General features: G+C 34.7%; 4 protein-coding genes across 5 annotated transcripts; 2 read left to right on the top strand and 2 right to left on the bottom strand.

Annotated features, from left to right (window-relative positions):
* The first annotated feature begins 12,050 nt into the window (after window positions 1–12,050).
* LOC136822883 (ER membrane protein complex subunit 5-like) lies at window positions 12,051–13,448 on the top strand. The gene is made up of 2 exons (XM_067079192.1): window positions 12,051–12,218; window positions 12,847–13,448. The coding sequence occupies exons 1-2, from the start codon at window positions 12,090–12,092 to the stop codon at window positions 13,036–13,038; spliced, it is 321 nt and encodes a 106-aa protein (XP_066935293.1). The 5' UTR covers window positions 12,051–12,089; the 3' UTR covers window positions 13,039–13,448.
* A 1,003-nt stretch (window positions 13,449–14,451) lies between these two features.
* LOC136822927 (protein HIRA-like) lies at window positions 14,452–67,058 on the top strand. Of its 2 annotated transcripts, none has more exons than XM_067079232.1 (36): window positions 14,452–14,535; window positions 14,762–14,824; window positions 15,402–15,512; window positions 16,006–16,096; window positions 16,540–16,637; window positions 17,018–17,196; window positions 18,214–18,459; window positions 18,707–18,751; window positions 19,341–19,391; window positions 20,112–20,182; window positions 20,452–20,557; window positions 20,733–20,934; window positions 21,234–21,286; window positions 21,757–21,845; window positions 22,340–22,438; window positions 22,909–23,227; window positions 25,057–25,155; window positions 25,584–25,653; window positions 43,731–43,821; window positions 44,228–44,290; window positions 44,868–44,966; window positions 45,521–45,579; window positions 47,087–47,186; window positions 47,516–47,629; window positions 48,072–48,147; window positions 51,589–51,676; window positions 52,117–52,214; window positions 53,306–53,351; window positions 57,712–57,865; window positions 64,179–64,318; window positions 64,517–64,650; window positions 64,830–64,878; window positions 65,202–65,351; window positions 65,496–65,600; window positions 66,268–66,399; window positions 66,540–67,058. In XM_067079232.1, the coding sequence occupies exons 1-36, from the start codon at window positions 14,499–14,501 to the stop codon at window positions 66,716–66,718; spliced, it is 3,906 nt and encodes a 1,301-aa protein (XP_066935333.1). In that variant the 5' UTR covers window positions 14,452–14,498; the 3' UTR covers window positions 66,719–67,058. The 2 variants fall into 2 exon arrangements, with proteins under 2 accessions (XP_066935333.1, XP_066935332.1); XM_067079231.1 differs by having other exon boundaries at window positions 47,084–47,186.
* LOC136822888 (streptococcal hemagglutinin-like) lies at window positions 29,368–33,502 on the bottom strand. Its single transcript, XM_067079196.1, has 2 exons — window positions 29,958–33,502; window positions 29,368–29,772 (listed from the first exon to the last, which is right to left on the bottom strand). Exons 1-2 carry the CDS (start codon window positions 33,472–33,474, stop codon window positions 29,591–29,593), a joined length of 3,699 nt encoding a protein of 1,232 aa, XP_066935297.1. The 5' UTR covers window positions 33,475–33,502; the 3' UTR covers window positions 29,368–29,590.
* LOC136822960 (location of vulva defective 1-like) lies at window positions 33,815–38,941 on the bottom strand. Its single transcript, XM_067079262.1, has 7 exons — window positions 38,841–38,941; window positions 37,475–37,552; window positions 37,023–37,190; window positions 36,508–36,645; window positions 36,149–36,316; window positions 35,489–35,674; window positions 33,815–33,996 (listed from the first exon to the last, which is right to left on the bottom strand). The coding sequence occupies exons 1-7, from the start codon at window positions 38,893–38,895 to the stop codon at window positions 33,815–33,817; spliced, it is 975 nt and encodes a 324-aa protein (XP_066935363.1). The 5' UTR covers window positions 38,896–38,941.
* Window positions 67,059–68,179: the final 1,121 nt, after the last annotated feature.

Here is a 68,179-nt window from a genome sequence, read left to right as displayed (position 1 = left end):
CCATCTTTGCAGCATATGCATTCAGCAGAAGCTCCTTCACTGCCATCTTCATAGTCGCCACCATAGTCCTCTTGGTAAAGAACGTCCTTCAAATAAATCTTATACCGGTGGTCACGATAGCTTTCTTCAATGATAAGCTGATCTAAATCCTTCTTATCCCCATTGAAAACAATATGTCCTTTACACATAGCAGCTTTGACACATTTGCTGACACGTTCAGGATCGATATTGAGGCTTTTTAGACGTTTGTCGACAGTTTTAGGTTGGCATCTTTTCGGTTTTTGTGGGCCATCTGTAGGAGCTATGCTTTTAGCTTTTCCTTTACCCTTTGAAGATGAAGGGACATTTTCTTTACCTGGAGATGTTGTTTGCAAGTCCATTTTTGCTATTTTAGATGAAGATGTTGTTTGCAAGTCCATTTTTGCCATTTTAGATGAAGATGCTGAAGCGTCAAAGTTAGATTGTCTTTTGCCACTCATTTTATCTTTCTTTTCAAAGTCAGATTTTAATTTTGTTTATTTTTAAAGGGACCTGAAACAAAAGTTGATTCCCAACCCTTCACATAAACAGGTAAGCCATAAACAAGAAGAAGACTAAGGCAGATATAATTATATTAATCAATCCAATCAATTACTTGATCTGCAAAAGCAAATTTAAATTTGTCCAGAAAAAAAGTGAATATCGGAAAAAATATTGTTGCTATCGTTTTTCAATTGCTGAAATTCTTCTGTAATGTCACGTGACTTATGTAGGATTTCCTACCTAACCATGGCACACTTTTCAGCAAAAGCTTTACATCTAGCCCTTTGGGAGGGCTTTATAAAGCTATGCCCTCAGCCACACTGGAAACCTTTTGTCAGGTGTTAGTTTTTTAAACCTCTGAACACCGGACACATGTGTTTCAAAAATAATGTGCACCAGACGCACTGGACTCATAAGTTTCATTAGATAGAGTAAATTTCTTGGATAAGATTGCTATTGAGATCACAGTAGAGATGCTGCTTAAAAAAGAGCAAGAGGAAGTAAAAAAGATAATAGCAATTAAAATATGAATGCAATGTATTTAAATTATGCAGGGTTGTGTTGTCATTTGATTGTTAAGAAAACTAACAGTCAGGCACATCCTCGCAAATGAACGGGGTATTTTTCACTTGCTACCATTGGCAAATGAACGGGGTCGAAAACGAAAGTGACGTAATAGCGCCGAATACCCAGTTTAATTGAACCGGGTTGGAGATATTTTGCTTCATTTCAAAGAACTGCATAGATGAAATTTTTTTTCCATGGGTCAATTTTGTCTTCGAAGATTGAAGAAACTTTTAATGAAAAAATAAAGTTCCCAGTTTTCTTCCTTTTTTCCCTTTTTCAGTTTGAAGTTCATTTTTATTCATTTTCAAGCTTTTAGCCTGAGACGTCCTATCTCATTTACACTGGGTGACGAATACCCCATGCAAATGCTCCCCCCGTTCATTTGCCAGGATGTGCCTGACTGACTAACTTTCGGATCGTTAAAGTGTAAAGGTCAAAAGGTACCCACAGTACCATTCTTTAAGAGCGTTGAAATAAAGCAATCTAATCATCAAGATCATTATATAAAAAGAATTCTTGAGGGATTATACTGGTTTTAGTGCAAAAAAAATTACCCCTGAAATGCACTAGTACAAACAGTCAGGGAAATCCCTCAATTGCGGTAGTAATTTCTTACTGCAATTGCGGTATAAACGTCACTTTTAAATTTTTCATGTACCGCAATTGCAGTATACTCAAGAAACAGAATTCAAGATTCAAGGAGAAAACAGGCAATTTTTGTACATAATTGATCATATCTTTTTAACGCACAGACAAAATATTTTTTCGTAGATCAGATTCTTTTGATTAAGAAAAGCTATTTTCTCGTACAATTTTTTACAGTCGATGTTTATTTATCTTTGTCGACCAGCACTATATGTAGCTGTTATAAGCCTTTGTAGGCTAATCACGATTGAAAACTACCGCAATAGCAGTATACCGCAATTTAGGGATTTCCCTGACTGCTGACTGACAAAATAAAAGCTGCAAAGTCCCACCACCTTCCTGCCTGCCACTGCCTTCGTTACGTTTCATTACAGAAATGTAGACTTTCTTATGGATGACTCTTCCATAGCTAAGTGAAGCCATTTTAAAGCATAGCCAAATGGAGTAATTGCGGAACGACCGTTTTGAGGGCGCGAAGCGCCCGAATAGGGAGTGTAGCATCCTTTCTCTAGATCTGGGCGTGTGGCGTAAAAAATTTGTATATGTTATATGTACGAAAATTTCAAAAAAAATCGTAGGGTGACATATCGACTTTGCTTCGTGTTGGATGGGATCAATTTTCTGTAGCACTATTAAAAGTATCTGTTTTGTAAAAATATTTATTGCGATAGAATATGATTGATATCAAAAGTATTATAAAGTAAGACTTTTGATTAAAATTGCAACTTTTGTACAATTAATAGTAAGAGTGTCAAAGCTTTATCTTCTTTGCTTTTTTCCCGGTTCTTCCAGATGTCTGGGCCCAGTCTTTTTTTCTGCGTTTCATTTTCAAAACAACAAAGATGGCCCTGAAAACCAACGAATCTCTTCGATTTTTGAGGTGCATGCATTATTAACTTTTGGACTGATTATGGCCTATTGAAAGGTAAATCTTCATTTTGTTCACCTTTATAGTTCAACTACCTTTGGAATGTTACATTAGTACTTTTTCTTTGTGTTGACTTTTTTGTATTTAAATTGGATTTCATCTCACAAAAACAAAATGTTTTTTTCTCGGCCATGTGTTTCATGGATATCATATGGCCATGTTTTCTTTCCACAGGCTTATTTTTATTCATATGGGTCGTGCGTTTATTCCATTTTACTCTAACTATAATTATTTTCATCTCTTCTGTCTTCAGGGTTCAGGTGAAAAGGAGCTCTTCTTGATTGATGTGATGGGTGACTTTTAACTACCGATCGGCCGACTACTGGTAGTCAGAGAATCTGCCGTATACTATCTTCGCTTTTTGATTTGAATGATAGCGCTGCGATCTACTTTTTCCACCATCAGACTTTCAAAGGCAAAAAGTAGTTGAGCTCCCAGCTCCTGGGCTAGTCGACTGGGCTGAATCAGCAGTGTTTCAGAGTTTTGGTGGATGAATGTGCATAACAAAGAAGCAGCATAAAACCAAAATATACATAGCATTATGACTGTATGAATAGATTGTGATTGATGGACAATAATAAAATGGTCCTTCTGAATATAAATTGTGCCAGTTCCATGTTATTCCGTGCAATGTTTACGAGACAAAAGAGTAGACTGTACTGGAAAGCAGAATCAAAATGATGACTAGTTGCTATTTTCGTCATTGAAGATTTCTTCAATATTTATTCGATAATGGAATCATTTTGATTTGGCTTGATTGATTGTTGATTTCCATTATCGCTTGCTGACTCTCGAGAGATTTTTGTTTAACATTGGAGCTTGATCATCATCAATTAGAATAATGCCGATTTATATTTGTACGATAAAGTGATAACAAAAGCATGATTGATGACTTTAGCCCAAAAGACAACTTAAATGATAAAAGTACCTATATGTTACTTTTGATGCTAGCTCGAATATATTTTCAAACAAGATATCTTTCACAAAAAAGTGTTTTTTACTGGCGAATCAACTTATATTTTCATAAACTCTTTGATGTGAGATTGTAGATAACGCTTGTTATTATTACCGCCTAATAAATAGTAATGGCATTACTTTAATATACTTATATGAATTATAGAAGTTTTTGAATTTTATTTTGCAAGGCAAGGTTCTTGAAAAATTAATTTGGACTGGTTTGGATTGATTTTATAAATGAAACATTGGGAACATCTTTTTGCCGAACATACAATCGCAAAAATAGACTCACAAAAAGACAAAATTTCATCACGCAAAAAATCTCACTAGTCTTGATAAGTTACTGGAAATTATTGCTAGGCTGCTGATTCCTTTTCCGAAAATTGATACTACATTTGAAGTGAATGATATCATAAAGAGGTAGCACATTTTGAGAGATTGTATACTAGGTTCTAATGGCTGAAAAGCTCAAGATCATCTTTCAAACTACGCACTATTTTCTTTTAAATTTTGAAGGGAAATGTATAATATAATTTTTGAATTGTTGATAAATCTGTCTTTGTAAAAGTTTTATAGAGAGCTAAGTGTAAGTTATTGTTTCAAAAAGTCACAAAAAGATGGGATAACAGTCTTTCAATTTATTCAGATAAACGCCTAAAGCTAACCTGATAACAGCTGTTCATAATTTTCTTACGTGCACGGTAAACCTCTGAAGGCACTTGAAAATTATACATCTGAGGAAAATAGTCCTCCCGCGGAAAATTTTACAACAAGAATCTTGTTGTGCGCCAGAAAGTCAAAAACTGATACGGCGCCTTATTCGCAAACACAATCACGCAACTTTGTTGTCATCCCCAGTCCTTTTAGACGAACGCGGTCCTTACGATTTTGAGATAGCATATTCGTCAGATTGTATGTTTTCACCCATCCCTTTAGAGCTTCAGCGTGGTGGGCAGAAAACAACCACAATCTGATCTCAGGTTACCTAAAGCCTAATGTAATATCTTTGTTGTTGGTCATTCAGCCATTGCACAAGAAACATGTGTGTTCTTTTTTGTCACTTGCACTCTTTTTTATAAGAACCAGTAAATTTTTTTAAAGGTTTGGCTGTCCTTTTTTGCACTTTGAGCCTGAAATTGTTTTTGAATTGCTCAAAACCCGGCGTATTTAATTTTTGAGCCTCGTATTGTTCTTATAAAATTCTTATTAAAAAGAAATAGTTGAGTTGGAAAACATTATCAATAAAAGTTTGACTTATAAAAATAATTTGTTAGTGTTGAAATTTCTTCGCTTTGCGAAAACGGAACGGTCGTTCCGCAACCCCTTTTATGTTGATTTTAAAGTTTTGAACAATCCCAAGTTTTTAAAGCAGTGAATTGTTGGAATTACATGTACTCACCGAAAACCAAGCCATGTGGTGAAAAAAAAATTGCGCGGGCTTTTTCTTTTTGGCGCGTCTCTCGTGTCTTGTAATGTGAATTAAAAGGGGTTACAGTTAAATTTATAAATAAGTTAATAAACTTTTTAGCCTTTTAAAAGATCAATGCACTTATTATTGACTTTAAACACAGGTATATTATTATATGAAACAAAAATTTTACTTACGTAATTTTATGTAGTTTACAGTTTGAATTTATTGTTTTAGTTAAGTTACTTGCCCCCGGTTTTTAAGATTCATGCCGCCCCATATAAAGGCGTTTTTATAAAAGTCACTATAAATTGCTTTTGCTTCTGCCTCACTAAAGTCTATATCCTAAAGCAACCTTTTAGAAGGTGAAAACTAGTTTCAATCAGCAATTCCGCCCCTTCAATTTTTTTCGTTCTTTCTAGTCCGTGGTAATTTTCCGGGGGTCAGGATTCGATTATCAGTTAGGGTCAGGGTTGCTAGTAACGGCTTGTCACTGTGCCGGGTGCATACTCGGCGCCTTGGGCCCCGCAGGGTTGCTAGTAACGGCTCGAATTTCAGTCAGGTTTGAAAAGGGGTACTTTTACCCATATTATAATAACATTACCCCCGTATTTTGCCAGTTTGGTATAATAATATGTTATGAATTGCGTGATTTTGCTGTGCGACGATAGCTCAAGTGGTAAGGCGTCGGGTTTGGAAACCAAGGTTGCTTGCATTTGGTGGTTCGAACCGAGGTGAGGGAGTATAGTTTCAGAATTAGCAAAATAGCTTCAAATAGTCAAATTCAGAAAAAACTAGTCCAGAAATCAGAAAAAAACAGAGTTAGAGATAGGAAATGGAGAAATAGAGGAGAAGTATGGCGCGCCAAAGCGGAAATAAATACTATCTTTCATTTCGCGACACTATCTTTCAGTTCGCGAAACTATCTTTCAGTTCGCGACATTATTTTTCAGTTGGCGACACTATCTTTCAGTTCGCGACACTATTTTCCCAAAAAAACATTATCTTAATTGAAACAATACTATCTTTTTTACGTGATACTGTCTTTATTATGGAAGCCGAGAAGTGCCATCGAGAAAAAAATATTTAATTTTAGAAAAAAAATATTTAATTTTAGAAAAAAAATATTTAATTTTAGAAAAAAAATATTTAATTTTAGAAAAAAAATAGTTAATTTTAGTAAGAAAAATTCAATTTAGAAAAAATATCAATTTAGTTTAGAGAAAAAATTAAGTTCATTTCAGAAAAAAAATGTTTTAAGAAAAAAGTTTTTCTTTGGAGAGAAAAAAGAGAAAACCTCTTTTGCCTGGATTCCGTGCATGCTTACACCAAACGTCCACCGTCTGAAAAAAATTGAAAAAAGAAAAACTTTTTGGTCTGATTCCTCCCGGGCGGCACACTTACTTACAACTTTCGTTTTCATACTTCCTGGATTTGTCTTTGGATTTGACTTTTGTTATTCAGACAAGATTATTTTTAGTTAGTCACTTTCACATGACTAAACCCCAAATAATATGGTTTTCTTCAATTAGCTCAAAAATAGATCTTGTAATTCGACGTTTATAAAACACTAATTTCGGTTAATAAAGGTGTAAAAAATTTGGATTTGAAGTTTGGTTGGGGGAAAAATTGAGTAAAAGTTTTTGGTCGGGAATAAAAAAATCGGGTAAAAAAAGTTTTGATGAAATGTAGGGAATAAATTTTGTTGGGGAAAAAGTCACCCCTTCAAAATTTTCGTCACTTTCCGCTGACATATTTTCCCCATAATAACAACGTAGGTAAAAAAATTTCTGATTATCATAAATAGGTAGGTAACGGTTGCGTTAGATTTCGGTAACAAAAATTAATGTACATAACAAACCGCGAATAAAAGCGCTAAAATTAAAACCCGCGAGAAGTAGCTCCAATAAGTTATGTTTTAAGGTTTTATTTTTTCTAAAGTAAAATTAAATTTTTTTCTCTAAATTGATAATTTTTCTAAGCTTAATTTTTTTTTACTAAAATTAAATATTTTTTTCCCAATTTAAATAAAATTTTTAAAAATTAAATATTTTGTTTCTAAATTTAAATTTATTTTCTAAAATCAAATATTTTTCTCTGAATTCAAATTAATTTTTCTAAAATTAAATATTCTTTTATTCTAAAATTAATTATTTTTTTCTGAAATTAAATATTTTCTTGTCGATGGCACTTCTCGGCTTCCGTAAAAAAGATAGTATTGTTTCAATTAAGATAATGTTTTTTTGGAAAGATAGTATCGTTTTAATAAAGATAGTGTCGCGAAATAAAAGATAGTGTCGCGAAATGAAAGATAGTGTCGCGAAATGAAAGATAGTGTCGCGAAATGAAAGATAGTGTCGCGAAATGAAAGATAGTGTCGCGAAATGAAAGATAGTGTCGCGAAATGAAAGATAGTGTCGTGAAATGAAAGATAGTATTTATTTCCGCTTTGGCGCGCCATAGAGAAGGGCGGAATTGGTGATTGAAACTAGATCTTTCCCTTTTAGAAAGATGAAGGGAAGAATGAATGAAGAATGATGGAATGAGAACCAGAAAAGACAGGAAAAGACAGTTGATGTTTTTAAGACCTTATACAGAAATAGTCTTATTCTCTCCAACCGAAACTTACAACATCCAAGCAAATAATCCATCAGAACATTAGAACCAACCCAGTGAAGTAGTGAAAGTATGGTATTTTAAATTCAATTCAATTCAATTCAAAACATTTACCCCAAGGAAGGGACACCAAGTTTAGAAACCTAATTACAAATGGTGCAACTACTACTAGTCAACCAGTATTTTTCTGAGAAATTGTATGTAGAAAAACTCTGTTGTGTTCTGTGTGTGTTGTGTGTGTACGTACATAATTTGCAGCCAGGGATATCCTTTCAGTTGCATGGGGTTATTTGCAGATGCAATTTGTGGTGTTGCAAGTAGATCTTTTCGCATTTAGGCGGCAATCACAAATATCTTCATTTTGCGTCCTTGTTGGGTCTAAAAAGTGAGTCGGTCGGTCGGTCGGCCGTAAAAATTTTCGGGTTTCCATTTTTCCATCTATTTTTGGAGTGCATTCTTGGAGGAAACTGCCAGCCAGCCAGCAGCCAAAACAACAGCGTGTAATGGGTGGTTTAAAATCATGACCTTTGAACACTGTGACCTCCGACCCCAAAATGGCGCATGTAATGATAAACAAAGTCAAAATGCTGCGAATGCGCTTGAAATCGCTCGCAAAAATCGGCAATAATAAAATTTTTGAGCGAAGGAAAGGTCATTGACAGAAAAAGTCTGACAAATTTACCGACTCACCGACTCAATTCTACTCAATTTTCGAGAGTCGGTCGGGCGACGCGAAACGAAGATATTTGTGATTGCCGCCTTAGATATCCGCCATTTTAATTAAATTGTATGCAAAATTACAAGAACGAAAAAGCCGTGGTTGGATTTAGTTGGAAAATATGCAAAACATATGCAAGTTTACACAAAGATTAAAAAGACAACAAAGCATCCTATAAAGAAATATTATAAGCATTATATAGAACAATAAAATATGGAATTTCTTAATCCAAAAAGAAATATTTACAGAACAACAAAGCCTTTTAGAAATTTCTTAAAAAAGACTTCTTTTTGCATATGTTTTGCATACTTTCTAACTAAATCCAACCACGGCAATTTGGCCACCATAATTTTTGCATACAATTCAATATGGCGGATGGAAAGGCGAAAAGGTCTATGCAATGGGTAGAAGTTACACTAGCACCCTCTAATTGTATTAGGCCTGATTAGGCAAATATATCAAATACACCGTAATTCGCAAAACAGATGATAGGATCCTCTAGGCGCTCTGGAAACTTCTGGAGTTTTCTGGAGCAGCTAAAAAAACACCATTTTTCTCTCCAGAAAGTTCCAGAGCTCTTACAGTGCCCGTACGATCTCAATCAAACAGAATCGCCGATCGAACTAGTCAAACCAAATCGAACGCAATCGACTGATTGAAATTTGATTGTCGAACGCATTTCTCGAGAAAAGCAAAGTAAGACTTGAAGTAAGAAATTATAGACAAAGCAAAGAATAGTGAAGTTTTGAAGAAGCGAGTAAAGCAACAGATAAAGTACCGTGAGGTCCTAAAGCCGACAGCCCAGCCTAATTCCGATCCCCCAAATAGAAATAACTGTTATGAAAAAAATTCTATGTTTACAAACATTCCCTCTCCAAGTTGAACGATAAACTATTGCTAGAACTCTCGAAACAAAACATCTAACTGTAATCTAATAGCTGTAATGTCAAGATGTCAATTAATGTAATTAAAAAGTGCAATTTGTAAAAATAATTACCTTTTATTCTGGATCAGTTGCTCATGTTTAAAACGATAACAGTTTTGTAATAAAAGTGACTTGTGCGGGAAAAATACGAAACAACTTGGACTGGTTTCCATCAAGAAACAAACAGACTAAATTGTAAAAATGGCGCAAAGTTGAAAAAAGGGCGGATGTGGTAGCACTAATTTGAATAACAAACATTGAATCAATGAGGCGGCAACTATCAACGCCCTTTTTACCACCTATAAGTCTGGATGTTTATTTACGGAAGGCCCGCAATCGGACAGCTCTTCATTTAAGTGTACTCTTTGACGACATATATTATCTTTACTAGAATAGGAGCAAGGTGTCATGTAATACGTGTATAATAATTGTAATATACGTTGTCTATTTGTATTCTTATCATGTATTATATAATATAATGTAATATACGTCGTCTATATGTATCCTTACACAAAGTCCTAGCCCCGCAATCAAGCCAAGTGCCAGTGTAAAGTAATAGAAACCAGGCTTGATTACGTAACGTTTCAAAATGAGCACGCTCGTACACAGACCTCTTTTATATTTTCGTGTGCTTTGGAAAATCAAAACATCTCGTTACTTTTTATGATGCTGTTACTACTGTTGTCATTTATGACGTTGTGCATATTGCAATAAGAAGCAATTATTGTTATTTGGTTCAATTGGTTCAGTGTATCAAATCTCTCAGTTTAGTTGACACTTTGGTATCTTCGTTGCGTCACAGCGAAAGGTTTGTTTTTATTTTAGTTTGTATCTTTGAAAGACCCCATCGGCTTTAGGCTGGGCTGTCGGCTTTAGGACCTCTCACGGTAGTGAGTTGATAAAGCAATAGATGAACAAATAAATAAAGTAGCAAAGTGGCAAGTAGATGAAGCAATAGATAAACAAGTGAATAAAGTAGCAAAGGAGTGAGTTGATAAAGCAATAGATAGACAAATGAATGAAGTAGCGAAGTGGCAAGTTGACAAAGCAATAGATAATAAATGAAAGAAGTAGTAGCAAAATAGTTGTTTTCTTATAATTTTTTAACTTCGCATTTTTGAGTTACAAAATCTTTTTGGGTCGCTAAATCTAAAATTGACTTCGCATTTTGCGAAGTGCGAAGCTAAAATTCGAACCCTTTATTATACCACCCTGAAAAAAAAGGCCACTATCAAAAGTTAGAAGCTGAAACTCCATTTCCCTTAACCCAGCGCCAGCGCAGGCAAAAATGCATTCTTTAACTGCCAAATAATTTTATACATAATGCATGGTGGAGCGCACATTCTCCCAGGCCACTTTTGAGAAGTTTAAATTTGGAGAAAGGTGTATCAATAAAATTGTATAATTGCAGAAAATTGTATTTGCAGAAAATTGGATGGATGATATTTTTTTTCAATGGTTAATTTTTTTCTTACATATTTGAAGATTATTTTACATAAGAAATGAAGTTGCTGTTTAAAAGTGTCTTTTGCCATTTTTATTTAAAAGGTCAAGTTAGCAAACTTTGCCCAAAACATCCAATCGCATTCACTGGGTATGGAAACCTGATGCAAATGCACACCCCATGCAATTGCAAGGATGTGCCAGACTGATTTAGTAACAGTTTGATAGCTCAAAGTCTTCCCATTTAGACCTTTGCATAATTTTTTGTTTGTTTTTCTTCTAGCTAATAGAAATTAGAAAGGATTTAATTTGGCGGTTGGGAAATCTTTTGGCATTTGTAAATAAAAGATAACTTATTATTTTAATAGTTGCTGATTTTAGATATAAAATTTCGATCCTAAAAAATTTTTGTTAAATTTGGCAGGTATATGATTTGGCAGATGGTCAATTAAAAAAAATTTGGTGGGTATTTAATAATTTGGCGGATTTGATCAAAAATGGCAAAATCTGCCTAATTTAATCAATCCAAAATTAATACACTTGAAGTAACTGTAGCATACTAAGACCTTGCCCAGCCTTGCCATATATCTTAGTATAGTAAGACATAAACATTATTAAAGCATCTTTAACATTCAATTCATGTTGCATAACCTTTTCAGGGGTGCCTCAATATGAAAAATGCACCTAAACATTTCAAATTACTCATAGTCATAGGGGCTAGAGGGAGCACCAAAACAAAAATCTCTTAATCTGCGCAAAATTTTTCCCATCGCACCACTGGACTTTTAGAAGAACCCTAAATCTGTTTTAACTTTAGCAATTGAAATTTGCAGGAAATTTCTAATGCGAAAAAGGTTTTTAAGTGCATCGGTAATATTTTTCAAAATGACCCTTTTTATGCATTATATTCATATAGTCATAGTTCCTGAATTTGATTACTGCCATTTTTAGAAACCTTTATTGTCATTCCCATTAAATGAGAATATGGCAAGTCAAGTGTAGCTGACATCTTACTGTCAAAGATATCATCATGCTCAAGGTGTGAAAATTTATAGGTGTCAAAAGTTTATTTCATGTCAAAAGCTTTATTATTTAAGGAGATATTAACATAAGTTTAACCACTGAATCTGAAAGCCCCCCCTAGTAAAAGCACGAATAGGGTTAAGTGAATACTATTATGTTTTTAGTTTAAGAAATGACTTAAACTTAAAAGCCATTGATGGTGAAGGGAGCAAAATAGAGTCCTTTGAAATTGATTTGAAAATAATTGATCTTTGAATTTAATGGATACTTGATGGTAGTAGAATTTTATAAGCTACTTCACTATACTAATTGACATTTTATTTTTTTAGAGTAAAAAATGGATATTTTAGGGAGAATATTATTATCTGTATCAATTTTATCTTTGCTACATGCTGGCTTTTCTACCATACAATATAAAACTTATTTGAAGTTGACTGAGGAAGATTTTCAGCATATCCCAATAGATGTAAGTAAAAAAAGGATCCTTAAGTTTGTCTAATGTCGACACCCCCTTCTACTTTCTGCACCTTTTTTAAAGATGAGAATGAAGGTCTGAAGGTTTAAAATGAATGTCATAATCACTGATTGACTAATTTCTATACCTATAATTCTAAATTGCTGACTCCATCCATTCTATCTTTCTTTATCAGTGCCAAAAATATTTTGCTGTTGGGAATATATATATAGTTTTTAGTTCCAACCCTTTGTACATTGGGTGCAAAATTGAGTAGTGTAGGTAGACCACTCGATAGATAATGTTCTTTAAAAAAAGATGAAATTATACAGCCCAGTAATCTCCCATAGTTTTACTTCCCTTAAAAAAGTGTTTAATTTTTTCAAGATTTTGATGCAGACTGATGTATTTTTATATATCCTTTCCTGTTTTTCGACATGATTCCTTTAGTTTAGTCCAAATCTGCACAAAGGTACAATGTGGAATATCGGCTTTGATCAGCCTACCTATTACCTGTTACTAAGTTGTTTTTTGACCTCACTTCAAATTCTAACGTCACAAATTTGGAATCTTTATTGAGATTGACGGATTTAGTTACAAAAAAATTATAAAATCACACTTTTATTTTGATCAATTTTAGATTACTGTTCAAGTCTTATTAAGTGTTGTAATGGCCATATTTGGTATCATCAGAGTAGCAGGCGAATTGAAGGACATTCACATTGCCGCTGAACTGGCTTCAAAATCATGGGAAACTGTTGGCAATCGTCAATCTTTTTATAATTTTAATCATCGTGGGCAACGTCTTTTCCAAGACTTGCCTGAAGATTGAATTTTAGTAACTTTTTTTAATCTTAGTTTTGCCATAAACATGTTTTAGATTTCAATTGTCCTGTGTATGAAAAATGCGTTGAAAATAATTCTCAATGAGCTTGATCTGGCTTCTAGTTGAGCCAAACTTTCAAAATTCTTTTTGCCAAAGCATTATCAATCTGTTTCATTCAGTCCATTTAATGCCTTTTTAGTGCCTGGCTTATCGGGCGCTACGCTTCAAGATGAAATGAAATTAATGGCAAAAACAGCCTTCTTCATAAAAAATTAGCAAAGAGAGCCCTTTCTTGTCTCTAGCAGTGTTGCCCTGTTTTCCTAGATATTGGACTGTTAGCCATTTTTTATGTCATAGCTTTTTATCATATTGTAACCTTTCTTATGACCAAAGAAAAAGCAAAGCAAATGAGTTTACTCTTATGTGTTTTTTTTTATTGAAATTTTGTGCCCTATTTCCTCTAAATATAAAATGCAATTATTTAAACCCAAATGGATATCTCATGGTGGTAAGCATTTTAATTAATTAATTGCGTAGTGGTATAGTGGTTATCATCCTTGACTCCCGCCTGGGAGGCCTGAGATCGATACCCACCGTGTCTCTACGATTCACTTGGCAAGTGAATATACCTTTGCCCGTGTCAACCCATGCCATGTGAGGGGAATTGGGTACCATTACTCTGATACAAGAGTGTGGGTAGATTAGACAGACATTGTGACGTGCCGTGGCACTCGTAAGGTTCGGCCTCGCGTGAGGATTGTTTTCCCAGGGTCGTTCGAGCGTCATGGTATACGCCATGGCTTGGCAGCTCGCGTCTGTCAAGTCGCAGTGTCTGTCAGCGCCGTGATTCCTACTCCTAGGACCCATCCCGCCGAATGCATTCGGAGGGCTTGTATCTATCTATCTATCTATTTCCTCTCCTCTCTCAACCCAAGTTTTGGGTAACCTGTTTCGATTTTCTTAAAAAGGCTTGGAATTTCAATTATTGAATTAACCTCAAGTCATTCAAATTTTTAATTCAAATTTAATGAAATTTAAAGATCTCTCATATAAAACATTTTGATAGAGCAAACAAGTTTCTAAAACTGAAAAACAAAGACAGGGCTAAATCTATGTCACCCTATGTCACACATATCAGAGGGGATGCGTTCAGCCTAGTTAAATCATGAATACTGTACCTTGATTAAATTTTTCAAATTTATCTTCTTAGAATAGTAGTGGTGACCAAATTTTGAACTCCCATACAAATATGAATACATCAATCACTTTTAGCCCATTTTAATATCATTTAAAGAATCTTTACAAGCTTTTCAAAAATCATATTACTTATTCTCAAACACTTAGAATGTGTTTTCATAAGACTATGACTGTATGACTGTGTATGAACTTATATATAACATAATCTTTAAATTTTTATACCAACAAGAGACAAATTATTGAAAATACTTAACAATCAATAATATAAAATGCAATTGTTTAAACCCAAATGGATATCTCATGGTGGTAAGCATTTTAATTAATTAATTGTCTTGGCTTGAAAATTTTTGTTTCTTCAAGACTGTTTGGTCTGCAAGATACCATTTTTATAGTGTTCTCAACATTTCTTTGCTTAACTTTATTGTTGCAATGACTCAGAATAGCAATGTTCTATGACCCACAATCAGTTTAGAACACTCACTATCGTTTTGATTCCACATGACTCTTTACGAATTTCTATCCAATTTTTCAGGAAAACCTATCTTTGCAGTGGATATTCATCCAGATGGAACAAGGTTTGCTACTGGTGGACTTGGTAAGTACTGGCAATCTTGGGCTCTTCAACTCTCAGGTGTAAGGACCCCTCCTCACTGCTCATCAATTTTATTAGTTTGTTAGTCGTCTGAGAGGATGTCAAATGAATTGATTCACTTGAGATTGACTGTAACATCAATCATAAAAGACCCTCTGCATTTTTTAGGCTGCCGGTTTGCCTTCACCGGACCAACTTCTCCCTTCAAACATGCAGGCCCAAAGAAATCTATTGCCATTTTAGAAGAGAAATTCTTTTTTCAAACCAAAACCTGTATCTTGTTCGTCTTGTTTTCTTCTTTTCAATTTCCTTTCAAATTAACTAAATATAAACAAACTGCTGTTTTTCAAAATTTCAAAGTACTTTAAAATATTTTTTTTTCTTGATCAATCCACCCACCTCAAACGGCGAACCAACAACCTTTCGTTTTACTGGGGTGTGCCAAAAATAATTACACAGATATCGTGAGCGTATGGATAAGCATTTTTTATTGAATCTTTTTTTCATTTTACAGACAAAACAGAACTAAAGTTCTTTTGACTGAAACTGTAACCCATGGATTCTTTATTTACATTTTTAGGTGATGATGCTGGCGTCCTCAATATTTGGAATATGAAACCACTGAGAGATGCCAAATTTGAAAAAGATCCTTCAATACCAAAGTCCCTTGCCCAAATGGACGATCATACAGGTTGAGTATATATTACCATATAAATTATGACATTTCAAAATTTAAATTTCTAAATTATTAAAAAATGATACTATACCATGGTGATTACTGTGCGATTTGCCCACACAAAAATGTGTACATTTCAAAAAAAATCATGGTTGAAGTCATTTTGAAAGGTTTCTCATTTGAAATGAAAGACTTGTAAGACTATCAACCTGTTAAACTTAACTTACTGCTAAAGTTACATTTTTGTCGTGAATGTTTGAAATTGGTGCCTGTCAGTCACCCTTTATATTCCTGTTAAAGAATAATTCAATAAAAAAAAATTCACTCAGGAGATTTTATTGGTCAAAATTGTTTTTATTTGATTTCAGTAGGAATAAAAATTTAACACCATAATGATTATATTTTTAAGGAAAAGAGAAGCAGCATTTGTTTGAAGCAAAAGTTTGCCATTCTTATTGCGTCATATTGCTATAAAGATAAGATTGAAGATTCTTTGTTTATTTTGTAGGTTGTGTAAACTGCCTTCGTTGGTCAAATAATGGACAGTATCTGGCATCTGGTGGGGACGATAAAATGGTTCTTATATGGCAAATGACAAGGTAGAAAGTTTTACCTTTCAACTCAAAAGTATCCCAGAATTCCTCAAATAATGCAAAAAAAAATTATATTCTTTTCTAAAATGTTGTTCCCTAATGAATTTTTTGCCAAGGTCTTTTCAATTTGAATATTTTTTCAAAAGTTTTTATAATCAAATTGATCCGGAGATGCTACTTTCAACTTATAATAGTATCCTCCCTTCTTAGCCTTTCTATTTTAAAGGAAGAGTAGGTAAGATACAAAAATTTTCCAGAGGCAGGTCCTTACTTTGAAAGAGGGGGTACTTGTTAAGGGAGAGTAAAATCCCCATCAAAGACCTTTAACCCTTCTACATTAAAACTAAAATTCCTCCTGGTGATATTAGAGCTCATTACATGTATTTGAATCGAAAGATTTTTCGTTGAAGACGATTTAAAAAAAAAATAATTATAATTTTTTTTTGTAGAAATTCATCTTCATCCTCATCTGTATTTGGTACTGGTGGAGCAGTTTACAATTATGAAAATTGGAAAAACAGATATGTCTTGCGAGGACACACTGGAGGTTTGTTTTTAAAATAGGAAAAGTGGCTTCTCACGTTTGTTTCTTACATTTGTTTAATGATCTTTCAAGAAGCAGCATACATTCTACCCACTTTGTTTTTGAAACTCGAAAAAAATCAATTTTATTTCACTCCAAGTCTTGCCATAACTTTTTCTCAAATTTACTGTTCTAACTTTCCTTTTTTTGTGTCCTTTTATTAATTAAAACATTGAAAGTCACTTGAATCTCAAAGATGTTGAGTAGGTATTGAAGGACTTTGAGAGTTTTAATTAGCTGAAAGTAAATTTAAAATTAAAAATGCTCCATATATATTCAGTCCTTAAAAAATTATGTTTCATAAAGTTTATTTGTTACTTTCGTTTTAACTTTTAAACAACTAGATATTCTGGATATAGCCTGGTCACCTGATGACAGCTTGCTTGCAACAGGGAGTATCGATAACAGTATAATTATTTGGGATGCAAAGAACTTTCCAGAATCACATTACATTATCAAAGGTCATGTTGGACTTGTTAAAGGAGTTGTCTTTGATCCAGTTGGAAAATATCTTGCTTCTCAGGTGAGAATTAAAGGGGAAATTAACATTTTTTCATATTTTTAGAAAATATCTCACATGCGTCCAAGGAATGACCTCTAAAAAAATACTTTTTTTAGCAAAAACATAAGAAACATGTAGAACTATATCAGCCTCAAATAACAGAAATGGTTGAGAAAATGTCCGCTTTAATAACGCTGCCATCGAGGCAAAAGGCCTGATCTCAAAAATAGTGTCTGAGTAAACTAAGAATTTTTCTGTTTGGCTAACCTTAAATTTTGAGATTGGCCCTTTCTTCATAAAGAGGGAAAAAAAGAGTCAATCTCAAGTCTTAACATAAGCATGAAGCTCAAAATATTTGGGCCTCAACGAGCCGTTTGAAGTGAGCCGTTTGGGAAAAAATTGTCAGCCACCATGGTAGGGTGAGAAAAACTTTCACCTTTAGAACCATAAAACACTATCTTATTGGATAAAAACTGGTTTTTGAAAATAATTTAGTCTGCACGAAAGCAACACAGTCAATCATTTTAATGGACAGTCAATATCCAAACATCGACTGACAATACTTTTCATCGACTGTCAATGTCCAGATATCAGCAGTCAATATCCAGACATCAGCAGTCAATATCCAAACATCGACTGTCAATATCCAAACATCGACTTTTAATACTTTTCATCAACTGTTGAGATTATTTAATTGACTGCTGATGTCTGGATATTGACTGTTGATATCTGGATATTGACAGTTGATGAAAAGTATTGACAGTCGATGTTTGGATATTGACTGTCCATAAAAATAATTGACTGTGGATAAAAAACATCAACCGTGTCCACAATTGATGTTTTCAGGCCTAGTAGTGCAAGGGGGTATGCCCCTCTGCAATCCCACCTCCCTCCCCCCAAACCCGTAGACTGGTACATGAAAAAGTATTTTGCTATGCATCACAAGACTGACAATAATTTACACTATGCTTATAAAAGAAGTGTGTATAAAAAATGTCAGCTTCATTTTTTTAAAACTGTTTGATTTTTCTTTTCAAGTCTGATGACAAGACTCTTTGTGTTTGGAATGTCAGTGATTGGTCACTCGAAAAGAAAATCAAAGAGCCTTTCAAATGTGCAAGTGGTACAACTCACGCACTGCGGCTAGACTGGTCCCCAGATGGTCAATGTATTGCCTCTGCTCATGCAATGAATAACGGTGGACCTGTTTCTAAAATCATTGAACGCAAAGGCTGGAAAACCAACAAAGATTTTGCCGGTCACCGAAAAGCAATAACTGTTGTGGTAATTAAATATCTTAATTTTGTCTAATTTTAATGATATAATTCCGTAAATACTTCGGTAAAAATCATTTTATGAGATCTTTAAATTATTATGACGCCTGTCAACCCTTAGAGCATCTAGTCTAACAGGAAGGATTGAAGTTTGAAGTCAAAATGTCTTTTTAACAATAGTTTTAGAAATCAGTGAAATCAGAATCCAACAGTCCTAAAGCAATACACTCTATTATGCTATAAAATATTTTTTCTAGAAATTCTGCAGCTCCATTCTACAAAAAACAGACGGTTCTAAAACTGTAAGTACAATAACCTCATGGATGGTCTGAGTTTATCTTGACACCCTGGGAACTAACGTATGTAGGGATCACTTAGTTTTTTTCAAAGTACATCTTTGAGCTAAATCTTTTATCTAGTTCGTAGGTAACTCGTCGTGTTAACAACTTATAGGGGCAACCTAATGTTAGAAGTCACCTAAATTCCTAGGGGGAGCAACTAAGCCATGCACCTCTCCTAAGGCACCTAAGAGATATAAAGGGTCTCTCATACAGGGCTGGTGTAAAATACTCTGAAACCTTATTGCTAGGGTTCGAAATCAGAACCTCCTTGATGGAAACGATTAAGCATTGTGACAGTGTTCAAAAATGATTCTGGGTGGAAATAAACATGATAACATATCTTTCTCTCCAAGTAGTGCCTTTATTTACTACAAAATGGAGGCTATTTTATTTAGACAGAATCCCTTTATCACTTCATTCAGTGGGGTCGAAGGCTTCCAATTTTTCTCGATTTGATAATTTCCATTGTTTCTTCGACTATAAAGATTTTCTTGCAAGACTGAATAACTATAACTTCTTATTGATTTTTCTTTTCTCTTTGATTTAAAAGCAATACGTAGCGTGTGCTGTCGGAAGCAGGGATCGATCATTATCAATATGGGTACGTGTGAGATCCTCCAATGAATGTATACCTTAAAACATGCTTTTGCCAATATTTGGAAAACACCAAAAAGCCTGGGACGAGACCACGGGTCAATTCGATAAGTTGTTTCTTATAAGGCGAGACCAACTTGATAAGTTGTTTTACGGGCCCGACCGACCCTGAAATTTCAAAAAATCGAAATAAAAATAAAATTGATTTTGGTAGTACATTTTCGTTTTCATTGCTTTACATACTGCCAAATTTTGGGAGTTCTTCCAATGTTTTAAGAATTTTATGTTCAATCTTTCATTTTATTCATGAATTCGAATTTTTTGTGTCTTTTTATTTTCTATTTCGCAATTTGTTTAAGATGTAGTAGTTTTTGCTGCATTTTTAGGAGATTTGATAAGTGAAATTCTACTTTTATTTTTTATTTTTTCACCGACCGACCCTCTTTTTTGGGTAGCTTGGCCCGTAAAACAACAAATTAGATTGGCCTCGCCTAAAAACATTTTTTTAAATCTTTGAACTGTTTTAAAAATTGGCCCAATTTCTGATTATATTTTACTAGGACTTTTTGATTTTAAAGATTTTGTGATTTTGTATGACCCTACCTTGGGGTACATTACTTTTACTAACACCATCGAATTTTCTATTATGAACAATATCTTTGGGGTAAAGCCCTTTTAAAATCTTTGTTCCTCCTAAATTAATGAGTTTCGAACGTCCTTCCCTTAGCTAACTTCGCTGAAAAGACCATTAGTAGTTATTCATAACTTATTTGAAGATTCGATCATGGACATCTCATGGTAGGTGAAACACGGATAGAAACAAAATCAGTTTTGTCAGTTTGAATCAAATTTAATTGAAATGCGGGCTTTCGAATTATTGCTTAATTAAGGTGTGGCTATGCTATACACTTACCATGTGCTTAAAGGCCAATAATTATACAAATAGAAACATGGTTTCTGTCAAATCATTTTCTTCACATACAAGTATTTTAAAGTCGAAACTTTCTCAATGATTTTAAATTATAAATTTGTATCTCGTAATAAAGTCAATTCATTATTTTTTTCAGGACAAGTTGTGGTCAGTACGTGATTGCTTGCTCTCTAGATGGCACTGTTGCATGTTGTCAGTTCACTCCAAAAGAAATCGGAAAAGCTCTTCCTTTGGATGAGAAAGTAAATGCCTTTAAGGGAACTTATTTCTGTATTTTAGATAACAATTAAAACCCAATTTTCGAACTAAACACCACTTTGATTTCAAATGTTGAATCAGATTGCAATCTTGTATTCGTTGGAAAGGTAATTGCGAGTGGAAGAACGGTCTAACCACAACTACGTTTTTTTTTGACAGTACATCTACCACAAGAAGACTTACGGGACAAGCATCAAAGCATCCAAATCTCTCATTCTATCATCTCTCATTGAGAATCCAGATTTAATCAATATTCAAAACCAAAACCAAAGTAACACTCCTGACACGATTAAAAAATTAAAAGCGTCAACACCTGCAAAAACTACATTGCTTTCACCAAAGAACGTCAAATCAACTCCAGGTATAGTGCTCTTACCTAGTCACACTCTCAGCGATGCCCTTATACCGCCAATTTCATCCTTCGTCGTCCTCTTTACCAATATATTCTCGTCCAATTCCCATCCGGATTCCTAGCCATACCTATTTTACAATCCTATGTCGTATCCAATTCTGCATGTGATTGTTGATGACTTTAATCGATATAAATACCCTCACTGATGATATCATTATACCTGTTATAGACTATCCAATTTGGAAACAGGCATGTTAGCTTTGACAGTTCACAATCCAATCTTGAAATTACACCTTACATTTTTTTAGATTCAAAGCTAAACTCATTCTCCAGTAGTTCCACTGAAAAACTCGATGCAAAGGTTAGACATTTAGATTGACATAATATTTAAGTTACATCCACATTTCTTCTCTAAGTTATTTTTTCATGACTTTTATTACTGTCAGAAAATCGTGCATTACAAAGTATTGGCAGCGACCTTAGTCGAGTATTCGAAAGAAAAAAGTGAAGTTTGATTACTTCAACCCTGTTAAAAGTTCTTCGTATTTTTTCTGTAATTCGAACTAAAAAATCGGTCCCTTCAGCTGTAAGGTAGTGTAAAATACTCTCTCTAATTCGAATCCTTTTCTAATCCGAAGAAAGCTTAGTCTCTTTAAGATCGAATTAGAGAGAGGTAACTGTATAAAGAGGCTTTTACGTCTCAAAATTCTGCATAATTCACCAAAATTGCAAGACTTTGTGCTAATTTGCTGTGTAAAATCCATTCTCCGTCTCAGATGAAGAACCTGGCTTTGAACACTGCTTCAAATAATTAATTGATTAAAATTTTAGGAAATCTTACTGAAACAGAAAGAAACAAAAACAAAAGAAGGCAGAAAACGAATCGTTCCGATCATGCTGGAACCACCTACTGAATTTGAGTATGCCAATCATTTGTTGAATTTTATGAAAAATAATATATTCTGTACAAGGCGCAGTAGTGTAGTGGTTATAAATCTTGACTGCCATCTAGGTGGTCAGGGTTCGATTCCCACTCGGTGCTGTGATTTGGCAAGTGAATGTGTACCTTCACCCAGACCAACCCATATCATGGGAGGAGAAATGGATAGACAGAAACTCAAGAAGCTTGTTGACGATTGTGCTAGGTATCGATTCCATAATCCACCATGGATGAGATGAGATTGTGCTGGTCTTATTGCTGAGTGGTTCACGCCAGTCAATGTTTCGCAAGCTGGCATGCAGCATAACCTTCAGCGTCAGACGGTTCCCAACGAGACGATTCCTAGACCTCTCAGTGTAAAACTTGGCATTCTCTGTAAGGAGAAGCCAAATACATCATTATCAGTTATGATTTTTCTAATGTTTTGTAATTTTTCTACGGGAAGATTCCATGAATTATTCTTCATTTCACCAGGGATAACTTTGTGAATGCAAGTAAGCCACAAGAAACCACTGTAAACAAAACTGCTGATTTTCTCGTCACAAAAGCACTTGCTGATTCTGCTGCTAAGAGGTAATGCTAGCCTTGAAAAGGTCAGTCAGTCTTTTTATTCTGACGATTTATGAAAACTCAGTTTAACATTTGGGTAATTTTGAAATGAAAATGAGCTTTAGAAGGGAATTTTTCTTAGCTTAAAATGTGTAAAAAACTTTTTAAAAATGGGAGGTTTCGAGGTAGGGTTGGTCAGAAGGCAGCCTGCAGACCAACATTTTTTCCAGGCTAATAAGTATTTTTTTAACCCATTACAATGTCTTCTCTTTTCAGTCGTCGCGAATAGAAAATTAAAATACTAATTTTTAAATAAATACTGATTTTTGACATAGACAAAAAACTTTTCTACTTGTATCTGACACAGGAATTTTTTACGGGGCACCCTGTATATTAAAAATCTGTCATTACTCTCGATAAAAGCCAACAAAGTTATTAAATTAATCTTTAAAACCCGATCAAACACATGTAAATCCGAGTTCTATCTATTTTAGTGCGTTTGAAGCCAAATTAACATCACAACAAACTCCAACAAACGGAGCTACTTCATCCTCTACATTGGCAATCCAACAAACAGACCAAACGAGCAAGAAACCACCTGTGGTGGGCTTACCATCAACCAACTCCACTACTAAACCGCCATCTTTAAACAGCACCTCTAATAGCGGCGCTTCAACCACAACCACGACGCTACAAGGGTCAGTTAAGAGAAAAGCAGACGCAATAGAAACCACGCCAAAGAAATCTTCCAAGAAAAAGAAAAAAGATCAATCTTCAAAACAAGCCTCAAAATCAGACACTACGCAAAACCAAGTATTTTCCTTTTCTTTTTTTCTTTTCTTTCCTTCACGCTGTGTATTTAACCGATAAAAAAAGTGAAAATGTTTAGTGGTGTAATTCATCTTAAATGTTTTCAAGGGTGCAAAACCAGATTTTTGAAATAGTTATTAAGGAAAGGGTCGGGGGTAAATGGAGGAATGCAGCGAAAGTCTTTTTTCTATCATGTGGAAACCACGTTAGTGTAATTAATTCACTTTAGAGTGGTTGTTACATGATAAAAAAGCAAAAAGGGTGCACACTTAAAACAAACGATCTATTGATAAGTTAAAGATTTTGTTTTTGAATAAGATGGATATCGTTTGCTTACTTATCAATTTTAATATACAAGCTATTTAATATGAATTGACAAGGTTGTGGAGCAAGATTGGTCAGAAAGAGGAAAGAAAAACATTATTTTGCTTATATCAGCACAATATAACAGACACTGTCCTGGTATGAAACATGTGTCTGATATGAAACTGTGTAAAAATAAAACCTTTAAAACAAGAATTAAAAAGCCATGAAGACCCCATTAATACACTTTTTTTAGATAGGTACAAATAATTCTGGGCCTTGTTTTTCAAATATAATCAAATTCATTGCAACGTCATCAATCTCAATACCAAAAGATGCCGATTTTTCCAATGGTTGTGTCATAAAAAAACAATACTTTGAAAACGTTGAAAACGGGGCCTGCGATAGTCTTGTGAAAATAGTTACTAAACACCACCCGTAGTGTAGTAGAGCTACCTACTAGACAACTGATTCAGACATAGTTTAATACAATAATGACCGGTTAGTGAGGGCTGTACTGAGAAATATTGCCCGAGGTCAAGTAACGACCAAGCTTGCGAGGTTGTTGCGTTGACCGGGGGCAATATTTTCAGTACAGCCCGAAAAAAACCGGTCATTATTGTATTTGTTAACCGTTTCATCTCCTGAGCGCTTTATCCAGGAAAAATAGCGAAATAAAGCAGAAGAAACAAGCGAAAAGAGATAAAAAATTGCTATAATTTCTGACGTCAGAAATAAAAAATGAGAGAAATGATGTCAACGCATTGTTCATTTTCCTTTGAAAAAGTGACGTCACAATGAATTTTCCTAACGACGGGCAACTCTGGCCAATGTAGGCCCGTCGTCATGCGAAAAGAACCAATTGCATTGCGCAAAAAGTCATGTAGCCCGCTTCGAAAAAGTAACCGGTTAACAGTAAATAATACCGCAACATTTATTATATTATCATATGACAACACATACATTTTTATAATAACATCGGCATGTGAATAAGTTCACCCTCAAACTCCACGACGCCAAAGACTGAAATGACGTCAATTACTTTGACGAAGACTTTACAGTGTACAGTATATTTTTGTAAACTTGAAACGAATTTTTGTATAGAATTTTTGACTGAAAATCGTGACGAAAAGTTTCGTGAAACTTTGAGTATCAAACAATTCTTATCTCAACTTCAATTTATTGTATAATAACATCCAAAATTTTTGAAGCCTTCGGATGTTCTTAACTTTTTGAGATTCGATCCTAAAAATGTTTTTAATATGTTATTATTTTCACCATTTTTTGGATATTTTTGTCTGTTTCCCTAAGAAATTGGCTGTCTTAGTGCCCCTAAAGCCTTAAAATGTTCTTAACTTGTTCTTAATGTCCTTAATTTGCCATCAAAGCCTCGCATTCTTATATAGTTTTTTTTATAAAAACGTTTATTTCTGTTACACGGATAATAAACGACTCCAGTCTACACAACTTATGTAACAAGGAAAGTAAGCTTTTCAGTAAGCTAAAAATCTTTTCGTTCTTTTCTGCAGAATATTAAAGACACAGAGCCTACAGAAGATGCTGTTTGTGGAGTATCAAGTCACCTTTGTTTACCGTACCCTGAAGCGAACAATAAGCTATCAATACAGGTTAGTCGCGTTGATTTTAGCCCCAATAACTGACCTTTATATATCCCTAGACCAAGCTATATCTGCTATATCTATTTTTGAATTGGTAGCCGAGAAGAAGCCATTGCAATGTTAAAAATTAACATCTAACGGCGCTACATTATCAAAAGTATTCGAGGAAAAGTAGATCTAGCGTACTCAATGCATTTTCACCGCTATTGAGTAGTGCCGCTATTAGGGTACCAATTTCAAAAAAACTCGATCGAGTAACTTGGTCCCAGGGATATATAAAGGTCAGTGGCCCCAATTTCATGTTTTCTCTAGATTTATTTCGATACTCTCTATCCCTTCCAATTTGATTTGTTGATGTTAACGTTTATCTGAGAATCTTTCTATATTGATGTAAATTTTGATTGTTGGTGTGACGAAATAATTTTTTTTTACCTCAGGTGAAAGTGACCTTACTGAACAAAGATGTGACGTCATTGATTGAGGTTGAAAACGATTTGTCGCCCAAAGGTACCGTTTGTTTGAGATATTATTGTATTGAATAAATAATTTTCTCTTAAATCTTTTTCGAAGATGTATGCAGCCTAGGCAAATATGTGCTTTAACCGCTAGATAAGAGGATTTAGGTTTTGGTTTTAAAAATCTTTCCATCTTGGGGTTGATGGGATTCAAATTTCTGCTCGGTTAAAATTAGATATAATCTCTGAAGAAAACTCTTCCATTTTGGAAACCTTTTCAATCAGTTTTTGGACCTACCCCGGTGGAGGTCCTATAAATTAACCTTTGTCCGTTCGTCTGTTCGTTCGTTCGTTCGTTCGTTCGTTCGTTATTAGCTTTCCTCATGATTGGCTCGTTAGTTTTTTCTGATTTTTTGCACAAAGATGCATAACTATAAACCTTCGAATGTGACGGAGCCTGATTTTCAAAAAAAAAAATTTTGGGGCAAATTTGGGCCAAAAAACGGCTAAAAAACGGGTTTTTTGGACTTTGTGAAAAATTAGGTCGTTAATTTTTTCTGATTTTTTGCATGAAAGTAGGGTACCATCGTAGGTAAAAGATGGCTTAAGCGAATTTTTGCAAAAAAATTTTATTGGCTCAAAAAACGCATGTTTATCTATAAGAATCACTATTAATAAGCATACATCAATGTTCTTAGTCAAATTACTCAATTCTTTTATGAGATTTTTGCTCAGGAGGGCTTACTTTTAAAGAATATGTGTGTTTCGACATGAAATTTTGGTTGCTTGGCGTGTTTTTATAGAATAACTGGCCAAATTCGATATTTTTTTATAAGCACATTATCAATTACTTAGGTATTAGCTTTTCTCGAGGTTGGCTCTTTCATTCTTTACGATTTTTTGAACAAAGATGCATAACTATAAACCCTCGAATGTGACGGAGCCCGATTTTTGGAAAATAATTTTTGGGCAAATTTGGGCCAAAAAACGGCTAAAAAATGGGTTTTTTGGACTTTGTGAAAAATTGGATCATTAATTTTTTCTGATTTTTTGCAGGAAAGTAAGGTACCATCATAGGTAAAATACGGTTCAAGCAGATTTTTGCAAAAAAATTGTAGTTGGCTCAAAAAACGCATGTTTATCTATAAGAATCACTATTAATAAGCATACATCAATGTTCTTAGTCAAATTACTCAATTTTTTTTATGAGATAGATGTTTTTTTTGCTCATGAGGGCTTACTTTTAAAGAATATATTGTGTTTAGACATGAAATTTTGGTTGCTTGGCTTGTTTTTATAGAAAAACTGGCCAAATTCAATATTTTTTATAAGCACACTATCAATTACTTAGGTATTAGCTTTTCTCGAGATTGGCTCTTTTATTCTTTATGATTTTTTGCACAAAGATGCATAACTATAAACACTCGAATGTGACGGAGCTCAATTTTTGGAAAAAAATTTTGGGGTAAATTTCAACTAAAAAACGGCTAAAAAAACGGGTTTTTTGGACTTGTTATTTTCTGGCTTTTTGCATGAAAGTAGGTAAAAGATGGCTCAATCAGATTTCTGTAAAAAAAGAATTTTTCAGCTCAAAAAAATATTTATCTATAAGAATCACTATTAATAAGCATACATCAATGTTCTTAAAATTACTGAATTTTTTGATGAGATTTTTTTTTGCTCTCGAAGTCTTGAATATGAAAGAATATTTCAAGAGCATGAAATTTTGGTTTCTAAACGTGTTTTTTTTATAAGAAACAAACGACTAATTTTAATAGATCGTCACTATTTGTGTTCTGAATGATTGTTTAATGGTCACACTTATGTAGATATCAATTATATATGTGTTAAAAATGCATAACCAGGTAGGTCCATAAAAGTATCACTTGTTGTGTCAAAAAAGAACTTCAAAAGTTGACTTTCTATTCGTATTGTTGTTCTTCAAGCCAAAATGATCCTCTGCCCTTCAATTCTCCACAAGAAAGATCCACCAGCTTTGGCAGCTTCCCAAAAAACGGTTTTGAAGTCCTGAAAGACCATATTTAACATAATAGTCATAATAAACTACTTATTGATTTCCTATATTCATGATTTGAATCTTTCCATAACTGGTGTAGGAGATATAAGCATAATAAGTAACTCCATATTAGATCAATACTTTAAATAACAAGAATTAAAACCGTGTAAATAGTGGCTCATTCCATAAATTGGTCGGAGAACAGTCCGAATCTTGGCTAATCGCTTATCCCCCTTTAAGATTCCCGGACAATTCCCCCCTGGTGAATTCCCCCCCGGTGAATTTCCACCCAGTGAATTCCCCCCTGGTGAATTCCCCCCCCCCCGGAAAATTCCTACCCGGTGAATTCCCCCCTGGTGAACTAAAAAACCATGTAATTTGAAATAAGCGATTTTACTATTTATCTTATAAAAATCTGTGCAGACGACTATCATGTAAAAATCTTTCAGTTCTTTTCTCAGAATCAAAAAAAATTGGCGTTGTGATTCTTAAAACTTGTAAAATAAAATACTTGACCCTAAAATTGGAGGTTTATTTCGATTGAAAGTTTTAAATTAATCTCTCTAAGGGTCGGAAAATTCAGGATTTTCAGGGAATTTTTTGATTTACAGAGAAAAAAATTGTAATAAAGTCTCTCTAAGGGTATGACTTTTTTCAAAAATCGAAAAAAAAATTTCAAAATAAAGTCTCTAAGGGTCGGTTTTCGGAGGTCCCGTCCGCGCATACCTCTCATTCGCCAACCCTAGTACCCCCCGGGGTTACAGTCCATGATTTCGAAACGTAAAAACACATATGAAAATATATGGGTGGGAATTCACCAGGGGGGAATTCACCGGGTGGGAATTTTCCGGGGGGAATTCACCAAGGGGGAATTTACTGGGTGGGAATTCACCGGGGGGGAATTCACCAGGGGGGAATTGTCCGGACACCCCCTTTAAACCCCTAGATCTAGAGAATTGTGATTGCTATACATGTAACACCCCCTTCTCACAGACCCAGTAGGAATTCTGCAGCCAGTGGGATAATAAAAACGGACCAAAACTCGATGGCGATAGATATTCTCATGCTTTTTTATGGTTGGGGATTTGAATTCTGTTGTTTTTGAGCCAGAAAATTCAGTTGGGACGAAAAAAATAGCACAATATTTTCCAGTGAGGTTTAGATTATCTGATTATTTTCAGTGGGGACAAAAGTTAGGGTATAATTTTCAACTGGGGACATTATTTTGGCCAATTTTTCCAGTGTGAAGGGGTCCCAGTGGGTCTGTGAGAAGGGAGTGTCATGTATGGACACTTTATCTCTATCAATCAATGGTGATATTATCCTTTTCCTAATCATAGCTGTAGTGGAAACCTTTTCTTTTGTTTATGTCATATTTCAATATTGACGAAACATCAAAAACGATTTTTATTTTCTATATATTTTTAAGAAAAATCAAAATATGTACAAAATACTACAAAGAAAAATATGTTCTGCATTAAATTTAAAATATAAATTAAAATTAGAAAGTTTAGTGAAAGATGTGGCGAACTATTCAGAATTTTTTATTATTTTACAAAGTCATTATTCCCTAAGTTTTACGTTCGTTTATAATAAAAAACTATTAAGAACATAAGGGTTCAATGGCTAAAATATTAATAACAAATTCAAGGCTTTATGAAATCAAAAAAATAATTGCATAATGACATTCACGAAATGGTGAAAATAAGAACTACGCTTAGAACTTAAACAGTAAAGAATTTCCAAAGGATTTGACAGTGTTGAATATTCTTATAAAAAAAACGTGTAAGTAGCCGAAGTTTATCAGAAAAGTGCTCGATGATTGGGACCTGATCGTAATTCAAGCTAATTCTCTTAAAATGATTAGTGTACAAGGAAACGAGTTGGAAATCACTTTTCTCGACTCCATTGCCTGTTTCCTTCCTCTCTAAAGCGACAATACAACTTTCGATCCAAAAGTTCTCCAGAATTTTTAATTCAAATCTGGAACACAACGTTGTTCACTTTCTTTGAAGATTTCTTCATCAAGAATACCTGAACATCGACGTACTATACATTCTCCGCTTGCTGTGCATTCATGGTAGAATGCTAACTGAAAGCCAGGTATTATTGGATGTAACCGTCCATGTTCTCGTGTCTCGCAGAAATTCAACGCTGAGGAGAAAAGAAATAATATTTATTAGCAGATGAGTAAGTGGTATTACATTTGAAGAGTTGTAGACCATGTTCGCATGTGACGGTTCCGTTTCGAAACTAAATCAAACGTTATCTAATTACTTAAGGGCATCAAGTTAAGCTGGTAAATATTCAAGGACTGGAAATATCATTTATTGACTTACGTCTGCATTTTCCAAGTGGGCTTGCTGTTGTTGTTGTTTCTGTGGTTGTTGTTGGAATGATTGATGACATCTCTGGGATGATTGATGATGTAATTGATGGCGATATCGAGGACATCAATGATGATTGCATTGAAGACATCATTGATGATTGAATTGATGATTGCATTAATGATTGTATTGAAGATCTTAATGATGATTGTTCGGAAGACATCATTGATGATTCAATTGAAGATCTTAATGATGATTGTTCGGAAGATATTGTTGAAGATTCAATTGAAGACGCCAACGATATTTGTACTGAAGATGTTTGTGGTGATACTATCGAAGACACCATCGATGATTTCATCGAAGATGTTTGTGATGATTGCATTGAAGACACCTTTGATGATTGCATCGAAGAAGTTTGTGATGATTGTATTGAAGACATCATTGATGATTCAATTGAAGATGTTGGTGATGATTGCATTGAAGACATCATTGATGATTCAATTGAAGATCTTAATGATAATTGTTCGGAAGATATTGTTGAAGATTCAATTGAAGACGCCAACGATGATTGTACTGAAGATGTTTGTGGTGATTCAATTGAAGACACCTTTGGTGATTGCATCGTAGATGTTTGTGGTGATGCAATTGAAGACACCTTTGATGATTGCATCGGAGATGTTTGTGGTGATTGTATTGAAGACGCCATTGATGATTGCGTCGAAGATGCTTGTGGTGATTGCATTGAAGATATCATTGATGATTGCATCGGAGATGTTTGTGGTGATTCAATTGAAGACGCCATTGATGATTGCATAAAAGATGCTGGTGGTGATTGTATTGAAGATATTATTGATGATTGTTCGGAAGAAATCGTTGAAGATTCGATTGAAGACGCCAACGATGATTGTACTGAAGATGTTTGTGGTGATTCAATTGAAGACACCATTGATGAATTCATCGAAGATGTTGGTGGTGATTGTATTGAAGATATCATTGATGATTGCATCGGAGATGTTTGTGGTGATTCAATTGAAGACACCTTTGATGATTGCATCGAAGATGTTTGTGATAATTGTATTGAAGACATCATCGAAGATTGAATTGAAGATGCCATTGATGATTGCATTGAAGATATCATTGATGATTGTATTGAAGACATCATTGATGATTGCATTGAAGACGTCATTGATGATTGCACTGAAAACACCTTTGATGATTGCATCGAAGATGTTTGTGGTGATTGCATTGAAGACATCATTGATGATTGCATCGAAGATGTTGGTGGTGATTGTATTGAAGACGCCATTGATGATTGCGTCGAAGATGCTTGTGGTGATTGTATTGAAGATATCATTGATGATTGTTTGGAAGATATCGTTGAAGATTCGATTGAAGACGCCAACGATGATTGTACTGAAGATGTTTGTGGTGATTCAATTGAAGACACCTTTGATGATTGCATAGTAGATGTTTGTGGTGATTGCATTGATGACATCATTGATAATTGCATCGGAGATGTTTGTGGTGATTGTATTGAAGATATCATTGATGATTGCATGGAAGATGTTTGTGGTGATTCAATTGAAGACACCTTTGATGATTGCATCGGAGATGCAATTGATGACTCAATTGAAGATAATATTGAAGTCTCTGATATTGATTGAATTGAGATGATGAATTGATAAAGTCTCTGATATTGATGGTAATAGTTGAGATTTGATAAGATTGGCTTTAAAAAGATGTCATTAAATATGATTGCTGATTGTGTGGAAAATATGCTGCTTTTATTTAAAGTTGAGGGCTTCACTGAATTCGCAAGTGAAGATTGTATCAATGTTTGCATCGAGCTTTGACTAGAAGACACTTGCGATGATTTTATTGAAGATATTGGTAAAGAAGAAATTATTGATGATTGCATTGAAGATGTTTGTGATGATTGTATTGAAGACGCCATTGATGATTGCATTAAAGATAGCATTGAAGATTCAATTAAAGGCACCATTGATGACACCATTGATGATTCGGTTGAAGAAATTAATGCTGATTGCATTGAAGATATCGTTGAAGATTCAAGTGAAGACGCCAACGATGATTGTACCGAAGATGTTTGAGGCGATTTTATTGAAGACATCATTGATGATTGTTTTGAAGATTTATTTATTGATGATTGTTCAGATGACGCCATTGATGATTGAACCGAAGAGGTTTGTGTTGATTGAATTGAAGTTATCATTGATGATTGCATCGAAGTTGTTTGTGGTGATTGTATTGAAGACATCATTGACGATTGTATTGAAGATGTTTTTGGTGATTGAATTGACATTGAGGATAACTGCATCGAGGATTGAATTTGAGAAGATGTTGTTGGTATTACTTGTGTAGATGGTAACAACTGCGATTGCTTTGTCAACATTTCATCAAAGATTATTACTGATTGTGTAGATAATGTACCGCTTGCAGATGAGACAGAAGCCATAAGTGAAGATTGCAGCAGGCTTTGTGTAGATGACATCATCGACGATTCTATTGAAGATATATTTGATGATTGCATTGAAGACATTATCGAAGATTGAATTAAGGACATTGGTGAGGATTTCATTGATGATTCAATTGAAGACATCATTGATGATTGGATCGAAGACATCATTGGTGATTCAATTGAAGATGTTATTGATGATTGAATCGAAGACATCATTGATGATTGTACCGAAGATGATTTTGATAATTGCATTGAAGACATTATCGAAGATTGAATTGAGGACATTGGTGAGGATTGCATCGGAGATATTCGTGGTGATTGTATTGAAGATATCATTGATAATTGCATCGAAGACATCATCATTGATAATTGCATCGAAGACGACATTGATGATTCAATTGAAGACATCATTGATGATTGCATCGAAGACATCATTGGTGATTCAATTGAAGATGCTAGTGATGATTGCATCGGAGATGTTTGTGATGAGTGCATTGAAGACACCATTGATGATTGCATTGAAGACAACTTTGATGATTCAATTGAAGATGTTAATGATGTTTGCATCGAAGACATCATTGATAATTGCATCGAAGACATCATCATTGATAATTGCATCGAAGACGCCATTGATGATTGTATTGAAGATGCCATTGATGATTGCAATGATGTTATTGATGATTGCATTGAAGATATCATTGATGATTGCATTGAAGACATCATTGTTGATTGCATTGAAGACATCATTGATGATTGCATCGGAGATATTCGTGGTGATTGTATTGAAGATATCATTGATGATTGCATCGAAGACATCATTGATGATTGCATTGAAGATATTGTTGATGATTCAATTGAAGATGTTAATGATGATTGCATTGAAGACATCATTGATGATTGAATTGGAAAGAGCAATAATGGTATGGAGATTGACGATGACTGTGTTACTAGTTCTGTCGACAAAGATGGAAAAACTTGCGATATGGTTGGTGTTGATTGTATCCTTGTCGACGTAGAGGATAGAGCAGGCTTATCAATCGATGTAGACATACTTTTTACTATTGAGATGGTTGGTTTGACGTCGTGGCAACCTATTTGGGATGAGAGAATTAAAAATTGTTCAATACAAGGTCCATGCTACTTATTAAGGAGATTGTATTCGTCTCTATTTATATTGAAGATAGAATTAAAGTTTGAAGAAGTCTTGTACCAATACTTAGTACCAGTGGCGTGATGGCAGGGGAGGCCAGGGGGGCCAGCACTTTAAAGTGGCACTTTAAAGTTTTGAGTTTCAAAAAAAAAATTAGAAAAATTTCAACTTTTTCAAAAAAAACAGCGCGCACAAAAGGTTAATTATAAATGTATAAAAAATTCAAGACTTTAATGAGTTTTAACATGCCTCACCTTGGTTCAAATAAAGACACCTGCAACATTCTTGGTTGAAAACCAACATAGGTGCACACCATAAACATTGTGAAGCCAAATGGTTTTGACAATAAAAGAATTGACTTTTGTCGGATGGGTTTGCGTATCCACCATCTGCTTTGTTGACACAAAAATCCTTGGGTGCGCCTGAAAGAAAAATATATTGAAAAATGGCTTAGTGAATGATTGAGATTACTTATCGATTACATGTTTTTTGGACCTACCTCCGGGTACCCCGGTGGAGGTTCTATAAATTAACCCATGTCCGTCCGTTCGTTCGTCCGTCCGTCCGTCTGTTACCAGCTTTTCTCAGGATTGGCTCATTAGTTTTTTCTGATTTTTTGCACAATGATGCAAAATGGCAATGCCCAGAACGTGACGGGGCCCGATTTTCGAAAATAAATATATTTGGGCAAATTTGGGCCAAAAACTACCTAAAAATAGGGTTTTTTGGACTTTGTGCAAAATCCTGTCATTACTTTTTTCTGATTTTTTGTACAAAGATGGAGGGCAAGATTCTCTAAAGAATAGCTGAAGTGGTTTTTCCCGGAAAATTCTTATTCGCCTTAAAAAACGGATTTTCGTATTTTTGGGGAAATTCCCTTTAACCAAATAAGAAAATATAGCTTTTCTCAAAGTTGACTCATTATTTTTTTCTGATTTTTTGCACTATGATGCAAAATGGCAATGCCTAAAATGTGACGGAGCCCGATTTTCGAAAAAATATATATTTGGGCAAATTTGGGCCAAAAACTGCCTAAAAATAGGGTTTTTTGGACTTTGTGTAAAATCCTGTCATTACTTTTTTCTGATTTTTTGTACAAAGAAGGAGGGCAAGATTCTCTAAAGAATGGCTGAAGTGGTTTTTCCTGGAAAATTCTTATTCGCCTTAAAAGACGGATTTTCGTATTTTGGGGAAATTCCCTTTAACCAAATAAGAAAATATAGCTTTTCTCAATGTTGACTCATAATTTTTTTTGCACAATGATGCAAAATAGAAATGCCCAAAATGTGACGGAGCCAGATTTTTAAGGAAAATTTTTTTGGGCAAATTTGGGCCAAAAAAAGCTTAAAAGGTTTTTTGGGCCTGAATGGTTTAAGTGATTTTCGTATTTGTAGAAATTCATTTTTACCATTTTACATTATTCAACACACAAGCTTTATTTTTCCATTCTGAATTTTTGTACAATTATTGTCACTTTTTTCTTATTTTCATCTGATGTTAATCATTAGGTAGGTCCATTCAGCATGTTGCTTGTTTTTTTTATAAGCAAGTGTATGCCCCTTGGTCAGGCTCGTGTATGCTTAAGTTCTCAAAGCATCTAGGCATGGATTATGCTTATTATATGCTTAATGAATCATGCTTATAATTCACCCTGAGCCAAGTTTTAGTGGAATTTTAGAAATTTTGTAAAAATTTGTTCAGATTTGGGAGCAGTGGTAACCGTGGAATGTCTTTTTTTTACTTTACCTCGATCAAACCATTTTAAACTGATAAGAAATGACAACTTGAAAAATATTTCAGGCTGACACATATGCTTATGTTATGCTTAGGAATTCTACAAAGCTGAGACTTCATATGCTTATAAGCGTTATGCTTATAAAAAAACATGTATTGTATGGTTAATTTCAAACTTACACTCATCCTCTGTTGGTATTGAAGTAGTTGTTGGCTGTGTTGTGTTTCTTGTTGTTAAAGGTGTCGTCGTTGTCGTTATTATCAGTCTTGTTGTCGAGGATGTCGTAGTTGTAGTACTCATTGTACTTGTTGTTGGTTCACTCGACTTGGTCGTTGCAGTTGTTGTCATCAATTTTCCTTTGCAATCTAAATTATTTGTTATGTAAGTTCAAATTCTGCAGTGATAAATGTTCTTCCGTCTCAAAAGAACTGTCGTCTTTGTCAATGAAGCACGATACCCTATATTTAAGGACGTCTCTATAGACCGGGACCCTTTATATAAGGACCGTTTCCGTCGGAAAGTACAGATATCTCTATATCCCCCCATTAGATTAAATGAAGATCAGTGGGAAAAAAACGGTCCTTGAATATAAGGTATCATGCCGTATTTTTTGTTTAGTATAAAGTAGGCTTTTTTGTCTCAACATTCTGCATAGTTCATCAAAGTTCCATTAATTGGCTGTGTAAAATCAATTTTCCGTCTCAGACGACTTTGACCAATGAAACTGGTAAAAAAAACCCACAAATATTGAAGTTTCTGTTCGTTACTTTTCACTGACGGAGAGAAATTTTCTTTTAGCTTTTCGAAAATTTTATTTTAAATTGAATTTCAAAACAAACCTTGGTTCAGATAAAGACACCTGCAACATTCTTGGTTGAAGATCAACATAGGTGCACACCATAAACATTGTGAAGCCAAATGGTTTTGACAATAAAAGAATTGACTTTTGTCGGATGGGTTTGCGTATCCACCATCTGCTTTGTTGACACAAAAATCCTTTGGTGGACCTACGAGCAAAAATAGACTCATTTTGTAAATATAGGGCTAGGGTTACCGTTTGTAATCACAATACGGGCATTGGAAGAACATTCTCAAGTAAGTTTTTTGTAAATACTTCGTTTGCTAAATTTAAGTTAACATCCAGTGAAAAAATTACTGGTGTACTTGAGGCCCGAAACTCAAAGAAAAAAATCTTTACATTGGTTTGGCGTTTCTGGCACGGTTTCTTTTGCTAGGTTTGTAGCTTTTGTAGTGATGTTGGCTAATGTCTTTGTTGTGATTGTTCTTGTGGTTGTGACTATCCCCAATGTTGTTGTGATTGCGGAGTTGTTACACCCTAAATTACAATATTGTTAAATGATAATGACTGGTTGGAAATAGCCAAGAAATTAACTTATTTTCCATACGTGGAACTATTAAACCTTAAAAACAAGATTTTGCATAGATATGACAAGTTTTTTTGAACCTGCACGGGGAACACAAATTGTTTCTTCGAGTTATGGAATAAGGTTTGAAAGTCATTGTTAACTGAAGGGACGAAAAAACTTAGAGTTAAGGAGAAATTCTAGTCACAGAGTTTCGAGTTTAGGAGGCTCTACTGTATATATTAGATATCGATTCCGAGAATCGCTTGAGATTAGCTTGTTTCAGTTAGACTCGCTGAGCAGAGCAGAGCACTTTCTTTAAGGTTTTTATGTTAATTTCAAAACAAACCTTGGTTCAAATAAAGACACCTGCAACATTCTTTGTTGAAGATCAACATGGGTGCACACCATAAACATTGTGAAGCCAAATGGTTTTGACAATAAAAGAATTGACTTTTGTCGGATGGGTTTGCGTATCCACCATCTGCTTTGTTGACACAAAAATCCTTTGGAGGACCTGGAAGAAAAGTCTTAAAATATGTCAATGAGCTTTGGAAAGTATCTCTACGTAATTTGGTGTGTACCGTATAACGTAACGTTGTATGAATTCTGATATTTCTGGGTCAAAAATACAGACAATTTTCTAGACTACTGTTAAGAATCTAAATAGGTTATTGACAGAAGGCTATTGAAGCCTACGAGTAATGCACGCCTATAAGCGTTTCAAAATCTTGAGTTGTCGTTATTCTTTATATCTGAATAAAACATTTCTGTTCTCCAAAAAGCGCACAAAATGCTTACATTCGTCTGAGAGTGTCGATAAGTGTTTTTGTGTGGGCAATGTTGTTGCAATGGATAATGTTGTAGAAAACGCGGATCCTAAGAAAAGAGAAAATTCTAAATTACATAGGTCCTGGTATCTTGTGATCCAGCGAAAATATTTGCACAAACTTTCAATGATATCTTAGGGATTATCAAATAATTTTCGATATTTGGTTTAGAGAAACCTTTTATGGTCCTGAGAAACACCTCCAAAGTTTTTGACCCAATTATTTTCCAAAGTTGAGATATTCGACTTTGAATTTTCAAGTTTTTACTTGAAAATAATACAAATTCTCAGCTTTGGAAAAACATTGGGTCAAAAAATTTAGTGTCTCTCTGGTTCTAAGCCAAATATCAAAATTCATCTGATAACAGTGGTAATTTACACAATATACCGCTCCAGGCTTTCTAGAAGACTTTCACTCAGAGAGTATGAGTTTTACGCTCGAAACTAAAGGAGAGAATGGCGTAGTCTGCATGCCCCTTTCTGACAAAAGGAAGTAACCCACATTTTTATGAATTTTGACTTTTTGACTGAAATGGCTTCTTTGGGTCAAAACTTAACTTTTTTGGCTTAGAAATTTTTTTTTTGAGTTGCCAATCTGGAAAAAAATTTTTGAATAAAGAAGTAACTGACAGTTTTCTGGCAAATGACTGTTTTGCTTCTTTTTGTCAGAAAAGGGGCATGCATACTTCCTTTTGTCAGAAATATTCTTCAAAAAAGTGGTCAGTTACTTCTTTCTTCAATTTCTTTTGGTTGAGGTTTACTGACAAAACAAGGGTCTTGTTTTTCTCTGCAACAGTGAACATTGCGAGAAAAGCAGTGATGCTCAAAGCTAATCTTCAATGAGTAGAACAATAATCAGTCATTTGTTTTTTGATATGTACTATCTGCATTCGATGCCAGCATAAAACGCGTTTGGTCGATTTTCTCAATTTTGACTTCATGTGGGTTACCTCTTTTTGTCAGAAAGGGGCAGTGGTGGTCGTTTAAAAATGTATTTTTTAATGAAAGTTATTAGAAAAAAAGATTGGCCTTTTCCAGAAAAAAAGTTTACCCCCACTGTTGAGGATATTGATTTTTCGAAGTAGTGAACCCCCTGGATATCCTACTTTATTAATAAAGACCCCCTGGATATCCTCTCTTATAAAGATGCCCACCCCTGGATATCGTATTTTTTACTTGAAAAGACACTTTACCCCCTGGATATCCGTTCCCTTATAGATATTTTAATCCCCTGGATATCCACTTTTGAACAAAAATCTTTAACCACCTGGATACCACTCAACAGGGGGGGGGACACGGAGTATTTCTGGAAAACCCATTATTATGAAAGATACTTACCAAATCCGAAATTTGAAGCTGCCAAAATATAACTCATCCATAATACGACCTCCATAACTATATCCAAACCAATCAATCCTTTTTTTAACAATAACGATGAAATTTACTGCAGAAATTTCCTCCTAACGAAATTCAAACTATTTTTCCAAGAAGACTATTCTCTCGATATTTGATTACCTTTTCAACAAAAAAATACATTAAGATTGAAATTCCTTTTAGAACAACCTTTAAGATTCTGCAAATCTGGGCAGTTAATAATGCAATGTGGTTTCGTATTGAAAATTAGTATTGATATTGATTATCTTTTTTGTATGTCCAGATTGGATTCACTAATAACAACCTAACCACTTAATAATAAACAAAAGGCTTTCTTTGCTATGATGGGCTGATTTCGTCGTTAATTGTTCATAAATTGGAGACCTGCATTCTAGAAGCACCCCATTCCAAGCATTTTTGTATTGTTTATGCGTTTTTATGAGAACAAATTTTATGAGAACATGAAAAGTTGAAATTTGGCCAAAAACTTAAACCAAACTGATAAAACTCAGAAATTCTGAAGAATATGAATTTTAAAACATTGAAACTAAGAACATCTTAAGACCTTTTAGCCGGAAAAAAAAATAAGATGAGAAAGAAGAAAAACAAGAAAAGCAGTTGAGTCTGAGTCATAACATTATTCTTATAAGAATGTATGGAATTGAAAATGTAAATTAAGATTTTGATTAAAATCAACTGCTGATTAATGTGAATGTAATTGCTTGCCGAATTGGTCATCAGCCTCTCTCTGAGAACTGTTCTACATTTTTAAAGCACGAGAGGGTTGTATGTACTTTTAAACTAGGCCACCTGGTGAAACAAAGATTTATTTTACCTCCGTTAAAAGAAAGATTATGATATGGTGATGACTGGGTTCCCTTGAAAAATGATCACTGGTCCCTTATTGAGCAGGCTGGTAGTTTTTCAGCACATTCATGTTGTTTAATACACAGATGCTAGTTTAGACGGCCGAATTTTACTATTAGAATTGGCGGGGCGAAAAATGGGCCGTCTAAACTAGGGCTAATAACCTTCCCGTTCTCTGGCCACCGACCAGTTAAATCTGACTTTTTGAATCGCATTATTTGATTAAAGTGTCGATCTTTGACGCCGTTAAGCTTGTACTTAATTTTCTTCAAATAAGCCTGTTCGGCTGTGCTTGGTGTGCGCAGACAGTAAGGGTCATTTTTTTAGCTCCCCAAGTCTCTCCGAGGGTTACGGCCGGAATTTTCCCCTTTGCGGATCTTTATAAGGATATAAAAACCATGAAAATTCAAAAAATTCTCTCTAAGGTTAGGAATTTTTTGAAAATATCTTTCATTTTGGTCACTTTTTCGCAATCCCTAGCAGGGGTTAAAGAACTAGTTCGCACATATCCGACATTCTGCAAGCCTAGTACCGGCTGTGGAGTAGTTCCTGAAAATGCCTGTACAAAAGCAGCAAAGGCCTAAAGTGACAACTTTAATATTTTGTTTTGTTTGTCAACACTATGGCTACTGATAATTCTTACGAAACATTTTTCATGTAATTTGTAGCTCATGTGATTTAGGGTGACCCCCAACCGACCATTCAATTTCATTATTCAATATCTTTCTCGTTGCTAGGAGTCGAGTCTCACCCCCATTTGATGTGGCTTTAAGAAGACAATTAATTTCTAAGTGTGCCTCGTGCATTATTGAAACCAACTGACTCTTTGATTTTATAATATCAATGAAATGACCGACCCAATTTGTTAATAGGCAACTGAAATGAACATGTACGTAATTCTTCAATTGTTAAAAGAAAACACTAAGAAACAGTTCTTTCCCGGATTATAGATGTTGGTCGGCAGAATTAGTTTCGACTATCTGGTAAATGAATAACTTGACGGTTTGGGCGTTTTCCAATGACGCCAGCACTGTTAGAAATATTCTTAGAAAAACCCAAGAAAAACATTTTCAAATATTTAAAGTTATCGATATTTTTTGCCGATTCAGCAGTTTTTCGTTGTGGTATGTGGTCATCATCCTTAACTCCCGCCTGGGAGGCCCGAGTTCGATAATCACCCCGTCACTACGATTCATTTGGCAAGTGAATATACCTTCGCCCGGGTAAGCCCATGCCATGTCAGGGGGCTGGTTGGGGGGGCTACACCCTAAATTTTTCCCAAAAAAGGAGGGCGCTGGAAGTACACCATTTTTCTTGGGGGACCTATGTACTTGGAGGGAGCTAAAATCTCATCACTTAATGTGGGGGCTAAAATAATTCAGCTTAATAGTTGGCTTCAATTACTCAAATTGAAGCTCGTGAATCTGAAAAATTTTCCCCTTTTTTACTGGATCTATTTTTTGAAAGTGTCTAGGGTCAAAAGTCCTGGGGGCTAACAAAAAATTCATAATTTTTTGGGGGGACTTAAGACTCAGGGGGGGCCTAATTTTTGCCTGGGACCTAAGCTCAGGCTAACGCTATGCTTGGCAGCTCGCGTCTGTCAAGTCGCAGTGTCTTTCAGCGCCCTAATTCCTACTCCCGAAGTGAGTAGGATCCATACCGAATACATTTGGTTGTATATCAGCAGTTCCTTCGCAAATTTACCAATTTTAAAAATGGATTATCTCGTATCCTATACACGAATTCGGTAAAACGATTCTCAACCTCCTCAAATTTAAACTTGTTATAGCTTTCCGAACACTGAAAGTAGAAAACAGAGAAAACAAGGTCGGTTATAATTGCGTTTGTTCTTAAAATGTTCTTAATTTCACCATTTCATCACGAGTATATTTCTTCTCAAGAAATTGGGTGTTTTAGAGTTTCCTAAAGCCTTGAAATGTCCTTAACTTGTTCCTATAACAAAAGTGGTTATTCGGAGAAAGTGAATTCAGTGAATCATGTCTCCTTTTTCATTTCCGTTCAATATTTTCCTTCCACGGTATCGGAAATGAGATTAGCCCGATCTAATTACCCAAAAGCCACACTTAATAGATTTATTTTTGATCACCCATCAACCCACTCATTAAACTCGTGATTGATTTCAATTTTTTGACAATTTGATTTCAACTTCTGGATTTTTATACGCTCCATAATAAACCATTAAAACAGTGGTTTTTCGTGGATTAAATGAGCGATTTTACATTTTTCCTAGTTTTTTTGGGTGTTTCCTCACTAGCTGCTTGAACATCAGCTCGAATTTTCAAGTGTGAATGCACCCTTGAACCTTAAGTTTCATCATTGAATATCTACATTCGATTCATCAGAGAGCAAATATTACCACGACAACCGGTAGACGATATTTCGAAAATAAGAACTTTCTTGTAACGTTGGTGTCTCAGGCTTAACAATTTTGCTTAAAATTTCAAAACTTCAAACATAGATATGTTAGAAACTAATGATAACTTCCCTTCCTATAGAGAAATATTTGACTTTTAATAACTTTTTTTTTGAAAGGGGAGGGAGTTTCTAGCCTGTAACTGGGGGGGGGGGGGTTTGTAGGGGTTCGAAATACCGTTTTCCCGTCAAAATTTTTGCTGGGTCCCGGAATCCCGAAGATTGAAAAAAAGAATAACACCGTCACACCGGTTTGTACAGGTTCAAATACCGGCATACTGACTAAAATAAGGCCAAATACGGTCACCGTCTGATTTTAGAATACCGTTTTCCCGTCTTTTTTTTCGTCAAATCCTGTAATACCGTACTAAAAAAGGGCCAATCCCGTCACATCGTAAAAGTACAACCCCCCCCCCCTAACTCAGGATTAGTTTGAAAGTAAACTTCATTCCATAAATGCCATCATTTTATATATGTTTTTTATGAGCCAATTATGAAAAATATACTTACATATGCCGGTAATTGTAACGAGTCTAAAGCAATTTCCGTGCAATTTAGATTATCTTCCATTTTGGAGATTGTTTTTCAATCTATTTTTGACACGATAAATGACCACGGCATTATCTTGAAAAATTGATGTCCAGACGTACTTTCTACTAAATTCAGAATCCTATTTTAAAAAAGAGAGCTCACATCCATGGGACATAATTAGGACCTGGTTTATTGTGCTCCTTGAATAGCTACCCTAGAAACTCAGCAAGGGAAGGGATAATCCAAAATCTGCAGGGGTAGTAGCCTCAAAGCTTTCGTAGTATAATTAAAGCAAAAATTCTTGAGACGTTTTCGTGAACATGAAAAACTGGAGAAGACAAAAAGACTCTGCTAATCAGGGTACTCGAATTTAAAATATGTTAGAAGTTTTAAGCACCCAAAGATTTGACAATTTGAATTTACCGATAGAGGGGGGAAACAACCCTCTAATACATGTTTTAGAGGCTGAAGATTCGGGATTTGACCGAAATTTATACGTCATTTCCTTCCAAAAACAAGATTCCCAAAAACCCTTTCCAAAAAAGAGGAAACATTATTGTATCTTACTGTTACTTACTGTCAGAAATGTCATCATGCTCAAGGTGTGAAAATATTTAGGTGTCAAATTTTTTTTTATTATTTTGAAGCTAAATAAAAGTTAGAAATTTACAGAAAATTTCACGGCAAAAGCTCTATTATTTCATGAACTATTACTATTCATGAATTATTAATAGTTTGACCTCCGAACAGAAAGAGCCCCCCCCCTAGTACGAATAGGGTTAAGGGTCATTAAGGGTCACTAAGTAAGGAAATCCATTCCTATTTCTGATTGTGCTTGGTGATCAAGTACAAGAAGAGGGTAACAGCTACTCTCAACTTCATGTAACTGGACAGAGCAAATTATCCAATCTTAGTTACACATTTACCGAGTTAGCGGTGACCAGGGATTGAACTCACAACGCTTAGATTGTCAGCTAAATCAAGCTAAAAGGATGCTTAGATTTGTTTTATTTTACACTACAGGAGGGGTGAACACTATACGTTGTTTAACGAACGATGACGTCAGATGGGAAACGTGTTTATCAAAACCGATCATGGCCCTGGCTGCCGATCAGTAAGTAAACCCTTCGATTCACGGGCTAATTCCGTTTTTCAATATGTCGGACTCAAAAAAATCACATCAAGAATTATTTAAGCCTCCGTCAGATTTACAAGTAAACAAGTTTTGAATCATGACATAATGTACCGTATTACTTCGGCGTTTATTCTTTTTTTGTTTTTTGGAGGGATGTTTATTTAAGCGGGCGTTTAAAAAAGGGGGCGTTTTTTGTAACCATTTTCGCTTAATTAAAATAAATGGGATCTCCATCTTGCCTTTTCATTTTTGTTTAGGGAGGCGATTATATGAGGGGGCGCTTAAAAGAAGGGGGTGATTATTCGAAATAATACTGTATGATAAAAGTAATTCACCATAACATATGAAATCAATATTACATTTCCATTTTTTGTTTATCTTTCAGGAAATCAGTATGTGCAGCTTGTCAAGATTGCACTCTTCACGTTTTCTCAATGAATGGTTCCAGGTATCCCTTTTTTCAAACACAGGGGCACTTATATTTTTTTGACAAACTTGATAGCGCTGATAAAGGGGCTCGGTTTAATATAGTGGACTTCCTTTTGTGGCTTTGTCTGATCACGCAACAGACCCATACCAAAATCTGGCTCATTTTTGCCTTGAAATGGATTTAGTTTTTTGAGAAAACGCACTATCTAAGATCGAGTACCTCCCCCGGAATACAATTCTTTCTATAAGAACAAAGAAAAATTCTTTTTGGGCTTTTTAATTAAAGAAAGTAAGTGGGTTGAATTTTGAAGGAGTAGCCGAGGATGAGCCACAATCTACTGGTTCTTACAAAAAAAGGGTACAGTGAATTTGAGATCACAAAAAATATAAATAATGAGCATTGATAGAAATTATTTTTATGTGTTTATTCATATTTTTCAGTCAAACATAAAAAGTCAAAGATGTGGATGTGTGGATGTGTGGATCAAAAAATCAAAACATGAAAACACATTATTGTCTTTTAATGATATTTCGATCTTTATAGATCTTTATCAAGTTTGAAATGCTACAGATTCTGATAACTTCATATTTTTAAGGATATTACCTGGCCTCAAATTGGACGGTCCAACCTCGTATCTACAATGTTGCCAAGATTACGTCATGGTCATTACGTCATCAGGATTACTATCAATTTGGTAAATGATTGCGTTTTTTTTCTCGAAAATGCGTCAAAAATACTGATATTTGAAATTTTACTGTGTAGTGAATATTTGCTGATTTTTCAGATCCATTGATTTTAATGGAACTTTGGTTGGTAATCGAATCAGTCGGGCTAATTGAGGTCAATTAGGGTCAATCAACTTTTGATTATATTCGTTCACTGAATTGTATTATTATCAAAGACAGAAAGAAGTTCAAAATTCAGGGTTCAAGGAAACAGCGGCTGGTTTTGATTAAGGGGGTTTTTATTGACACAAAATTTTTCAATTCGTGTTAATAAAATGACTAGTAATATTCGTGTAATAAAGTAATTTGGACCTTGAAATTTAATGAAATCCGATTGATATTCAATCGGCTTTGTTTGAAATTCGATCAGCTGTGATTGAATTAACGGGATTCAAATATTTTTGAATTTCAACGGTTGGAGAAGATATAGAAAACAACATTGCGGCGAAGTTGCTTGAATTAATCAATTAATTATCTAACTACTTTGAAATAATAATGACTCTTTTACGTCCTTATTTGCCAGGAACATTAAATTGAAGAAAGTGCACATCAATAAAGAACCCATTACTGTCATTCTCAAAGGTTCGTATATCAAATTTCTTTTTAGAAGTGCCTCCCACAATTATCATCTCTTCATCAGATATCGTCGAGTTATGCTCATACGAGCTCTAAGTCTTTATAATCCAGATAGCCACAATCAAATCCGATTATCCATCACAATCGATTAATGTTCGATGGTAGACGATAGCTTCTATTATCGATTTGAATCACAGCTTGTTTTTATAAGAAGTTGCAGTGTTTGGAGTAGGGTTCAAACAGCCAAAAATGACCAAATATAACCAAAATGGACTTACTTCACACAAAAATGTAACTTTTCATTTGCGATTTTTAAGAAAAGAATTTTTGGGTAAATTTGGGCCAAAAATTCCCTAAAATAGAGTTTGTGGTCTTTGTGCGGGATTGTTTTATTAGTTTTATTTCTGAAATTTTGCACAAAGACAGAGGGCAAGTAGCCTATACTAGACGGCACCCGCGTTTTTTTACGTAATTAAATGAGATGAAAAATCCCGGTTTTTAGTGAGGTGCTCGCTAGAGGGCAAGGTTCTCTAAGAATTAGGCTGAAGTGATTTTTCCCCGAAAAATCGTGTTTGCCCTAAAATACGCATTTTTGAAATTCCCTTCTGTCATTTTTTTAGGGAAAATGAGTATTTCTCGCGATTGACTCGGTATTTTCTATGGTTTCTTAGTGTACATTTTCTTACTATTGTTGCCATTTTTTCTATTTTGTTATTGCATCATTAGGCTTCAGGTAGGTCCATTCAGCATATAGCTTGTTCATCTTGATATTTGAACCTACCTGAGGAGATCCTATAAATCAACCCCTGTTCGTTAGTTCAATTTATTCGTGATCGGCTCATTCAATTTTGTTTGTTTTTTTGCACAATTTGTAACCATTAACTCTTAAATATGACGGAGCCCGATGTTCAATTTTTATTGGTAAATTTCAGTCAAAGAACAGCTAAAACGGATTTTCTAGCCTTTGTGCAAAAAAAGATCATCAATTTTTTCCTGATTTTTCGTATCAAAGTATTGTATCATTATAGCTGAATGGTAGCTGAAACAGATTCTCCAAAAAATATTCTCGTCTTTCAAAAAGGAATCTTTATACGCTTTTTTATAAGAATGGTGTAAATCCATTTCATCATGGATATTCCTAACTTTTTTGGGAAATCATCCTAAAATATTCTTACAGCATTCTTAGGTTAGAATCCTGGTCCAGACTAGATTTAACTAGTACATACGTCTCAAGCATAAAATGGCATTTTTGTGAAAGAAGTGAGCCTTACTTGGGGGTAATTGACAATTTATAATCGAAAATGCTCTAAAAATGGCATTCTTGAGTAGCAAGATTTCATGATGGTGATATTCTTAGCATTATTCTTGATTTCTTGGCCATTTTTATCATGGACATTCTTATAAAAAAAAGCGTGTACCTATGATAGAACCAATGTTCCTAACTTCTGACTAGGCGGCCTTGTTTTTAGCATACATATGATGCTTTTTAATTATAATCTATTTTTTTCAGAAGGTACGACAATAGAGAATGTCAATGTGAACAACAAAGGACAGCCAATCATTACCACTAACGACCGCTCCTCGCACATGTTCGACAAAAACCTCTCGACTTGGTATATTATGCTATTAATTTTCTCCTTTTTTATACTCTTAGCTTTACAATTGAACCAAAACGACACTCTTCTTGTCTATAGTTTGGGTCCTTTGTCAGGAGAAAATAGCATCCATCAACTACTTTAACAATGCACGGGTTTTGATTTGATTCTCATTTTGAGTATCAAATAAACAATATGGGTAAAGTCGTTTTGTTAAAAATTTTTATGTAGGCAAAGGATAGAAGATACGTTTAGAATGATATATTTGAAGTTTATTAAAGGTATATTTGCTCCTCTATCCCTCGTAAAATGAAAAATGACACACATGTCTATCTGTTTTTCTTTAGGGTTGAGCTGTCGAACCCTAAGAACAACGTTCGATGCGGTGCAGATATGTCTTCTTGTGTAGCTGGAGCCTTACCTAAAGGACCTTTGCATTTACTACAATCTCCTCTTAATAAGTGAGTAGTGTACTCAGAGCTTTATTGCGTCACTGATGGACAACAGGGAATATCTAGCACCATCAGACATTGACGAGCTGCCAATACACTGTGATTTCAACTCAAGGATCTGATAAAAAATAAATTGAATAATTTTTTTTCGAATTCTGGTCGGCCGTCAAGGTCAGAAATATTCCCTCCCCGATTTATTCCATGCACACAATATTATTGATGTGAAAATCCAAAACAAAATTTGATTTATAATAGTACTTAGACTTAAGTTTCATCTTTATCGAATCTACAACTATCAAATGAGAAATGACAAATGCTATGTTTTTTTTTATTTTGAAAGATTTGAATAAATCGTCAAAAGATTGATAATTAGAATAATTCCCTAGGGTGAATTTGTGGATCTCTATCAAATTGATCAGATTAATAATCGATTTTTGTACTTTGCTTATAGATTATCATCATCCATGCTTCGAGGGTTGCAAGCCAATTCTGCGAAACAACATTCAACTAATATCGCTTATCTAGAGGTGAGATCATATTGATATAGTCCATCATCTGGACGATATCTTTTTACAAATACTTAATCTCCATTGTGTTTGATAATAGAAAGAAAAGGTTTTTACTTGTCCTTAACTATTATCCAAATGAAAATTGACGGGCTATCGAATATTTAAGGTTTTTTTTATAAGAACATCCAAAATTTTTGAAGCCTCCGGATGTTCTTAACTTTTTGAGTTTTAAACCTAAAAATGCTCTTATCATGCTCTTATTTTCACCATATGTGAGTATTTTTTACCATTTCCCTAAGAAATAAGGTGTTTTTGAGTCCACAAAGCCTTAAAATGTTCTTAACTTGTTCTTAACATTTTGGCCAGCGAAGCCTTATGTTCTTATGGTTTGTTCTTATTAAAAAAAACAACGTGTATTACAGATTTGTATCACAAATGGAATGATTCTTTCAAGAGCTCCAGAAAGTTCTAAATAATACCAAAAAAAATTCCTTTTAGCGAAGTATATTTCAAAAGAGGCTTTCCCTTCTCAAGATCCTGCATAATTCACCAAAATTCATTTTTTTTAAATTGCTTTGTAAAATCCATTTTCCGTCGACCTTTCTTTGACAACTGAATTCAAAGCATTATAAAAACACATAGGTAACTGTAATTTAGCGAAAGCATTATAAAAACACATAGGTAACTGTAATTTAGCGAAAGCATTATAAAAAACATAGTAACTGAATTTAGCGAAGATTATAAAAACACATAGGTAACTTAATTTAGCGAAAGCATTATAAAACACATAGGTAACTGTAATTTAGCGAAAAGCATTTATAAAACACATAGGTAACTGTAATTTAGCGAAAGCATTATAAAAACACATAGGTAACTGTAATTTAGCGAAAGCATTATAAAAACACATAGGTAACTGTAATTTAGCGAAAGCATTATAAAAACACATAGGTAACTGTAATTTAGCGAAAGCATTATAAAAACACATAGGTAACTGTAATTTAGCGAAAGCATTATAAAAACACATAGGTAACTGTAATTTAGCGAAAGCATTATAAAAACACACTAGCGAAGCATTATAAAAACATAGGTAACTGTAATTTAGCGAAAGCATTATAAAAACACATAGAAAGTAAAGACTGTAATTTAGCGAAAGCATTATAAAAACACATAGGTAACTGTAATTTAGCGAAAGCATTATAAAAACACATAGGTAACTGTAATTTAGCGAAAGCATTATAAAAACACATAGGTAACTGTAATTTAGCGAAAGCATTATAAAAAAACACATAGGTAACTGTTAATTTAGCGAAAGCATTAAAAACACATAGGTAACTATAATTTACGAAAGCATTATAAAAAAAAACATAGGTAACTGTAATTTTAGCAGAAATTGTAACTGTTAATTTAGCGAAAGCATTATAAAAACACATAGGTAACTGTAATTTAGCGAAAGCATTATAAAAACACATAGGTAACTGTAATTTAGCGACCGTAGTAAACTGTAAACTCTTTTCAGCAAAAAAACCGTTTGCGAATTTCCTTCGGCTTTGGGCTTTTTGGACCTACCCCGGTGGAGGTCCTATAAATTAACCTTTGTCCGTTCGTTCGCCTGTTCGTTCGTCTGTTCGTTATTAGCTTTCCTCATGATTGGCTCGTTAGTTTTTTCTGATTTTTTGCACAAAGATGCACAACTATAAACCCTCGAATGTGACGGAGCCCGATTTTCAAAAAAAAAAAATTTGGGGGGCAAATTTGGGCCAAAAAACGGCTAAAAAACGGGTTTTTTGGACTTTGTGAAAAATTAGGTCGTTAATTTTTTCTGATTTTTTGCATGAAAGTAGGGTACCATCGTAGGTAAAAGATGGCTTAAGCGAATTTTTGCAAAAAAATTTTGTTGGCTCAAAAAACGCATGTTTATCTATAAGAATCACTATTAATAAGCATACATCAATGTTCTTAGTCAAATTACTCAATTTTTTTTATGAGATAGATGTTTTTTTTTGCTCATGAGGGCTTACTTTTAAAGAATATATGTGTTTAGACATGAAATTTTGGTTGTTTGGCCTGTTTTTATAGAAAAACTGGCGAAATTCGATATTTTTTTATAAGCACACTATCAATTACTTAGGCATTAGCGTTTCTCGAGATTTGCTCTTTCATTCTTTATGATTTTTTGCACAAAGATGCACAACTATAAACCCTCGAATGTGACGGAGCCCGATTTTCAAAAAAAAAAATTGGGGGGGCAAATTTGGGCCAAAAAACGGCTAAAAAACGGGTTTTTTGGACTTTGTGAAAAATTAGGTCGTTAATTTTTTCTGATTTTTTGCATGAAAGTAGGGTACCATCGTAGGTAAAAAATGGCTTAAGCGAATTTTTGCAAAAAAATTTTGTTGGCTCAAAAAACGCATGTTTATCTATAAGAATCACTATTAATAAGCATACATCAATGTTCTTAGTCAAATTACTCAATTTTTTTTATGAGATAGATGTTTTTTTTGCTCGTGAGGGCTTACTTTTAAAGAATATATGTGTTTAGACATGAAATTTTGGTTGTTTGGCCTGTTTTTATAGAAAAACTGGCGAAATTCGATATTTTTTTATAAGCACACTATCAATTACTTAGGCATTAGCGTTTCTCGAGATTTGCTCTTTCATTCTTTATGATTTTTTGCACAAAGATGCATAACTATAAACCCTCGAATGTGACGGAGCTAGATTTTTGGAGAAAAAAATTTTGGGGTAAATTTCAGATAAAAAACGGATAAAAAAAGGGTTTTTTGGACTTATTATTTTCTGACTTTTTGCATGAAAGTAGGTAAAACATGGCTTCAGCAGATTTTCGTAAAAAAAGAATTTTTCAGCTCAAAAAACGCATATTTATCTATAAGAATCACTGTAAGCATACATCAATGTTCTTAAAATTACTGAATTTTTTGATGAGATGTTTTTTTGCACTCGAAGTCTTGAATATGAAAGAATTCTTCAAGAGTATGAAATTTTGGTTTCTAAACGTGTTTTTTTATAAGAAACAAACGACTAATTTTAATAGATCGTCACTATTTGTGTTCTGAATGATTGTTTAATGGTCATGCTTATGTAGATATCAATTATATATGTATTAAATGCATAACCAGGTAGGTCCATAAAAGTATCACTTGTTTCTTAGATATTGATTCGTCTTAGGCTATAACATAGTCTACCGTTTACAGTGCACAAGGTTGTGGGTTCAACCACCAACCGGGTCATACGGGTCAAAGATTCCCAAAATGTGATGCCTCTCTGCATGATGCTCAGCAATTAAGAGAAGGATCAAAACTAAGTGGAGCAATCCAGGGAGAAAGAATGGCGCTCTCCCCTACCTTCGGGTAGATAGCTATCGAAAGAGGAGCCTTCAGGTCACCTCCGACTGTGATCGCACACTTACTAACTTATAAAAAGAAATTTTTCAATTTATAGGAACAACTGTGTACGTCACTAGCCCTGGAATCAGCAGAAGAATATCATTTCTGGTTCTTGAATTATGTTCGTTGTATCGTACAAAACGGTTCGTATAAAACTGCCAGACGCGTCAGTGTTATCGACAAAAATATGGAGTTTTTTTTTAACCTTGGCTCAAAATTTGCAAAACGGATTTCAAATTTCGAACTTCGTTTTCAATTTTGACAAGATTACCTTTGAAGATTCTAACGAATATACACAGTTGATGCTCTCTAATTCGGATAATTCTACTTTTCGATACGCTCTATTATTCGATAATATTCGAAAGAAAACTCTACCTTATTCGATTAAAATCCAATTTTCCTTAAAAATCGAAAATAGTCACGAATATAGTACTTACTGCTACGAAAGAAAGTTAAAAGTTTTGTATAGAATTTGTGTTCCGTCTTGGAATTTTGTTTCTGGAAGGGCTTGTACCTCTTACAATGAATCGTGACCCCTGAAAGAAAACAACTAATTTAATTTTGTTTTTTGATTCTGATTTAGACGAGGAAACACGATTACGGGAGCTCTGTGAGGATTTGATTGGCACGTCTGCATGTAACGAAAGCTCAAGAAATAAGAAAAAACACAACAGAATTCTGGTAGGAGTAGTGTTTATTATTAGTATTTATTTCCCATCGGGGGGGGGTGTAGGGCAGAGTGTTTCTCACGTTTATCGCTTCGTAGTACACTCTGTGCGCATTGTCTGTTTGATGAAAAAATTCCCGTACTGAGACCTTTGCGATGAGGTATGATTAATAAATATCAAGACTTCTCTCATCGTCTCCCCTCTCTCACCAATACTCCATCGCAGCGGTCGGTTTGAAAAATATCAAATGAGAAAAGACAATGACAACAGAACCTACGGCAATTAATTTTGAAATTAGCCGTGGATACTGGGTCTGTGTACAGACAAGGGGAAGGGGCCCTGCCTTCAAGACCGGGTACTTAATGTCATTGAAAGGTAACTGTTTAGTAGTTGATTTTTACCGAGATTAGGGCTTTGAAAGGTGAAATACTCTTCTTCGAAAAACTCTTCGTTTTCTTCTTCATTTAATTTTTCATTTCAATTTTTCGATTTTTAAATTCTAAAACGGTAGGTTTAACAGGACATATTAAAAAAGTTATACATTAATCTTTTTAAAATGCAGAAGTTGCCATTTAAGTTGGTATAAAATCGAAAAATTGTCCAGAGCCCTTAACTTTATAGTTTTTTTTGCTTCAAAGGGTGATAATTTTTTTATTTAAAAAACTGATGAGTGGTGCTATCGAAAAGTGCTTTTTGATAGACTAGATGACGTGTCGTGCTTGTTTTTGGGTTAATATTCATTGTGTTTAACTATTGAAGTGTTTTAACTATATTGTTATCAAGCTTGATTGAGTTCTTGACGTAATTCCTGAAAGACTGTGACTTTATAGAGTCAAATTTAAAACTAGGTACCAATCTAGATCAAATATTCGAAAAGAAATTGGTAGGACCACCAAAGTGTTATATTTTTTCATTTTTTGGTAATGTCACTTTTCCAAAGAATTCCTAAAGCAACTAGGTACTACTACATCAAAAAAGGTGTAAAAATGTTATCCCTATAACCTCTAATCGGTGCGTAGTTATAATTGAGCTTGTCCACTGTTTCTGAAAACGTGAACGCTTTGTAATGCTGTAAGGTAATGTTTGATTTTTTCTCGTCTTCAGGTTTTCGATAAAAGAGATTTGCTGAAAGACATTCTACCAATAATCGGTAGGGAGTTATTATCTGGGGAGGGAGGGTATGTCCGGCGGTTAAGGGTATGTTTTTCAAAATATCAGAAATGGGTGGAAATTTCATTAAGTCTAGGAAAAATTGCAAATTTTTGCTCAAAAGTCTTGATTTTTTTGCTCTAAAAGAGTTTAAAATTTGAAAAAATGCACTGTAAGGGTAGGAATTTCACCGATTATTTTCTGCACTGTAAGGTTGCGATTCATAAAGCCAATTTTCTCGCCGCACATACCGTCAGTTGGTAAACCCACTGCCCTCCCCCCGGATATCTGTTTCTTCACAAAAAAAATTTATTACAATTACATACAAGTCGATGAGCGTCGATGAAATCCTTAATTTTTTAAAATTTGATTCTTGAATTTTATAGTAAGAGAAATGAATTATTTTATGAAATTAGCCGAAATATATTTTCCATTGAAGTATTGTCTCGTTGGTTGGAAAAAGAAGAAGAAAACAAAACTAATTCTTTTTGTCATGTTTAAATTTTTATCTCAAACAACATTATGGGCTACTTAGGAGAAAAGCAGCAAAGAAATTGACTATAACAACATGCTCCCTTTGAATAATTCTGTTTTGATTTTTAATTTTCAGCGACAAATCTTAGACTTCAACGCTTGCATAGCGAAATGCAACAACTTCTTGATGCTAAATGAAAAGGATGTTTCAGTACTGGTGAAGTTACAAAATCCATAAAATCTCGATTGATTGGATCGATATGGCAAATTTCTAAAACACAAGGAGAATGTAGCTTAGGATCCTTCTCTTGGAAAATCAAGGCTGGACTAAAAATGTTGGTTTACCGTCAGCCAACCGACTCTTCTCTAAACTTGTTGACCTAAAAACTTAGATTGCTATTTCGACAAAGAGAAGTTCTTTTCTTCAAAAATTACAAAATGTGGACAAAAATTCCATGAACGACCAATATAAAAGCATTTTCTGACCGACCGACCCACCCACCCACCCACCCACCTCCAAAATCTAGAGTCGGGTGACGGCAAACCAAGAATTCTTTGAGTCCAGCCCAATAACAAGCGGTTATGCAGCTGTGTAGCAGAAGCAACCTCTATAATGAAGAATGTAGCCCTTATAAACTGATCATTGCATCAATGACACATAAAACTGCAGTGGTATTGGGTCAAGAAAAAGTACTGTTACTTTTAATGAAGAAAACTTTATCAACCATACGAGAACTAAAGTAAAATTATGATGAAACAGTTGATGCTGCATTGGGCCTTTCCCGAAAATTTTTGTACATGGGGGTTGGATGATATATTTGATATTTTGTCCGGGGGGTAGTGAAAAATCTGCAAAATTTGCCTTGTTTCAGGGGCAAACTTTTTCTGATTAGGGAAGATTTTAAATGTCAAAATTCACAATGTCCGGGCCATTTTGTATCCTCCACACCCCCCATATTCAATTTTTTTCTGGAAGAGCCCATTTTAAATAGTTGGTATACTACCATCTTACCGATGACTTAGAGTTTGTGTGCATAGTCTCCTGTTTAGTGCAACAGCCTTTGAAAGTCCTAGAATAGTTTTTTCATGAATTATTATGAATGCAGCGATTGCCTCGTTTTGAAACCATTGCCAAGGTGATTGAATCCCTTTAGTCTACAAATGTCACTTCTTGGGAATCAACTTACCATAGCAATATTTTGAAAACGAAGTAAGCGTTGCTCGTGACGTAATTTATAAAAAGGTATATTACATCTTGGAATTTAAGGAAAGTGGGCCCAAGTTATGTCTGAAATTTTTATAGATCTTGTACATAATATTTAAAGTTTTGTATTTTGCTGGAAAGTATCCGGGAAAACTATGGAGACCCAAATTGATGACAGTCCTACTTTTAAGTAGGGGGTGGCATTCCGGGCTCCCCCATGCCGTCGACCGGCTTCAATATATATAAATATCGATGCTATGGTATAGGAAAATGGTACTTGATGCCTCTCTGCTTTATACCTATGGGAACTTATTTTGGCGGATTTGGTGAATTTAGACGAAATTCGCCAAAGTTAGTTCCCGCCAAAATTAAATATTTTGCTCACTCGCCAAAATAAGTTCCCGCCAAAATTAAAAAACTTTTAGGATATTTGCTGCCCGCCAAAATTAGTTCCCTTCAGATACTGGGCAATTAAGAGAAAAATAAAGGCTAAATGGAGCAATCCAGGGGGAAAGATTGGCACCCACCCCTATCTTCGGATAATAGCTATCGAAAGAGGAGCATTTGGGTCGCCTCCAACTGCAGTTACAGACTTACTTTACTTATATGTAAATGTAAATTTTGTATGATATTTTTTTCACTTCAATTTGGAGTTTTTGGAACGTATTCCTTTTTATATTATATTAACATTAATTAGAAAATTGTAAAGAATAGAGGCTACTTTTTGGCCAATTGCATTACGATAAGATTAGATAAGAAATTGTTAAAGAAAGATCATTCAAAAGGACTTTTCAGAATTTTCAGAAATTATCTTTTACTTCTTTTTAGAACATCTCAGAACTATACCGCACCTCGAGCGCCCGGGCGGGGGGGGGGGTAAGTCAAGCAAATTGACCGACGGGTATGTGCGGCGAATAAGGGTATGTTTTTCAAAATATCAGAAATGCACTGTAAGGGTGGACTTTTGATAAATGCACTGTATGGGTGGAAATTTTAGCAAATCTAGGAAAAAATTTTGCTTAAAAATCTTGATTTCTTTTGCTCTAAAAGAGTTTAAAATTTGGAAAAATGCAATGTAAGGGTATGAATTTCACTGATTTTTTTCTGCACTGTAAGGGTACGATTCTAAAAGCCAATTTTTTCCCGCACATACCGTCAATTGGTAAACCCACTGTGTGTGCCCTATTTTCGATGACGGATTGAATCTGCGAAATCTAGCGATTTCTCTGTTTTCGAGTGGTTTTGGTACATTTTTGCATGAAGGTAATAAAGATAGATGGAGAGTCAATGCCTTTTGTTCTATTCTGATTTATCATCGGAAGCAAGCAGCTGTTTGGTTGCTTTGGGAATAAGATGATTAATTTTGGGTGTACTCGTGGGAATATTTAAGATGAATGAAAAGACATTACATTTTTATTAACAAGTATATTGAAATATAATGGCCTTGTCACGAAAAATTGAAAAAAACTTCACATAATAAGCACAATACTCCAAACTTCTAGGGGAAGCTGCCCATAAAGCCATCGATAGATTTAAAAAAGAATTACGTGTTACGATTAGGAACCTTGTATCGATCATTTTGTCAGAGTAAGAAAACCACTGCCCACTTAGGCGTGAAGATTTTAAGATAAGAAACTTTCAATGATAATGTGATGCGACTCTCAATGTTCACAAAATACCAGCCCAAAAATATACCCTTCAAAATCAATATATTCTTTTATCCTTAAATCAGTTGAAACTATTTCGAATCGCATTTTAACTAAGATTTCTCGCAAAATTAAGTTTTTCAAAATAAACGGACCAGCCTCTTTCTGTTCTTATAAAGTTATAAATTGATGTTTTTTGCTTCCAATGATGGTACATCAAAGAAAAGCCGCTTTGAATAGATTTATAAAAGATTTCAACGACCATTCTCGGGTAACTTATGGCATGTCTGAAAAACTGAAAATTACCATAATTTTTAGATCGCATTAGTCGACAAAAAATGACTGAACATGAAGGATACTATGATGAAGTTTCTAACCTGATGTGTAACCTAATTGTTTTTTCGCTGATTATCGCGAAAAACCGTAAAAACTGATTATGACGTCATAAGCGATGACGTCATAAAAAACTAAAAATTGAATTTCTCAAAAATGTGGTTCATCCAATTTATTCAAACTTTCACCAAAGATGTATCTCGCTAAAGTTGATCATTTGAAAGAAGAAATGTTTCAAAATTTTCATGACGTCAGCAGAAATTAGAAAAATAGGAAAAATCCAATTTTTTGCTGACGTAATCAGAATTTCGAAAAAATTTTTTTTCAAATGATCGACTTTAGTGAGATACATCTTTGGGTGAAAGTTTGAAGACGATTGGATAAACAACCCTTGAGAAATTTTCAATTTTCATCAATACGTTTTCTCTCCAGCCAGTTCTATATTTTGTTATTACCTAGTCCTTCATGATTTTTGGAAAGGGCTGGCGGTAAATTTTCTGAATTTTTTTTCAATCCGCCATTTTTGTGCGAAATTCACGCGGACCTCCGCGTGTTTTCTGAGCTTACACTTTTTAGAATTTATTTTCCATCAGTGTACGAATTGCGGTCATTTTTCTCTTTATTTACTTCTCACAAAATAGACGCTTCGCCTCCCTTTTTGGATACAGAACAAATCCTTAAGGAGATAACCCTTTCCGCCGTAGGAATCGCCGTAGTAGTTCGAAATTTTGCCCATGTGAAGGACCCGACACAAGACACAAGATCAACTTCCATTATGGCGTCCCCATCAGAGAGTGGCAACTGGGGCGAAGATGGAACTTTCTATGATAACTTCGAAAGTGGAAGTGGAAGTGGAAGGTATGAATTATAAAAATTTTGACTTCACAATTAGTAAAACTAATTCACCATGATTTATTGCATACACATTAATGCTGGTGGAGGAATGGCTGTTCAATTCATGGGGAGATTTCATTATAATATGTGACTGTGTCTAAGCTCTTCAGTATATCACCTAGCCTGGAGATCCTTGCTATGATTTCTTCTTTTATGTCACTTTTTATAAGTTTCCCAATTCCTTTGGGTAGTTGAAAATTAGACAGGAGGGGGGGCAGTCCTGTATTTTTATTATAAACTGATGTATGCAGGATGGGTTTGGGCTGCAAGACAGATTTCTGCCTCAAAAATTTAAATTTAAATTTAGCACTGTCCTCACTTACTAAAATTTACCGTAAGTTGGTCTAATCTCGACATCCATCCAAGTCTTCTAATTTCGACACCCTTCTAGCAACTCCAGAAGATTTTTCAAATTTTTTATTTTTTTTTCAAAACCTATCCTACCTTGTAGAGCTTTGAAAAAGAAAGAAAATGAGGGGTCATAGGATTCCAGAGGATAAGTAGTTGTAAAGATATTCAAATTTTAGTGTCAACAATTTGACTAAAAATGTCAAACAAAAGGTTAGGAAAATAGCTTGGAAAAATTCGAAAAATGTGACAAAAAAGAAAAAAAATATATTTCCCAGTCATGCTTCTTTAATTTTGCATATCTCTTTTCTAGGGTATCTAGAGACCTGAAATTTGGAGGTAGAATTCTTTGATGGTGTTAGAATATTATTATATAAAAATATTGGTAAAATATTTAGTATATTTATGAAAATAACAAAAGATATATCTTTTTTTGAAAAAAGAAGACATTGCATTGTTTTATTTTGTTTTTGAAGAAAAGTAGCTTGGAAAAGGTTGAAATGAGTCAAAAAAGGTGGTAGGACCCATTTTCAAGGGGCCTCTGGAAATGGAGGAACAAAAAGTTATAAGTAAAGTGGTAAAGAATAAGTTTTTCGGCAGAAATATAAACTTTTTTTGGGACATTCTCATGCTAAAGAAGCAAAAAAAGTGAAAAAAACTACATGAAAATGAAAGAACTAAAATTAACGAATGCGATTTTTGAATAGACCTTTTTTCAAAGAGGCCACCCTGTTGAATATTTATGTAGTCCAGCAGAAAAACAATGATAAAACCATACATAATTATTACAATATGCATGATACAGTAATTATGCATGGCTCTATCATTGTTTTTATGGCCGGACTACATAATTATTCAACAGGACGTCCTCTTTGAAAAAAGGTCTATTCCTCACCCTTTTTCTGATAAACATACAAAGTTTCAGCCTTCAACAACAATTTCCTCCATTTCCAGAAACATTTGTTCATCGATAGTTGCAAATTCTTTTTCTCCCATCGGAAGACAATTAAAAAATGTTGCAAAAACGTTCGGCACTTTACCAATTTGCCGTTATATACCACTCGAAAGCTAAGATCAGGGGCTTTCTTTTAGTAAAAACCAGAACGCTTTAGTATACATAGAAAAAAAGTTAGAAGGGTTCAAAGTTCACGGAAAAATGAAACATTTGGTTTGACGTCAACGATAGTTGCCTGACTTCTGGAGTTGCTAACCCTTCTTTAGAAGATAGGAATAATATGAAAGTTGGAAGCGGTGACTCTTACCACCAGTCAGGGCCTCCTTGGTCTTTTATAACATTATTTCGGATAGAATAAAAACATACCTGAACAACACAACCAAACCTTCTGTCTTGCGTTTACTCTTTCTTTCCCAACAACTTTCGTTTTTGGTTATGTAGGTTTTAAAATCCACAAGTAATGAACCTCTTATAGCTTTATCTGAATAAATCTGGTTAAAAGCCTTCTGTCAGGTTTCACTCTGTATGTTTTTTATCCACGAGGTGAACCGGTTTCCCTTATTTCCTGATAATTAAAAATTGGAACTTTCCCGTGGGCGCGATTGGGCGTAGCGCCATTGCAAAATATTTTTCGTGAAATTTTTACCGTATTCTAACGCTAATATAATCTAGATAGGAAACAAATATTAAATTTGATTTTTTTTTTTTTTCATAATTCTAAATTTCACGATAAAAGAACTATTTACAAATTATTTTCTTTAACAGGCGTTGAATCAAAATTGACATATTTAATGATGTCATAATCAGCCCTGTGAACTCAGACAAAATCATATCGGTCCGTGCCGACCAAAACCGGCCATTTTGCCGACCTAGAGGTCATTTAGGGTTGGCAAAGCCGTCCTAAGTAGCTTGTTTAGGTCGGCAAAGACAATAAATTTCCTACAGTTAGTTTAACTATCCTTAATAATTGTGTTAATAAGTTTTATGTTTTATAAAGAGAATGGAATGAGGCTCGATTATCATGTGTTATCAAATGATAACACAATTAGATTAACCTAACAAATAATATTTTTCCTCTTTAGGTCAGCTTTGCCGACCCAAAACATTTCTTTTCTCGGCACGCCCGACCCAAAACATTTCTTTTCTCGGCACGCCGACCTAGAGTGTAAATTACGTCGGCAAATAAAAGCCGACTTCAGCTCAAGTTACGTCAGCTTTCAGGTCGGCATTGCCGAATGCCGACCTGGATTCACAGGGCTGCATAATCAATGCCTTGCATATTTTGTCAACGCCGTGCATATTTTTTCCTTGTCATTGGATAAATACCAGTAAAATATACAAGATGAGTAAACATGAATTTATCGCCCGCGAGCACAGCTTAGCTAAGCGCACCTCTCTTATTCATTATCTAAGAATTGAAGCGGGCAAAGATTACCGCGCAGGCTAATAGCGGACAAAGGTTATTTGAAGATATTTTCAGTTATAATTCGAGGTAGAACAAACTAAACATAGAAAGGGGGTATTTTTAGTGTTCTATACGATGATCAGTATTTTTTTTGAATTCTTTGTTTAGATTTTTCTACCCAGCCCAGTTATATGTACACGCGCGACCTGTTGCTACGACGTTTGTTTGATATCGAAAGCGAAACCAAAATAATTTTGCACACACTGCCGTTTGCGTAATATAAAAAAAATGAAAGGAGGCCCTGACTGCTTACCACTAAGCAAAGAAAAATAGTTTCAACCTTTCTATTATTTTCAGCTCTAGAAAAGGGTGACAAATTTAGACGAGGGATGTTGACATTAGACCAAGTTACGGTAGTTTATATACATATTTAAAAAATAATGGAGATAATTTCCAAACTTTTTTCGGAAAGTTGCTGGAATTAATTATCTCCGTACAGTAATCATAATCAACAGAATAGCAGCACTTCACAAAAAGAGACTGACCCTTAGCAAAAACATCTGGCCATTTGTTTTGGCTAAAATTGTTTTATAAAATAGCAAAGCGAACAAATACTTAGGTATATAAAAGGAGGAAAAGAAATGGAATTGACATTTGTCACGGAATAAACTCTCAAAAATCGATATTTCTGGTGAAATTTCTTTACGTCACAAGCTCTAACCCCCCCCCACCCCTTTGCGTCAATTTTGACGTTAGTCGTGGGAAGAATCGATATGTGAGTGACCCCTTCAGAGTGCAGAAAGGGGCTGATCCCCCCTTGCTAAATGATCCCTCAAGAAGGGGGCTTCTTGGCATCCCCCCAACCTTTAAAAATGCCTATCCTCCAAGGGTTTTGCACTAAATTTTGGAAAATACCGGGTGACCCACGAAAAAGTTCAAACGTTTCCCGACGTCTTGAGGCCGAACAAATGTCCCAAATTGCTTGGAGTTTTGATATTTAGAAAGTAGATATCCTAACTTAAAATTTGAGCTATCACTTTTTAAATTTGACCAACTTGTTCTCTACTTATGAGCTTTTAAAGTCAAAATTCACATAGATCAATGTTTTTAGCCATATTATTATTTTTATTATTTTTTTTATTAGATGGAAATGTCATGGTGGAGGGATTGAGTTTTCTAAAAACACTTATTATTTTTTTGGCTGAAAAACGAATCTTTATCTATAAGAATCACTATTTATAAGCATAGATCAATGTTCTTAGCCAAATTATCATTTCATTAATATTTTTTCTAAACAAAGAAAATGTCAACTTAGAGCGCAATGGTTTGAGTTTTCTAAAAACACTTATTATTTTTTTGGCTGAAACCGAATCTTTATCTATAAGAATCACTATTTATAAGCATAGATCGATGTTCTTAGCCAAATTATTATTTTTATTATTATTATTATTTCTAAAAGGAGAAAATGTCACGGTAGAGTGCGATGGTTTGAGTTTTCTGTAAACCTTATTTATTAAGCTGTGCATTTTCTGATAGTGGATTGTTTTTATAAAGAAAAGCGTTTAATAGCTTTTTTTATTTCTTTTTCAAAAGTATTTTTCAATTGTGTTGATAGTTTCTCCCAATAGATATGCTTTCATTTTTCTTTATTTTTTTGTATTTTGACCAGTTGTGTCGTATGTGTTTCATTGTTTCAATGTTCATTGATTAGTTTGATAACCAGGTAGGTCCATAAAAGTATCACTTGTTATTTAAGTAAGTGAGGACAGCAGCGCTAAATTCAAATTTCCTCAGATTTTCTACTGTTAATTTTTTGAGGCTGAAATTTCCGCATCACAGCTCGGGGGGGGGGGGGGGGGGTCGGTACTAAGTTGTGGGGGCCAGTGCCAGGTGGTGGTCTGATAAGGTAAGTAAAAAACAACTTAGTAAATGGTACTAAGTGGTGGTCCTAATTGAATGAAACATTTTTGCAACTTTGTATCAAGGGACTAAATGGTGGTCTCAATACCAAATATGAGGCATCAAGTTAGTATCTGGTACTCAAAATCCTGAAAAATAACAAAATTTCTTACTATAGGCAGTCTATATTTATTTCTTACCATTTTATTAGGATGTTTTACGTTTATTGTTTATTAAACTTTTGTTTTTTTGTTTTCCCCTGGGTGTTATCATAGTAGGCCTGATTGGTGTAATTATCGTGCAGATTTAGAACAAAGCACCAAATTTGGACCAGACATGCCTCTAATAGTCTGTGGATCGATATTAGAAGGGCAGCCCAGAAAAATTTTAAGGGTTGCCCTTATTTCTGGACCCATTTATTGAAAACCTAAGGTAAAGCCCATAAGCTAATTTTTTAGGGAAATTTCAAACTCATTTTAGGCCAAAACCAATTAAACTTTTTCAACAAGTGAGTACTAAGCTTTATAGAATCTAAAGACTCTTGGAAAACTATGTAGAAGACGCAAGTATGGCCGATTTCTGTACTGAACGGGAGTTATTTGATGAAGAAGTGTTGGTTTCCCCCTCATTTTGGTCATTTTGGAATCGCATATGTACTTATGAATATGCCCAGGTTGAGATTGAGGTTGAGATTGTTTGGACAAATGAGTCGGGTTTATCGAAATTGGATGTTAAATTTTTTACAGCTCCAATTTCTACAATAAATTTTGAATAAGATAGTATATGGTAAAGGGATGAGGTTTTTCAAAATGATGGACTATTTAAGGATGTAATTACATGCTTACCACCAATTCAGCTCAATTCCAATTAGCAAAATTCCTGTAATTGCACCCTCAAAATCTTAGAAGTGTGTAGTATGAATAAGAAGATTTATCAGACTGTAAGTAAGGGGTACACAGCTGCAATCACTAAAATTTTGGTAAAAACAGTCTTTTTGGTGGAAAAACTCTAGAAAAAGTGCCCTTTTTGACCAACACTTGACACTGCCCTGCCTTTCTAAAATCTTGCCTTTTCATTAGCCCTCCCCCGTCTTTGAAAATTGCTTGGACTGGGCCCCTCTTCATTCACTCCATTTGCTATACCTGGGAGATCGAATGCTGAGGTGGAGCGCCACACCTACTCTCAGCTCCCACTAACTTACCGCTTGGATCAGTTTACCCAATCTGCGCTGAGTTGACGGTGACCAGGGATCAAACCCACAAACCTTAGATTGTAAGGCAAATGCTCTACCGACTGAGCTACTTGGCCACTGAATAGTTCCTAACTAGTTCTAATAATGTTCTTAAAACGAATAACGATTGGTACAATATTCATTCATTGTCTTTTTATGTTTGAATAAAACATCATGTAGAATGTTGAACAAATCGCCAAAAAGAAATTCCAGCAGACAAACCTTTTTTGTTGCTCTATTGCCCCTGTGTCACCCCTCGTTGACATCAGCAAGCAACCATTATGACCAACCGTTAACTCTCTTGAAAAATTTCAAATCACACTATAGCTTGAACATGGTGCTGTCTGAAAATTGGTGGTTTTTATATAATATATTTTGTAGACAGGCCAGAAAACTCTGATTTTGTCATTCTGTGAATCTCCATTGTTATCTGTTTCAGGTCAGATCGAGATTTTGATAATTTCGGGGGTGGATACGGAGGTGGACGTAGAGGGCGTGGTGGAAGAGGTGGCCGTGATCGAGGTGATCGAGGTGGCAGAGGCGGTGGTGGATACAACAACAGAGGCGGTGGTGGTGGAGGTATCAAAGTTTCAATAATCTATCTTTTTTAATAACCCATATATTTAGCTTCAAAACTTATTCTACAAGTCAATTTTTCGAATCTTCAGGGCTTTTGAAACAAGGAATTGAGTGTCCTCTCTCAAATTAAGAAAGATTTTCTGCAATGAATTAGTGTGGTTTAGATTTGTATACCCTTAGTTTGAATTATTTATTTAGGTTACTACCAAGGAGGTGGTGGTGACAGGGATGCTGCGCCGATTCCAGAAGAACCACCTTTCACAGCGTATGTAGGAAACCTTCCTTATCAATGTGTCCAAGGAGATGTGGACCAAATCTTTGCAGAGCTCAAGGTTCGTAGTTTATGACTTAATTTAATACTCAGTTGATCCAATCTTTGATCTAATCACTGTCACTTTCTCGCGTAAAAACTATGTTAACAGCCTTTTCAATGCTCTAATCGTGGTGAATTTATTAATTGTTTACTGTTGAAATTGCGTTGTAAACCTGTTGTAATCTTGTACTATTTTAGGTGCGAAACATCAAACTGATACGTGATCGTGAAACTGACAAATTCAAAGGTTTGTGTGTACCCCTATCAAAAGTTCCAATCAAAATATAGTTTAAGTGTTAGGGTAAGGGTTTATAAATGAGTGATCATAGGAGTCATAAATGTAGAAGTCCTAGATTATGAGGCAGAGTGAAAATGCCCGCTCTTATCTTACTTGACCGTTATTTTTTTATGTCAGCTACAACGCATAAAGGAGTGATTATAGGAAAGTCTCTAAGAGATTCTCTAAAGGACCTCCTAATATTCTTAACCCTTGAAACTACAATCAAGCCTTTATTCAAAAATAAAATGATGATGTAAGCTGATGTAAGTAATATGAAAATTTATTTTTAGGATTCGCATACGTAGAGTTTGACGACAAAGAATCGCTGATAAAAGCATTAGAGTTCGACCAAGCACAATTTGGTGATCGAAACTTGAAAGTAAACGTTTCCCGCAACAATAGACGCGGTGGCGGAAGGGGCGGTCGTGGCGGTGGCGACGGTGAGATTTTATTTTGTAACCTTAGCATAGCACGAACTATCGATATGACCCAGACTGAATAGTTTTTTTTACTTTACAAATCAAGGGTTCGAAGTTAACAGTGCTTTCGAAAAAAGCTGTCAAAAACAACTTCTTTTTCTATAGATCGTGGTGGTCGTGGCGGACGAGGACGTGGCAGCGGCGGCGGATTTGGTGGCGGTGGATTCGGTGGCGGTGATCGATATAATAATGAGTTCCCCCGTGATGGAGGTAAACATTCAAACTATTTTACTGAGTATTTTATAAAAACTAGACTAAAAACTACTAGACAGTAGTAACTGGTAGTCACTCATAACTTTTATGAAGATTAGTCATTTTCCCACCGATTTTTCATTAAAATAAGATTATCGCAATCTGCCTTATTCATAACAAGGGTTGCGACGTCTGCCAGAAATGTCTTGAATTAGGTTAAAGGCTGGAAATGTCTGGAAAGTCTGGAAAAAGTCTGGAATTGGCATAAATGTCTGGAAAAAATATGGAATTTGAAGGAAATAGTCCTGAATGAAGCCTAGTAAACTTTCCGGAAATAGTAAACTTTTATCCTGGTATTTGAAATTCCCTAAAATTTCTGCTCGCTTCGCTCGCACCCAATCCAGCTCAATCTTTAAGTCAAGTTCATGCTGAAATTTTTCATTCCCTTCTATTCATACAATCTGGTCTTTCAAATGACGTTAAGGAAAAACTGAAACCTTCCCAATGGATAAAATGTCTGGAAATTTTGTGGCATTTTCAGGTAAAAAATCTGGAAAAACATGACTTTTGAGACTAAAAGTCTGGAATTTTGAACTTGGAAAACCTGTAGCAACCCTGATAACGTAACTATAACGATTAAGTTGTTGTTGTAGAAAGGTTGATTATCGCTCTTTGTCTGTTTCAGGTTTCGGTGGTGGTCGCCGTGGTGGACGTGATGGCGGACGTGATGGTGGACGTGGTGATGGTGGTGATTTTCATCGAAATGATCGACGTGGCCCGCCTCCCTCTATGGAAGAATTCAGCTCCGGTGATCCAGGTACTTTTCTTTCACATGCACTTAGATTTTGGGGTCTGAGACACGCAGTGTATTTTGGGTTTTGTCGTTGTCGCTAGAATGAATCTATTTTAGGAATTCTTCTTTCCCCTTTGTATTAACTTGTTCCTTCTTTTATACAGATGATCTCAAGAATCGTCCGAGAATTAAGCTTGCACCAAGAACAGTCCGAGATCCCGTCAACGACGTAGCCGATAAGACGCAACAGTTGAGTATATTCGGTGGTGCAAAACCGCGCGATGAAGTGAAATACGAGCAGAAAGTTTACGAGAAACAAGCTGACGAGAAACTCAAACAATGAGATGGATTCGAGTTTATCATGAGAAATTTATAGAAACATTTTTTAAACATATCGCGCTCTTCAGCTCGAATGGGTTTTTCTTGAGTTTTTTACAGAATAATTTCTTCTTAGAGGAAGGGACATTTCTAGAAGAAATTCATGTTGGTTTATGATAAGAGGAAATGATCGAGGGTAGATACAATTTTTATAATCGTTACCCCATACAATGGAAAAAGACAACAAATTAAATTTTTATTGAGTTCGGAATTTTTCTCCTAGCACAAAACGAAATTATTGATATTTATGAAACTTTTAGTAATTTTTTTTGGATTTTGGAATAAACAAAATACCTAAAAGTGAATCAAGTGTGTAGTTGATAATTTCTAACCGGATTCTGAAAAATGTCCGTCTGATAGACCTTTTCATAACATTACAAACATCACTTGCCTTGTTTCGAAATTATTGCCATGGTGATTAACTCCCAGCGGATTTGATCAAAACTGCTTCCTATTCATAAAAAATCATTTATGTCTCCAGAGACATAATCACCATGGTAATTGTTTGAATACGAGGCAAGTTTCGTTCGTGACGTAATTTATGAAAAGGTCTATTGTGTGTTTGCTCCAAACATGGTGGGGCAGACCTGTGCAGACTTCAAAATAGATTGATTTTGCTAAGTGATCAACACATCTGGAGTGATTCTTAGAAATATCTCTAGTTTTAGGAAGAAAGCATGAATAATTGTACGAGAAAGCTCATACAAAAGTTTCAAAATGATGATTCGTTCACTATCATATGAACGATAGCTTTTCTACAAACACTTAATTTTGAAAGTTCAACGAATATCCGCTGAAAATAAACGTACTGGCTAAAAGTATCGTCATGGCTTTGGATAACTGGGTGTCTCATAAAGTTAATTAATAAAAAAATTCTTTTAGAAGTGCTCAAACACGATAAAAAATTCACTTCAAAGAGAAACTTTTCTTCTAAAAGCTTAGAGTGAAAGTAATATTTTCGAAGAAGAGGAAGATTACATGAGTCTAGATAATAACCTTATAGAGCTGACAAAACGTTTATATGTAGAACTTCAAATTTGCATAGCTGGTTTCAGCTTCACGATGGATGACACGCAGCGATAAGTCAGTAAAGAATTCTTATTCAGCACGGTCAATTTGCCCCCGCCCCTAAAAAAATATTTATTGTTGGAAAAAATCGGATACGTATGTGTATGTGTTTTAATTTCAGTATCTTTCACAATATTATTAAAAGATGAAGAAAAAACTCGTCAGAAAAATTTCACTTTTATTCCATGGACACATTTCTTTCTACAGGCAGCTTTTGATGAATAGCCTTCGTGTTGCCAACTCTTTCCACATCCACTCCCGATGCACAATCCTTGCACTGAGTCCATTGTTGTCAAGGTCGTCATTGCCAACAACAAAATAAAAACTAAACCACAGAACTTCATCTCCTAAAATTAAA

The sequence above is a fragment of the Clytia hemisphaerica genome, unplaced genomic scaffold, assembly GCF_902728285.1.
Source record: "Clytia hemisphaerica strain Z4C2 unplaced genomic scaffold, Clytia hemisphaerica genome assembly, whole genome shotgun sequence".
In the NCBI taxonomy this organism is placed as follows: domain Eukaryota; kingdom Metazoa; phylum Cnidaria; class Hydrozoa; order Leptothecata; family Clytiidae; genus Clytia; species Clytia hemisphaerica.
Note: the sequence above shows the minus strand (reverse complement) of the source record. Positions and strands in the feature narration are given on the sequence as shown.

Bases quoted from the DNA above. Each gene is read 5' to 3' on its own strand.
- LOC136822888 (XM_067079196.1), bottom strand. From the start codon at position 33,474: ATGTCTACATCGATTGATAAGCCTGCTCTATCCTCTACGTCGACAAGG. The intron at 29,773-29,957 runs GTAAGTCAATAA...TTTTCTCCTCAG, and splicing joins CCCACTTGGAAAATGCAGAC to CGTTGAATTTCTGCGAGACA.
- LOC136822927 (XM_067079231.1), top strand. From the start codon at position 14,499: ATGCAATTGTTTAAACCCAAATGGATATCTCATGGTG. The intron at 14,536-14,761 runs GTAAGCATTTTA...CCAATTTTTCAG, and splicing joins CAAATGGATATCTCATGGTG to GAAAACCTATCTTTGCAGTG. The intron at 44,967-45,520 runs GTAAATGATTGC...CTTATTTGCCAG, and splicing joins TCAGGATTACTATCAATTTG to GAACATTAAATTGAAGAAAG.
- LOC136822960 (XM_067079262.1), bottom strand. From the start codon at position 38,895: ATGGAGGTCGTATTATGGATGAGTTATATTTTGGCAGCTTCAAATTTC. The intron at 37,191-37,474 runs GTAAGCATTTTG...CTTTTCTTCCAG, and splicing joins ATCGACACTCTCAGACGAAT to GTCCTCCAAAGGATTTTTGT. The intron at 35,675-36,148 runs GTTTGTTTTGAA...CAAATAATTTAG, and splicing joins GTGTCTTTATCTGAACCAAG to ATTGCAAAGGAAAATTGATG.
- LOC136822883 (XM_067079192.1), top strand. From the start codon at position 12,090: ATGGATATTTTAGGGAGAATATTATTATCTGTATCAATTTTATCTTTG. The intron at 12,219-12,846 runs GTAAGTAAAAAA...GATCAATTTTAG, and splicing joins TTCAGCATATCCCAATAGAT to ATTACTGTTCAAGTCTTATT.